This window comes from Thunnus thynnus, chromosome 13, assembly GCF_963924715.1.
Source record: "Thunnus thynnus chromosome 13, fThuThy2.1, whole genome shotgun sequence".
Taxonomy (NCBI): domain Eukaryota; kingdom Metazoa; phylum Chordata; class Actinopteri; order Scombriformes; family Scombridae; genus Thunnus; species Thunnus thynnus.
Genome location: NC_089529.1, coordinates 26901666 through 26971188, shown reverse-complemented (window position 1 = coordinate 26971188; position 69523 = coordinate 26901666). Strand labels below are relative to the sequence as shown.

The following is a 69523-nucleotide window of genomic DNA, read 5'->3' as shown; positions in this document are numbered from 1 at the left end:
CTCATGCTAAAATCATAAAGAGGTATCTCTCAACTCTGCAGCTCTACAAAACCTCTTGGTGTGTGTTCAGAGGTGAATTTTGCGTTACTCACACGAGTTTGACCGCTGGACCATTTGTGTTTATTCACCCCAAACAGCCAAAATAGCTACATTACTGTACATTAGCTGTAAGCTAGCTAGCAATGGATGCGCTGACTGTGTCTGAGGGAGTGCGTCTGTGTGTTTGTGTTCAGTTCAGCCTCTGACTGAACTCAGAACTCACCAGGGACTCCAGTTCTTTCTGTTATTTCCCTCCAGTCTCTCTCTTTTCCCCCTCTCCTCTCTGCACATTCATAAGGTACATTCCTAAAGCACCATGATACGTGCAAAATTTTCACTGAAGCTGAACTATTTTCAACATGCACAGACGCATATTTGTGTTTATTTGCATCGCCCGGCACAGATTTGCGTCTATTCATGTCTTTGCATTGACTTTCTATGTAATCCTGCTGTCTGAAAAGTTTGCTTCGTATTTGGTCTGAACACACCGTTAGCCTTGCAGCTTTTTGAGTCCTCGCAGCTCTCACTTACCTGCGGGCAGCTATTTTCTACAAAACAAGAAGGAAAAAAAATAATGATAAACCTGCTGTACACTACATATCCAGCAACAAACAGCAGACAGACAGAATTATCAACCAGATTTTTTTTCAGGAGTTGGTGGAAACCTTCAGTTGAATATTGGATTTTAATTTTATCAAGTGGACAGAAAATGTTGCTCTGTGTCCATAGGATGTGTAAGAGTAAGACAACTTTAAAATCAGTTTCGTGGCAGAGGCATCTGTTAGCTAGTTTGTTGATTATTACCTGCCTAGACACCGAGATTTGATTAATGCCACATTAATCATAAGGCATATATCTGGTTTTATACAGAAAGTCTTCATCTCTCCTCCATTGATTTACACAAAGGGGACAACCACTCAGTGGAAGAATTTGTCAAAGACGACAATCAAAGTGCTTAAAGACTGAAATGTGTGAGTGGCTTTAGATTTAAGTTTTATCACCAGTGAGCGATTAAAACACCTGAGGAGATTAATTTGCTCATATATAACTTCAGGTGTCGCTATATGTTGTCCACAGGTGTCAGCCATGCATCTCTGGAGAGAAGCACCAAAGGAAGGAGCAAAGAAACGAGGTAGAAATGAGAAAAAAAAGAACAAAAAATGGCAGAAACAGTGAGTGGAAGAATCGGGGAGAAGAGAGAGAATGGCGTAGAAGAATAAGAAAGCAGAGATGGAGGGTGATGTTGAAGAGCAAGAGAAATACAGAAAGTAAGACGCAATCAGTGAACAATTGCAGAGGAGAGCACCGTAAGGGTAAAAAGAGAAAAGGGAGGCGTAAGAGGAAGACGAGGATGAAGAAGACGCTTAATTGATTTAATAGTTTCAACCTCAAGGTTGAAACTATTGAGCAGAGACAACAGAGTCTGACCTCGCTGGTGTCTGTTGAGGGCAGGGTCTGTGTATGTTTACTCTCCTCACATCCTTGGGCCTATTCTATGTTGCATAAAATCATCCTCTGATTCTCACACCTCCCACTATAAACCCTCATCCATCTGCCCCCCCCCCCCCCCCCCCCTTCCTTCCCCTCTGCCTCTGTATTCTTTTCAATCTTCATCAACAATATCAAATTCACCCCTCAACTCTCATACCACATCTCCGAGTCTAATGCATTTGTCTGGTAAGCAGTTAGCAAATTAGTGAAACAAGAATATTAGATATTCAGCCTCGGGTTTCTGAAAATGATTCAGCTATCTGCTTTAATTTTTGTGGCATTTCATGAATTCCCTGCTGCTTTTTGCATATTTTGCTCCATCTGTCTTCAACCCATGCACCTGCCTTTTCTTTCTTCCCTTCCAAGAGACTTTTCTCATCTTTCATCATCCCGCTCCCTTCTCTTCTCCTCCCTCCGTCTATACCTCTCCCTCCATCTCTCCCGAGTGTGACCCTGAGGCCAGGCCATGAGTCCGGAGAGGATAGAAGAGAAAGGCGAGGGAGGAGAGAAGTGAAAGAAAAGAAAAAAATAACTCTCATGTCACTCACTCTTCTCCATCTTCCCCTTCTCCTCACGTCTCCTTTCTCTCCCTGTTTGTCTGTGTGAATGAAAAGCTTTGAAGGGGAGAAAATGAGTCGGTATCGATTGGCCCTCTGAAAGATGCAGCCTGAGCAGCCAGACCCCCGCCGCATTGTGAACGAACCTCCCACTTCTATCACACCGGCAAATCGATAACTCCCGGCTCGGAGCGGGGCGGGAGTGAATTCAGTGTGGAGGGCTTGAGGAGGAAGACAAGAAGGAGGAGGAAGAGGAGGAGGAGAAGAGGAGGAAGAAGGCTTCCACCAGCCCTGCTGAGGAAAGAAGAGTGATGAACAGAATGACAAAGAGAGTGATTGACAGGTGGACAATAAACCAGTATTTGATATGATTAAAAAGATACTGGAAAGTTTGGACAATATGGTGAAGAGTTGAAACACTAAAATAACTAAATTAAATGAATGAACATAAGAATTGGCATAAATAACAGTTCACCATCTGTGCTGAAATGCTAAAACAATGGAAAACAGATTTATTTTGGACAAACAAAGATCATGAGGCAAAAAGTTTTCAGTCCGTTCTACCAAAAGAGCATCCAGACATTTTTTAAATATTATTTGTCGTTCACAGAAACACGTCACAGAGTGCAGCAGCAAGTTAAGATTCCCAAAAATTGATAAGTTGACGATCAGACACCTGACATGGTTGATCAACCACACTACCGTACAGTGCTGGAACAGCAAATTTATCCACTATGAAGAACTTTTTACATTTTACACAGACTCACATCCACCGTGAGGTCTGGTATGGAAGAAAGATTTTCAAGTTGACAAACACTGATTTGACTGTCTTAGATCAAATAATCTGCAGTAGCTCTGGATATGAGCTAGACAGTGGATGATCACAGGTCACAATCTCCAAATTGGCAGATTATGACTTTGTTCGAGGGTTATGTAGCTCCTGCAAATATTCAGTATCAAGTAAAGCTGCTGTGAAAGATTGTGTTGTGGACCCTGTTTCCCAAAAGCATCTTTAAGTTAAGATGATTGCCCTCTCAAACTTAAAGGTACCCTGATGAGTTATTTTATATTCATTGTTTCTCCCCAAAATGCATTATATATATATATATATATATATATATATGTGTTGAATTTCTTTGCTTGATTTCTGAATATCTTGAAACCTGCATGGTTTACTGTTACTACCACCAAGTGTCGGTGAGAGGAGTAGTATGAATGATGGCAATAATGCGTATTGCATTATGTGTACGCTCGACATACACACAAAACAGCTACTAGTGGTCAAAACCTCCACAGGGTACCTTTAAGAAGTGTTTCATAAAGCATTCTAACTTCCTAGTTGCTCTTAAAAATGATCACGAATTAAAAAATGCCTTCTACCCACTTTTAGAAGTTTAACTATATGTTCATACAGAATGCAAAGAGAATTTTAGTTTGATTTTTGTCAATGGAAATAATACATTTGATGTAAATTTGCCAGGAGAGGCGTTGTTGAAAATGTTTTAACTTGTTAAAAAAATGTGGGTGTATCCCAGCGCTTTATGTATCTAGCTTACTTCATAAATATACAGAGAGACGAGAGGAAAAGGGAGAGAGACTGGAGGGAAATAACAGAGAGAACTGGAGTCTGTGGTGAGTTCTGAATTCAGTCAGAAGCTGAGCTGAACACAAACACACAGGCACACACAAATAGATGGTCGGTGCATCTGTTGCTAGCTAGCTTACAGCTAATGTACAGTAATGTACATCTCAGCAGTCAAATGTATGAATGAGGCAAAAATTTGCTTCACACTCTGTCTTGTAAAGCTGCAGGAAGAAACAAAAGCTACATGTTTTAATTGAAGTTTTAGCCTTTAGTATTTTTATGACCAAAGATGCTCTTTGTGAACAAAAGTGGATTTTGATTAATCATACCCAAGGCTAACCAAACCCCAAAACATAAACTGGCATGCAGGGTAAGATTGAGCAAAGGTTGCATTTTGGGGGAAGGAGATCTTGAATTAAATTTTTGCTTTATGTTTTGTATCCCTGATTTACAAGTTTTGGATATTGATATCTTCTGCAGTTTCTGTTCCTTCTCTGTATCATATAAACCTGAAGTGACAACTCTTAGATAACACTTTAAACCCTTGCACAGTTGTATGTCAAACCCTGCTTTCACCATGTGACTAGCATGTGTAACAAGTCACTTGAAGTCCTTTCCACTGTGTATTTATGATCTAGACTCACAGAACCAATGTATTTTATATAACAATATCTCAGTTTATGCAACTTTAAACACTCTTATCTATTGGTGCAGTGAGATTGTCTTCAAGAAAACTCTTTATTTCATCATTGTTTTGTTAAAAAAGCATCATTATCATTTTACCAGTACAACATCTTGCAATCAACTGTGAATTCAAGAGCGACCGAGCACTGAGGCAGAAAAGCAGAGTGAGTCTGACCCTGCAGGTTGGTGGATTATGACTTTATCCAGTGCTAATGAGAGCGGCTCAGCTCTGAATCCCTTCTCCAAATCAATAAAGAGAGCTAATAAGAGCCGGGCTGTTACCGGCTTACCCAGAGATCACAGCAGGCAGAGGGAGGCTGCGCTTTCAGGACAACAAGCCCAAGCTGGTGGACATTATGTGGGATAAGAGAGAAAGGAGCCCCTGGGAGGAGTGTATGTTTATCTTAATAAATGTACTTAAATGCCTTTTTGAAATGAGACTATTGGTTTTGCACAGATTTTGTCCCCATAAAACGTGTTGTAACTAATTATGAATTTGTCTAAAAAACAAAAGAAACAAATAAACGCTTAAACTCTACAGTGTTTGTGCTGCAAATGTTTTTTTTAAATCCAATTTCCACCTGGATTTCAACTCCAGTGTCTTTTTAATAATCAAAATAAACACATAAAGTTCTAGCTTTGTCATAGGATATAACCCAAAGTACTGTCTACAGTATGTATACTGTATGACATACTGACAACGATGATGATACGCATTCAGTATTTTTTCTGAGATGAATGTAGAAGATACAACATTTAGGGATATAAACCCTCATTTACACATGTTGTCTAAATACTACATTCACATAATGTATTATGTCCAAACTTTCCCCGTAGTCCTCTGATGCACTACTGCTTTTGTCCTGTTCACAAGAACAAGTATTACTTATTAGAAAATTAAACTCAACTTTTGCTCTTTCCAGTCTGCATATGTCTGAATGAAGAGTGGTCCATCCATGGTAACATTTTCAGTGAGAATCACTGTTTTCTAAATTAATTTATTTATTGCTTTTATTTGCAGGTTTAACATGGAATTTGCTGCACAACCAATGCAGGATGGATACATGAAGACATGGACAGAAATCCCACAGATACTTGGGCACGCCAACACACACACACACACACACACACACACAATGTGATATCTCAGCATCTCTCAGAGCCTGACAGTTTTTCATATTTAACATGTACAGATCATAAGTGACAGTAAGAGCAAGAGATAGAGGAGGAGGATGGGGGGGATTTTTCAACAAACATCTCCTCTCTCTTTGTTGTCCATTGCAGATAGATGTGTCAATCCCCCCACAGAAAACCCCAGGCTCTCAAGGGGGAGGTGGGAGTGAGGGTGTGTGTGTGTGTGTTGATGGTGCCTTGATCAAGCCTTAATCTTGGGAGGAACCCCCCCCTCCATCTAACACACACACACACACACACACACACACACACACACACACACACACACACTTTGGCCTGATCTATGCAAACACCATCTCTGCATGGTAAACAGCCTCCAACCCTCTCATGACAGGGAGACATGGGAAGACGCAAAGGGATGACAGACACAGAAAGAGAAGGAATATGAGAAGAGAGCAAATTAGTGAATGGGGGAAGTAAGAGGAAGAGTGTCATCTGTACCAGATCCAGTCTGAGTCTGTTAATGAAGTGGCTCAACCGAGCAGTTATTCAAATTGGCTTCTGTGACCTGAATAAGGGTTAAAACCATTCTAAAACACAGCGTACATAAACAAAATCTCACCAAATTCAGCTGTAACTTTTTGCCTGGTCTAGGTTGCTGTCCAGTTTGGCTGTAGATAAATGACATTTCATGCACATTACCAGGTCTATATTTTGGAGTTCTAGTGGAATATCTATCTATCTATCTATCTATCTATCTATGTATCTATATACCGGCTCTTTATGAAATGTTGGTTGCATTATGTTGTTTGTTTTGTTACTTAGAGTACTCATGTGTCAGTGTTGTTATTGTGTGATGTGTGTATGTTTTAATGTTTTAATGGACTGATGAATTTTCTACCTATGTGGACTCTTCTCTAACTCACCGCTGTCAGCAATGCCATAGAAACCTCACACACCAGGTGCCACATATAGTGTATGGCAGCTCTATCCATTACAGTCCTGTCATTTTTGAATAAAGATGTCATGTAACATTTACGTAACGGTAGGCCTAACGTAAGCCATTACGTTGACAGATCGGTGAATCTAGTAAAGTTACAGGTTCCATGTTTGAAAACGGCAGATGGAGGAAAAAAGTAAGACACAGGAAGAGGAGCAGCAGAGTGAAAGAGGAAGACAGAGGACAGAGAGAGGAAGATGGATGAAATGACAGGGAGAAAATGAAAGTAAAGAGAAGGAAAAGATGATGGTGATGGGAGGGAAACAGAAAGAGAGAGAGGAAGGAAGGGGTAAAGGCAGAAACAGAAAAGCAAGAAAATGAGAAAAATAGAGAAATGGGTAAAAGAGCAAAACACAGAAGAAGAGGTAAAGCCAGAGAGAGAGATGGATGTAGAGAAATCGGGGAGAGAGAGAGCCAGGGAGCCAGCCCGGCACGGGGTTAAAATTCTTTCAGATCAGGTACACATAATAGGCCTCGTTAATATTCATAGTTTCCTCAGGTACAGCGAAGGTTAAATTTTACTTACTTTTCAACTCTCATTACTAATACATGACGGCAATAAGAATATTCAAAGCGGACGGGTGACCAAAGGTTGATGAGAACCGTACCTTTCCTCTGACATTTAAACACATTACCATTTCAGGGCCCCTTCCTCTCAATCGCGCCCGCCAGAATAAATTGCCAGCTAATCACGACTCGCCCTGCGCGCCCGGCCTGAATGATGATATTCCAGACAAAGTCCACCCCTCCTCCATTAGGCCCCCTACTCTCATTATGTGGGAAAAGAGAGAGCCAGAGACGATGTGTGAGGGGACTTGATAGACTTATCTATCTATCTATCTATCTATCTATCTGTCAAGTTAGTTATTTAGCTATAATCAGTTAGCTAATCAGTTATCTAGCAGCTATTGAGATGCAAGACAAAAGTGTTATCAACAGACCATTTATAGGCTAAAATCCCAATTATCTGAATCAATATAAGATGAAAATATGGAAAATATTGAATAAAATAAAAAGTTTGTTATGTGAAAAAGTCAACCATGCTTATGCAGTATTTTGGTTCAAGTGTCCTTCCAGGTTAGCTTCCACTAGCTTCTGAGTCTCAGTGTATTTTCTGATATGAGGGTTTATTCCCACAAGTTTTTCTACAACTAAAACATCTCACAACACTGCCTCAGACAACTTATCGTATTGGCCTGAATATTAGACGACCCCACCTTTTCCAACACCTGTTTTTGCTATAATCAGTTAGCTAGCTAGTTATCTAGCAGTTATTCAGATGCAAGAGCAAAAGTGTTATCAACGGACCATTTATAGGCTAAAATCCCAATTATCTGAATCAATATAAGATGAAAATATGGAAAAAAATGAATAAAATAAAAAGTTTGTTATCTTAAAAAGTCAACCATGCTTACACAGTATTTTATTCCCACAAGTTTTTCTACAACTAAAACATTTCACAACACTGCCTCATACAACTAATGAATATCAGACGACTCCACCTTTTCCAACACCTGTTTTTGTAAAAAAGACTTTTTCAAGATACAACACGCTTTCACAATCATCCTGTTTAGAAAGTTTCCCTGAGATACTGAGGCTTTTCTCTTGTAAAAGTCAAATAATTAATTCCATTAAAGCAGAACGTTAATCAGCCACAAACTCATAATCTCTCCTTTCAGCCTTCTTGGAAACGGTCAAAATGATTTTCTCCAGCAGTTAGCATTTTTCAGACTGTCTGTTTGAGCTCTTCATCATCTGTGACAGCAGTAATTCTCCAGTTTAACAGATGATTTGAATTTATTTCCTCTGTTACACGAGCCTTCAGAAACTCCCGCAGGTTAAACTGAGCTAAAGAAACACTTTCAGGGCCGACTGACTCTAAAAGACACTATAAACTGACTTGACTCGCTAGCCTAGCAACATTAAGGCTCCAAACAACCCATAATGCAACACTCTGTAGGAGCCGATGTTACGGCGGTAGTCTTTCCTTTCAAAAAGAATATCTGATGTTGTGAACATGTAATAGTCAAGTCCTCAAATATAAGATGAACTCCCCTTTTTTAAATGTAATTTCCAGAACGAAATATATATATTTGGGCCAAAACAGTTACATTTATATACAACTTAAGTGTTTTCCCAATTACATTGCGGTTACAAATGTAAACGCTGCCTGGTTAAATGTTAATAATTACGTCATGTCTTGTTTTTCATGTCACTGCACTTCTTCTGCTGCCAGTGCATGAACACAACCTTAAAAAAGTGTAATGATGTTGTAGTCACTACACGTAAATATTGTACAGCAAGATCTGAGTGAAAGATTTGGGTGAAAAAAAAAGTTCAGCATCGACATTTTCACGACTTGCCAGATATGTTTCCTAATTATGTTGATAAAATATGTATAACATCCCGGCGACATTGCATTTCCTCCAAAATGTATTTGTTGATGTAAATTAGTTCAGTATATAAACGGTATTTCTAGGCACACAGTGTACAGTAACTGCTATTTAGAAGTCAGTAAAGCCAATTGTCTGATTTTATTTGTTTACAGCTGCCACTCCAGTGTCCCCAAAATTGATATGATTTATTCATGTCGAAATGCTGCACATACATGAAATATCTGTGAAAACCAGAGCCGCCAAAACCTCAAAAGATGATCAGAAGTATCAAAGTATTCAGAATAAATACGTCGGTGCGTGTTTGACGTCTGTATGAGAGACAGTTCCTTTCCCAGGTGGTGCTATGTGACATGCCGGTGCTTCAGGTGAACAAACGGGGACAAAACTCTCTCCATCAGGACTGATCAGCATCAGAGCCGCCCGGCATGACATGGCAGCGTCTGTCGCCCCGAGGCAGTCACCATGGCAACAGGAGGGATGACAGAGGAGAGGGGACGAGAGGAGAGTGCGGGTGACAGCGGCAAGCATTAGGAAAACCACACACCTGCACAAACTGCTGTGTACAAAGGCATCAATTTTTATAGTTATGGTTTTGAGGATCATTGTGCATTCTCCTTCCTTTAACTTGACCTTAATCCCACTGTAATTCTATTGATAATTATAATTTTGAAGACTTATTTTTAAATTCCTGAAAGTATCAACATTTCTTCACTTTTGTGGATTTTCTTGCATTATTTTAAACCCATTTGGTCCTCGAAAGTATAAAAAATACAAAACTTAACAGTTAGTGAAAATACCCAAATGCAAAAAGACTGAAACTAAATAAAACTGCATTCTTAGATCTATTGGAGCATTTCAGGGTCATGAGGTGAGCATGTACGAGAAAGTGTAAACATACAGGATCACACTTCAAACACACACACTTCAGTCAGTTCAACAAAGAGTCGAGCACCAGCGAAGACCAAACAGCAGACAGCCTTGGAGATGTGTGAGCTCCCCCACACTCTCCCAAAACTCTGAATCCCTCAAGTTTCATTCACATTTACTCTCTGGTCTTGTTGTTTTTTTTTTCACGCAGGGCCACGGCTCTCGCAGTTTGTTTGGACTTGAGTGACAGGCGATGTTATTTGAAGATGTGTGATGGCGCCTGTTTTTTTACGGCTTGTCATATGATTCTCCAGCGTCGACTTCAAGGCTTTCTTTGAAGTGATCAAAGTGAAACAGTGATGATGTCAAATCGTCCTTCTGGACGGAGTTTAAGGAGGCCATCATCCATCCATCAATCCATCCATTCCTCCACACACACCTCCAGTGATCCTTTTTTCACTCCACTTGTTAACTTAAGGAGGACAACAGGTTCTGGTAGGAAAACCTCCATTTTGCATCCGTGATATCCAACATTTTCTAATATGCTGTTCTGTCCTGAAGAAGCTGTTATCTTAACTCTCTGAAACATTCACTAAGTGTGTTTTCATGCACGCTAGTATTCCTGTGAGTCTGATCTGTGTTTTCATCATATTTGAGATACAATGGAAGGAACATATTGTAGATGTATACATGATTCTACCATTATCCAGGTTTCTTTTTCTCTGTGTCGCTGCAGGCTTGTCTGATTCCTCCACATCCAGCATTTCTGTACGGACTGAGTTCAAGTGAAGAACATCGCACCCAACCTAAAACAAAAAGAGGGACTGTGCATGCAACTAAAGTCAAAGTTCATTTTTGTGCTTTGTGACCTGCTCACTGCTACATTTATCACTTGATTTTTGTTTTTTCATCTGATCAGCAGTAACGATTAACTGATACACAACTTGAGTAGAGGACGTGCACATGGCACACAGTGATCAGAAACCTGGGTGAGGTGTTTACATACTACATTATCTCCAGCTGACATATTCAGGCATCTCTAAACCAGAAGAAGGGCTTGTCAAAGATTCTGAAACCATGATTTGAAGTTTAATAAACACAAACTCATAATCATTATTGTACTAGTGAGCATGTAAACGCTCTCACCGGTGGCACTTACTGATGATGCTAAAATGATGTGTCTATGACCTTTCCAGAAGATGAACTGTATAGTTAACTTGACAAATGATAGCTACCGATAGCTACAGCTAAATAGACAAATAAACACCTACAGGAAATGAAAATCATTAACTATATATGCAAAGAGGAAGACCTCACCCACCTTAAAGGATATTGGTGGCGATTTTCTATATTTCTCTTATTGTCAAGAGGTTTTAATATGCAGCACAACAAGCTAGCGAAGCATCGTAAGCGGGCATCCGCCTCATGGAGAACAAAATGTGATTGCTGTTTCTGAACTAACTAACGTGCTCAAACTCTGCGTGATGAAGGAAATGTCGATCAGTGCAGCGGTGTGGCTCATTGACGTGTGTTTGGACAACAATAGAGGTCTACGGCACAGAGGAATAAGATATATCAGGCTCTGGATACACACACAATGTTTGTAAGTAGATCATTTCTATATTGGTTTGGCTCTGCACATGAGATTTGTGAACAGCTATATCCTTTGTGAGCAACACACACCGACAACGTATGACGTGCATCAAAACATCTGCTGCCCGTTCATGAACCTGCCATTCTAGCACATTGATCGCTGGATCAACACATCCTGGAGACTGTATTTTGACTGTTTCTTCTGTTTGTATGTCAGTACAAACTCATGTCAAATAATGCATGACACGATGCAGCCTGTTGCACTATTATATTAGATTGACAGGTGAACAATGGGAGCAGAAATCTCACAGAAATTAGTGCATAGCAACATAGAGACAAAATGAAATGAAATAAAGTCTCTTGGATTACTACTTAATGAGGGTTCAGCCTCTCTTGCCCACAAAGTTTCCATCCATCCATCCCTGCCCACCTCCTCCTCCTGTTTTCTCCTCCTCTCGCCTGAATCCCCGCACGCCTGTTTGTCACTTAAACGAAAGCTCACAAACTGACAGACCGATATCTGAGTCTTTAAAACGAAACTACCAGCAAATTAATTTTTCATCCTTTCTTATCAGTGACTGATGGGCCGCCGGGTCCCTCCAAAAAAAAAAAAAAAAAACCCTCTGTGTCCCCGCGGGCAACTCCTGCAGCCTGGGAACCAAGGTTTTCATCCTAAACGGTGGTAAATGGCTCGCCGCACAAATAATGCATAAACAGCTGTTTTGCCCAAGTAAGTTATCCTCTTAAAAGATTCAGAACCCTCTCTCTCTCTCTCTCTCTCTCTCTGCCATCCCACAGTCTCCTACTCTCTCTCTCCCTATCTCTCTCACTCAGTTAATTCATCAATTTCTTATGATAGCAACAGTTCTGCTCAGCGCGGGTGTTTAAGTACCAATTAGGGGGGCGGGTTCCCCTCGGCCCGTTCTGCCACACCTCTCCTCCTCCTCTTACAACGCTTCTCTTCCTCTCTCGCCTCTCTTCCACTCTTCTTCTGTCCATTTTTTTTTTGTTTTGTAAATGTTTTTATAAATCCCCCCAGCTGCGGCCCCGTCCCCTCTCCATCCACACCACCAGTCTGTCCTTCATGTCTATCAAAATCTCTTCTCTCATCTCAGAAGTCCAAACTGGAAAGATTTTCTTGAGTCTTTATTAACTTTTTAGTACTTTAAATTATTTATCCCAGATAATCACTGATCAAAAGGCAGAATGCACACATCAGTCAAGAGAAACTTCTAGCGGCCGGCCATCTCCTCAGACCAGCACACATTAGGGACAGCTTTTTAAAATGTTTTTTTTTTTTTTTTCAGCATTTTGAACTGGATCTGCTGCTCGGACCAGGTCATCTCACACTGGGATTCAGGTGGTTTGGGCCAATGAAACTCTGCCTTTGAAAAATGGTAGAAAGCAGATGGTGGACTTCCTTTCTGCACGTCAAACCGCTAAGGTTTGTTCTTCAAAAGGAAAAGCGTGTGCATGTGTGTGTGTGTGCGTATTTAGATTATGGGGGGAAGATGAAGCGTTTTTTTTTTTTTTTTTCTCCTGATAGCAGTTCTGGCATTATAATTATGGAGGATAGGAGGGGCAGGCCACCATCTTGATTTCTGAAGTGCCGCCACTTGGCCTCAGAGTCGTCTTCAGGGTCCGACTCCTCCCGAGGAAGCGGAGACGGAGGGAGGGAGGGAGCTGATACTTTTGTGTCTTGTGTCTCTCGAGCCTCTCAGATGTCACTGCCAAACGTCACCCGGACTGCCTGCTCACTAAAACACTTCTGCCAACCGGAACACATACAGAGATATGACAAGAAGTGTGTGTGTGTGTGTGTGTGTGTAGCTTCCTCGCAGAGAGCCGAAGTAAAAGCAGAACTTTGTATTCTGTTCCAGCAGTAAAAAAAAAAAACCTCATTCAAGATCCTATTGATATTTTTAAAAATACAATTTATTGAAAACCTTGCCCTTCAACATAACCTTGCTCAACAGTGTGTTGTGCAATTCACAGCTTTTGTCTAGACGGGGATAATAAATTCAAAAAACAAAAAAAAAAAGAGTTGTAGTATCATTGTTTTTATAATATTATTGGTTTTGAACACTAGTAAATGAACACTACTTTCCACAAACCTAAGACCGTACCGCCAGTTTTATGGACAATATTACATTACAACTAAAAAGTTTGAAAAATGACGTTAGACGAGAGCAGGAACAGCTTAGAAATGGTTATGATGATGTATGTATGTTACAAGATCTATAGTTTTTTTTTTGCATTTTAACAAATTGATTAATTAATTGTTTGACTTTGTTAAAATCATGAAGGGTCCAAATTCTAATAGCAAGTGCTGAAGTATACTCGTTTTTATAATAATATATTTTATTTATATTATATAAATATAAGACAATCAAATACACTCTACATGACAAATTAAAAGTTTAAGAATAAGACCCTAGCAGTGTAGTGCAGTGGAGACGGAGACAGTCAAGCATGTGTTTTCAAGCAACTGTTTTCATTATCGATCAATCTCACAATAATTATCTCAATTACTGTCATCATTTTGTCTATAAAATGTCAGAAAATAGTGAAAAATGCCTTTTATAATTTCCCAGTGTCAAAGTTGACGTTTTCTTACGTGTTATTTTTTCCGACCAACACTTCAAAAGTCAAAGATAATCAGTTGTATGACAAAGAAAACCATTGAATCGTCACATTTGTTGCATATAAATGAATAAAATGATTATTCAGTTGTCTAAATAGTTGCAGATTAATTTTCTGTTGATTGATTAATTGATTAATCGACTTATCGTTGCAGCTCTAATATAGATGACAGAATACAAGCCTGACCAAAAAAAAATTTGTAGTTTGTGTCCAAATTTGAACTGAGGAGGAATGAGTGGATGTTTATTACTGATGCCAGACTTTATCACTGGACTCAGAGCTTCTGTGTCTTTTTGGGACTTTGCATGTTTATTTTTCCAGATTTTACGAAAAAATAATCCCAAACATTCTTCTTTTTCTTTCATAATTGTGTCAAATATTAATAATGCTATGATCTCAGTTCCTCGCCGACTGGAGGCATGTGTTTTTTGTTGTTTATTTGTTTTGTTTAGTTTTTCAAAGGCATTTTCCTCCTCTTCTTGCAGGAGGCTTTCTATTTTCTTTAGCCGACACTGAGTTAAGAGAGATCTTTTCTCCAATCAATTCATGCCTGTTTTTTTTTTCACAGGAGCCTGCGAGTCAGAGCCCAGGGAAAATGAATCCAAGAATATAAAACCCATCTTTGAATCTGTCCCCAGATTCTGGGAGCCTTTCAAGTACACCATCTAGATTCATTTACTTCCCCTTTTATGTTAGAAATTTGGTTTCATCATGGCAATTAGCGCTTTTGTGTCTCGACCAATTATTCCATTAAATTAACGACTCTTCCAAGATAATAAGGGCTGTAATTGATTTTATCCTTCTTCTCCAGCTCTAGTGTGTCGTTACACCTCATTTAAAGGGCTTTTCTACCACCCTGCCCTCATTAGCGGTTCATCTTCAGCGTCGAGGGTTTGAGTGCCCCGACAAGTGCTTCATCTCCTTACCCCCACTCACACACACTGAACATACACACACACACACACACGGCAAATCAACATCCAAGCTGTGTAAAGTAATTTGTCAAACATTGCCTTTAATGGGATACACGGAGGGATCTGTGACACAAATGGGCGTTTGTTCCTCCCTTTGTTGTTTCCTTTCCATGCCCACCACCACAGTGCTGCCACACCAGCTGTTTTTTTTTACTTTTCTCTTTTTATTTAAAAAAAAGTCCCAACTTGCAATAAAAAGGAGAACAGAGTGAAAATAAAGCGTTAAGGAGGGGAAGCCTGGTAGATGGGTGGTTGGGTGAAAAGGCGAGGAATTGGGTGGTGGTGGTGGTGTTGGCGGGTGGTGGAGGGGTTAAATGAATCATTCATTAGGTCCACAGAGAAAGGGAGCAAAGGGAGAAAGAGAGATAGCATGAAGGAGAGACAGAGCAGGAGGAGGAGGAGGTTGTTCAAAGGGGAACGCCGTTGATTTTTCTGGCCCATCCTAAGAAGCAGGAGGTCGGTCGCGGGGAGCCCAGGGGAACCCGGTCCATCTCCAGCAGAGAGACGGCGTTCGGTTTGGTATAGACCCCGGCCCCCCCTCCCGTGTGCCCCCAGGCTGATGGGGTCGGCCTCCAGATATCTCTAATGAAGCCCCTGGCCTCTTCACTGTGAGCTGCGCTGGAAATACTGCAAGAAATATCAAGCAATGAACAAGAATTTTTTATTTAGCTGAGCCTGTCACAGAATTACAATCTGAAAGTTTTTGTTAAGTTACAGCACCCAGGTGGGTGGTCTTGTGCCTTTCCACTGTTGCAATTGTTTCCATGTTTTCTGATATATGACCCCCTAAATGAAAGCAACCCCTCACCAGTTATGTGTGTCTGGTGGCTGTAAGCAGAATGATTCTCCCCTCTAAGACCACTGTTGTCATCAGGCTTGAACTTATCTTATCTTATCTTGATAATCATTTTGCAACTTGGTATCTAAGTTGCTGAGTTAATCAACATCTTAAGTTGAGCCAATAACTATGACATCAGATCACAGAGCAGCTTGGCTTTAAAAGTTCCTCACACAAACTCTGAACTGGGGAAGACTGGTTTCTGGTACTATGCACCTCATTACTGGGGTGAACTGCAACACAGCTTAGAGTTAGAGACACTTGTTCCTCTGAGGGACTTTAAAGTTTTCCGAGCTGCCATTCTTCATAATGTTTGTGATCATTTTAAGTAGCGTGTCTTAGTGTGTATGATGATTGGTTTGTGATTGTGATGAGAATGAACTGTCTTATTGTGATCCTGTGTATAAGTAACCTGTTCTCAGGTCTCTCTTGCAAAAGACATTGATCTCAATGAGATTTCCTGAATTAATGAAGTTTAATTATAATGATGATAATAATAATAATGATAATAACAACCTCTCAAATTTATCTTGCAAAACCTTGTACATCCAGGTTGGGAACCACTGGTCTAAAAACACACAAAAAAGATATGATTCCAACAGCCAAATGTGGCCTTTTGAAATCTGTTTGCACAAAATTTGTGGGTAAATCATTGGGATTTACAATATGTACAACATACTGTACATAACACTCATTTGCCTGCTTATTAGCCTTCAACAGCCCTGCAATAAATCAAACCTTCATGAAGGTTATAATGTTCAGTTTTTGTTGAAACTGAGAGGTGTTGATTCAACTTTATAGTAATTTTGGAGGCTGTAGTGGTGGAGGTGTTTCTAAACTTAAGTCTACCCTTATTGATAGAAATATTACAAAAATGACGCTAAAATATAACATACACTATACGCAATTACTGCAAAGCAAGTTTAAGTTTAAGTGCCCTTACATTCTCAATTGCTCTGAATTTGGTTAAATGCTGATGAGTTTGAGGAAAAGATGTAAACAACTTACTGACTCTTCCGATTTTAATGTAATTTTTTGCAGCGTTTGGACCTTCGTCCTCACCCTCATCTCTTCATCCCTCCCTTGTTCGTCTCTTCCAGCAGCTCCTGTTCTCCTTCCCACTGAGTCCCTCTGAGGAGCTGAACACACACTGAGAAAGGCCAATGCTTTCTCTCACACACACTCACACACACACACCCCTGTTCATCCATAGTCTTTGATTTCTGCATTCCTAAGCAACCAGCCATCCAGGAGCCTTGAATCACCAAAACACCAGCCGGTTTATGCTAATTGTATTTCCTCATTACTATCAGTGCTGTCATTAATCCCACTAAGCTTCCTATTAATCACAACCGCACAAGATCATGAGCGACGGGAGGAGTCTGGTGATTAAAGATTGTTTATAGGTGCAGTTTGTATCTCGCTCCACAGTAAAACAAATAATCACTAACACATTAACAGTGACTGTCTGTGAGGTTATGTATTCAGGCTGAAATTTGCCATTTACATAAAAGTTAAGATGTTTTCTAAATTCAGTTAGCACCAACCAGTCTTTTCATAGTAAACCTGCTAAAATTTGGTTATTATATAAAGTTAAATTACAGCGTGCACCAGGTTTATTGTAAAATATGAAATATAGATGTAAAATGATGATAATACAGGTGTATTTTAGTAAGTATGGATGATTTAAAAGATATAATCATCAACTACAGTCACTCGTGAGTCACCTTCTGTTGATCATTGGACTAATGACAAGTATTTAAACATTGTAACGTTAAGTTAAAAGAAGTGTGTCCCGTGTTATGTTACACCAGTTAAGCAGTAATACTCCAAGTTGGGTTATTAGAATTTTGTGAAGTCTAAAGTCATCATAGAGGTCTAAAGTGCAGCACACATCAGCGCAGTGTGAATGTGATAAAATTGCTGCTTTTCTAAAGTAGGACAGTTGTGTGTCCTGGTGCTTTGAGGCTCATCAACCCTGCAATGACTAAGTTACGTTGTTCTAAAGAATCAGCTTGTTTGTGAAGTAAATATGATTCAATTCTGTTTTGCTTCAAGAGTTCTGCATATATAAATCAATGTCACACATTTTTCTTGTTTCTCATTCTGGAAATCATAGAAACACAAACACATCAACTCGTACCAATTCTAAGTGTGAAGCCTTTTCCGCACTGCAGCTTTGTGCTGCAGGCTGTTGTCTATTAATGGATCCTGGCATTGATAAAGTCCATCGACTGACTTAATATGCTATTGCATCAACTTTGCTGTAGTTAACAAGGGAGGGAGACGCACTTCTGCAGGCAAAAGTCTTCAAAATCTTCCCTCTCTCATCGCTTTTTTTCCTTCTTTCTCTGATTTTTACCCTTATTGTAATTCCACAAATGTAGTGATATCCCCAGGACAGAAAATCTAAGAAACCTCTGATAGTGATTTTTCAAGCAATTTCCTTGTAGGTTTTTCAGCTCTCTTTCTCTCTTCTTTTCCTTCAAATCACTTCAGGGAGGCAGTCAGGCACTGTGGCGACTAATTAGATTAGCAGCTAAATTAAAAGTTGATTATTCCCTGGATATCCCCTGGAAAGATATTTACACAGTGGCATTTAACTTTTAAAACCAGCAGCTTTTCGTGAACTCTCAGCCGCGTTAGTGCAATAGCTTGAGGCCGGGTCTATAGGGACTGAGAGTTTACGTGCATGCGTATTACTCTGTGTGTGTGTGTGTGTGTGTGTGTGTGTGTGTTATTGTGCACACATGTGTGCATCTGTGCTTGCACGCTCACACACAGGCTAATTAAGCTAATCTAAACACTTTGAGAGTCCTTCTGATGAGGCTAATTACGGCTGCGGCTCGTCATTAGTGCTGCCTAGGCCTCGTTAAAGGAGGACAGTTTGAGTCAGATGAAACAACATAACAGCGGCCAATGAAACACCATGTTGAGCTCTGCCTGTCTGACTGTTGTTGGTCTGTCTGACTGCATGTTTTACAGTTGTTTTTGTAAGATTTCCTTTAAAGGGGATATAACACGCACAGTTCCAGGTTTATATTTTTATTCTGGGTCTCTACTGGAATATCTGAACATGAATTACAGTTCAAAAAGCTCCTTATTTATGGCTCTTTATGCAGGTCCTCATTTCAGCGTCTGTCTGGCTCGGGAGGTTACGTAATCAAACACTAGTAGTCGGCTTTCACTTCTTTTTCTTGTTCTTTACTCAAAATGTCAACTTCTGAAATACATCTTCATATTTTTGAGCCGAAATCCAATCCGAAATATACGAGTGGACGACACAAACAACACATGGAACAACCTTAGCAACAAAGGCTGTGGAAGGACCGTATTGGTGGGCATGTGTGATGGGTAAGGAGGGGTAACACAGCCGGCTGCAGCCCTGGCTTTTGACTTGAAGGCGGCATTTTTACATGCGTTCACCTCAAGAACTCTGACCATGTTTAACATAGGCATCTGACATTATAACAACGCATAAATGACAAAATCACAAAATGTATGTTAAGTTCAGTTTTAGAGAGAAATATTAAACCTTGGAGCTTATGTATCATATCGTAGCGTTGGCCAATGGTTATGATGACATTGTGCTCTGGTCAATTGATCTGTTAACACTGTGACATTGTTAAAAAGAAGTCAGAAAAGACACCGAACAGTTTAGCCAATTTATCATAACCACTTTATTTGGAGGTAAAAACAACAGTGTCTGTAATAATCTCTCATTCCACAGGAAAACTGAGTGTGTGCATGATTATGAAAAGTATTAAATAAAAACTGCACTGTGAAGCTTGTAAACTGTGATGGACAGTTAGGGCTGTAATTTATACTATTTGCCTTTGTTATCTCTTCAAAATAAGTTTGACTGACCTGATGTTTGTTTAAAACTTGCTCAACTGTCTGACTGCTGATGTTTCTTGCCCCACTGGACTTGTTTTAGCGATGTTATTGTGGTCTCAGATCTTAGCAGTTCATGTGATGAGTCCAATGTGATTAAATTGCCAATGGAAATGATGGCTAAAACAATGAAAAAAAGGACAAAGAGCTGCACTATACCATAATTATCCTTTAATTATCCTTAACAAGGTGTTTTGTGGTCAGTTTACCAGTTAAAGGGTCAGTTTCCCCCAAAATACAAAAACATAACATATGGTACATACAGTATTTTGTGATTTATGTAACTGGGACAAACAGTGAGTACACAGTCCTGATTATAATCACAGAATCTGTCTCAATTGTCCCTTGCCTACCTCCTAAATTAGCGAGCTTTCAGCCTTTTTGGCAGAATAAAAATATACATCTCAATCGCCAGAACAAAACGTTGGCATTGAACGTCTCTGCAAACCACAGAAATGTTGACTATATACGTTTCAACATGTGTAATAAGTATCATATCAATATTTCTACAAACGTAGCATATTAACATTTCTATCTGTTGAATAATGTTATTTTATAGTGTGACGACGCTGTGGTTAAGGTCTGGTTAGGTTTAGGCACAAAGTCCACTTGGTTAGGGTAAAGGAAAGATCATGGTTTGGGTTAAAATAAAATAAAAAATAAAATAAAAACGGCTGCAAATGTCCTGATGTTTCACTAAAAACACCCACCAGCTTTTGTCGGTTGAAACGGGAAGCGGGCATTGGTTTCGAGGTGGTCTCGAACTGTGCTCTCTGCTGATTTCCAACTTGCTGTCAAGAAACTTCCCAACCATCCACCGACCCCTCCTCCTCCTAATAGGAAAGTCAGCTCATATAGATCGCATGTGAACCACGTCACTTTAAAAATGTTAATATGCTACATTTTGTTGAAATGTCAATATGCTATGTATTGCACGTGTTGAAACGTAGATATTCAACGTTTCTGAGGTTTGCAGAAACGTACAATGCCACCGTTTTATTCTGGCGACCAGGTTTAAATATATAATACAATCAGCTCTAAAGTTGTGCAGTGTATCTCCTGCCAAACTTTATCATCATTGATCTGATCTGATACCACCTCACTCCATCGCATTTTGCTCTGTGTTTAAATGCGATGTGTGCATGTACAGTAGAGTGCACTGAGTGGACATCGGGCTGGCCAGAGGCAGAAAAACAAGGGGCCCCTCCATTCATAATTCACTAGGTGAAAGAGTACTGTAAGAGTGTTGGTGGGGGCGAGAGAGAGAGAGAAAAAGAGGCAGACAGGTCCATTAATGGAGTAATCTCGTCCAGAGCAGTGGGGGAGTAAAAAACATCTTACCTCCAGTTTTGATGGGGTTTTGTTCATGTTTTTCACTACGGCTGAAAGTTAACATGGTCGTTCAGGGGTTTGGAGTGAGTGTGATGACCTCTTAGCCCCCCAAAACCTGTTAAAAACACACTGTGAAACTTCCAAAATGCATAACTGTCTGTGAAAGAATTAGCTTTCTTTTCTTGGTTCCTGAGAAACTGTGATCGCTTACAATAGCGATCACAGTTTTAAGGGTGACTTCACCCAACATATTTTCTTACTTACCTTTAGTGGTTGCCATGCAGATACTTTTGGTTCTGGTTTTGAGATACCTGGCTTGGAGGATTCTGCCCTCACAACAATACAATGGAGATAAATGCATTTTTGTGGTTCATTTAAAAAACTTCACAAGCAGTTCCCCATTACACTAAACAATCCACAGACCTCTGCATCGACAGTTTTCACTTGAACTACTTCCTACTGATGAAATACTCTCTATGAAAACTGTTCTGTCTGACCTATAGTGGTATCTGCACAGCTTTAACCTGCTGATGACAGTAAATTTTTTGTCCTATCACCATATTATGTGTTGAACCTTCAAAAACCTTATTGTCATAAGCAGGTTAAAGTCATAAAGTACCACTGGAGGTGTACATAGGCACTGTATTATGTTCATATGAATATAAAATGAAAATTATAAGTAAAAAAAGGTAGTGTGCATATACAACCCCAGTTGGGTACAGGTGCATGATTAAAAAGTAGCAACAATAGAAAAGGAGAGGCAATGTTTCAGGAAATGTTGGACAGCTGAAAATTATAAGTGCAAGTGCATGCTGTCCAAAGTTGGACACAAAATTGGATGTTTTAAAAATGCGCTGAAATGGATGTCCTGTCAGCCGGCCCAGTGGGACAAAGAGAGAGCGAGGGATCTACCATTATCTGTAGTGTCCAGTGAAGTGTGTCAGTGAGTGTTTTGTTGCTTTTTCACTACACATGTGGCTGTTCTGTCCACTCATACGACATGTCTTAGGGGACATACGCTGGCTGCATGCTTTTCAACATGTATTTGTGTGTTTTTTTTTTCAGCTATAACCTCAGAGAACGTGTCCCTGTGTCAGCTACCCGAAGTATCTTTGCATCACCTGACAGTCCAAAATTCAATTGGTGATGACAGTTAAAACAACAACTTGGGTTGAAGAACAAACACTGGAAGAAAATCTGAAGATACTGACGTGATGATAGGTGCAATCATATTTTATATTTACCATAAAATACAGACTAAACTAGAAAGCATGTATTGCATATCTCAGTCAAGGCTTCACAGTCCTCCAAATGTGTTATTATTTCAATAATAGAAAATGTTTACAGTTTTTTTTTTTTAAATGAAATAAAATAAACATGGTGAGGGACAATCAGGTGATACATAGTTCAGACTTTTTCAAGCTGAATTTCACTCCTTTTTCAAGTGCAGTGTTTAATTACAATGTTAATAGATCCTTTAAAGCTGCACTAATCAGTATCTATATAGAAAACAGGGGTTGGAAGGGGGTCACTCAACTTTTTGCACGTTTGCCATAATAAGTAGTAATTTGTCAATGTTGTTTTTTTAGCTTATTTTGCTGCCCCCAAGTGGCCAAAAAAACATCAGTTAATGCTGTTTTTTTAATAAATTTCTGGATCCGCACCACAAACTAATCACTTCCGTAGCATGTAGCTTAGTTTTCCACCAGATTTCACTGATATTTACTGACAAAGTTTTGAGAAATCTTGCTACGATGCAACAATAAACGTATCCTCTTCGGAGGTCAAAATGGACCAAAAAAAACACAAAGTATAGCGGGACCAAAATTTCAGAGTTCGGTGTAAAATAAATAAAAATCGACGATGCTCTGAAGTTCGAGAAAAACCCACTTTTCTAACATTAGACTGCAAACCAGCAACCATAAGAAGGCGCTAGTCTGTTATTGTGTGTCATTAACTCTCCATTTTATTAAATTTCTGCCAATCTCCATCAGTATAAAAATCTGTCAACGTTTTATATGTGATGTGATATTTTCACACACACACACACACACGCATGATACACAAAAATACACACGGTGACATACCGAAAGACAAACACACACACACACACCCAGGTCCAAACACATGAGTGCATGTAGCTCTCAGTCTCACAGACACACAGGGAGTCCCAGCCTCCTCATTGATTCTCGCTCACTGACTGTCCCACCGGCCTTGTCCTTTAAAACACGGCCGTTAGGAAATTCACTGGTGTGTGTGACTCTGTGTGAGTTCCTGAGATACTTCCTCACATTATCTGCATGGCTGGACTCGGAGCACTAACAGAGAGCCATGATTTCTGTTACCGTGGCAGCTCTGTAGGGAGAGACAGAGAGAGAGAGAGAGCAGGAGCGAGAGAGAGTGTGTGTGTGTGTGTGTGTGTTTGTGTGGACTGAAGCGTAGATCAGACCGGCTTGGTGCTTTGCTCAGAGGTTAGGGTCAAGAGTGTGAGGCCAGAGTTTGTGTGTGTGTGTCATCAACCTGTCATCCTCTCTCCTCTACTTTTCTCAGTGGAATCTCAAAGGTCCGATAGTATGTGAAAGGTGAGGGTCATGTGACTGATGGAGGCAGCTGAGGCGTTGATAGGCTACGTTTTGGTAGTCTCGCTAGCTTGGATACTTGTATTGTAAAGTATGTACTGTAAGTTGGAACAATAATCGGCAACACAACTGTCCTTGAAAGTTGAAAATGTTCATGTATATTAAGAAATCTCTCTGTTCTTTTAGTTCTTGTCTAGTTTTGACAAGGCAGTATCTTCATTTTTCTGATTTCAACATCAATGCAAACTGTTTTATGAGAAAAGCAGTGATTATTAGAAAAACTAAAGGAAGCCAAACAAAAACAGGTAAGTGCCTCCTTCCAAAATAAGACATTACTTTACACCCTTCATGAATATTCATGCTTTCCATTTAATATCTTTACATAAAGGACCACAAAGGAAATACAACTTGAGCTTTAGATTATATGACGTTCAAATACTACTGAACTTTTTTTTCCCCGTTGGCAAATGTAATTACTCTCTGGATTAGCTTCACAAGCAGCATTTTTTTGAATGAATGAATTAAGTACTACCTTTGTATATCACTCTGAACATCCCGTGAGTCCTGTGTTTGGTTAGGTTTATGCAACAAAAACACTTTGGTTAGTGAAAGATTGTGGTTTTGCTTAAATGTAAATAAACATGTTGTGCTCCAAGTCATTGTGGATTTTTTTCTGTATTAAACCAAGACTGTGATCTTTCACCAACCTTTACCAAGAGCTGCCAGTGTCTCAACATAACCATAAAAACTTTAATACTGTTAGTCATTACTAGCAGATATTGTACTGCAAGATCAGATATAGAACTACGTTTTCACTGAACATCATTCACTCATGTTCAGTATCAACATTTTTGCAACTTGTCAAACATGTTAATTAACATTTTCTCTTTATGTTGAGAGAAAATAAATCAGCCAGCATTACGTTTCTTTCAAAACACATTTGCTGTTGCAATCTAGCTGTATATGAAAGCAGTATCTAGGAGACGGAGTTGGTGTGACTGAATATCCTCCATTTAATGTGCCAAATAAACAAAAGAAGAAAAGCCAACATACAACTTTATCTCTATGTCATAGTTCAATTATCTATAATTCCAACTTTGCGTCTCAGCTTTGCTGGATAATGAAAAGGGCGGATGGCAAAAACTCAATGCATCAACAACAATGTCATTTTCAATAATGATTTAATATTGTAATGTAACTTTTTCAGTTCACTCAGCCAACGGTGGTCTGTTGACAGTAAACACACTTGCAGATGTTAGCTTGGCTACCTCCACTTGCCACACAACCCTTGAAGCGTTCCCTCAAGAGTTTCCACCGTTTCTCTGCCTCTTTCCTTCTTGCTCTCACCTCACCACGGCTCCGTCTTCTTCTTCCCCTCCGCCTCTATCCTCTCCTCCCTCTCTCTCAGCTTTCACCTGCCTCGCTCCTTGCTCCTCTCCTCCACCTCTAACCCCAGGAGGATGTTTCATGCTGGCCATGCTGGTTCTTACGTGTCATTGGCTTCGCCATGTTACAGTTCTGTCTGCCGCCTCCTGCATCATTTAACAGAAACCTTCCACAGCTGCGACGGCAGACAGGTAGAGGAAGGGAAGGAGGCGGAGATAGATGAGGTGAAGTGGGGCTGAGGGAGGCTGTGGGGATGAAGACAGAATGAAGAAAAACACAGTAGAGTAGACAAAAAGAAAGACAAAAGTGACATTTCATTCTTTACACAACTACCACCGTCAGCTTTCATTTGAACATGAATGACTTTAAGGACAGACTGTCCAAAAAGTGTGCAATTATGGTAATTATTGCATATCCCTCTCTATGATGAAAGGCTTTTCGCCACACCTTTGAACATAAACACTTTTTCCTTCAGACATGGTTCATTTCAAGCAGCATTAAGCATTAAGTGAGAAATCAGGACAAAGCTTCCTTTCAGCTTTGAAATCGAAAGCGCAACATTTTCAAGTCATGCAGACTCATCTTCACCTTCAGTAAATTTGTCCATTCACGTCCTACCACTGAATTGTATACAAATCAATAAATTTTGCATTCAGACTAAACAAATCTTTATTCACAATACCCAGCTTTTAAAAAATGCTCTTGGTTTTGTTGGAGAAATCACATTTCAGACACTTTCTCTCTCCACTCATACGACTGCTTTCTGTTTCATTCTCTTTGCTGCTGATCACGTAAATGTTTTAGGAAAATGACAGTGCCTCTGTTATTAATTCATCCAGCTTTTAAGCTGTTGGGGTGTTTCCTTCACTTCTTAGCTGCCCAGCAGGCACTCGGTGTTGGTGTTTTCTTTTTGCGATGAAGTCCAGGAGGAATATATCTTTGTTTTTATATTTTATATCTCCTTCACACCTCCACAGCCCAGAGGAGAATAAAACATCCAGACAGCTGGTGTTTAAGCATTTATCCAGCCTCCTTCAACTTCACTCTACAGTCTACAGTATGAACATATAATTTCACAAGAGAAGCAAATGGGTTACAGGACGGACGAAGGGAGTTAAACAGATGAGGATGGGGTGAAAGAGAGGCAGGAGGTTTGTGTATGTACGATATTTGCAAGAACATATGATCTCATGTCAGATCTTTAAAAAAAATAGGTACACACTGACCAGACTGACCAAATTAAAATAATTACAAAATATACATATGTGGATGTAAAGAGGTCAGCAAGAGGGAAGACATCAGAAATGGCAGTTTTTAGGTAAACAAGCATTACTCACAGCCAGAGCTGCTGCCTTCAAGGCTGAAGTAATCTCATTGGTTGCATAAAACTGAGCAAGCAGAGCCAAAGAACCACCAGTGAAAGTGGTGGCCGAGATGTTTCCTGTCAAGAAATTTTAGATATTCGTAAAAATCAAACCAAAAAAACATGGTTGTTAACAATCTACTGCTTTCAAAACCAATCAGAAGTCATCCCTCCATCCCGCTGTTAAAGCCTGCGCCTGTGACAAGGAGCAGAGAAGAAACAGACAGAAATAACACAGTTAAAAAAGGGAAACACTAAAAAAAAGAAGTGAGACAGAAAAAGAAAGACAGAAATATGAGTCGCAAGCGGCGACACAGGAAAGAGATAAAACTAAGGAGATGGAGAAAGGAGAGATGGAGAGTTATGCCACACCTGGCAAAGGGTCAGCAAAGCACTCTGCACCCATAACCAGGTTAATGGGTAGATGGGTGGGGGAGATGGAGGGCGATGAGATGGGGTTGATGGGAGTGAAGGCGAAAAGAGAGGGAGGGAAAGGTTGTTTTTAAGTGAATCTTAAGAGTAAAGTAAAGCAGACAGAGGAGGGGGGGGGGAGAAGGAGGAGGAGGGAAAGAGGGGCAAATAGGAGGAAGAGGGAGGAGAGGAAGGTTCTATTTTTTTCTGCCTTGCTCTCTTCACCATGGATCTGTCCCCTCTCCTCCTCCTCCTCCACCTCTTCCTCCTCCCCCTCGCCTGTTTTAATCTGACTAAATAGGATAACCTGCTCTTCATAAAAAATGGATGCCACTTCATTCGGCGGGACCCACCGGCAGGGCCCCTGGAGGCTTCAACCAGCCGAGCACGGGGGCCCGCGACTGCTGGGGCTGGCCAAAATCACTGGCCGTAATTAATTACCCCCACTCACCCTTACCCCACCGCCACCCCATCCCTCGGCATCCGCACACCACTAGCAAACACCAATCACCCAGACTCAGGAATCAAATTTGGTTAAAAAGCATGAGAAGCATGAGGTGAGAGAGAGAGGAGGGTGAGACAGCAAACAGAGAGAGGGGATGAGTGAGCCTAGAAGAAAGAGAGAAATATATATATATATATAGAGAGAGAGAGAGTGGAATGGGGAGGAAGGGGGAGCGCTGCTTGCTAGGCAATGCGAGCAGCTTTTTACCCAATCACGTGGGAGAGTTTGTCAAGCAGGAGATTGCAGTCTGAAATATTAATGCGGCCCTCCTGCTCCTCCTCCTCCCTCCTCCTCCTCCTCCTCCCAAGACCGAGCGAGCCAGCTCCTGGAAGGGACACTCACCCGTCAATATTTCATGAGCCGGGCCCCGGCCCAGACACAGGCAGGCGCTACTGGGCCGCCCGCCCCTTTAACGCTACATGCATCAGCCATCCCTGCCTTTAATGTAGCCAGCGGTGGTGGTGGTGGTGGTGGGGGGCTGATGGTAAAGTGCGGGTGGGAGAGGTGGGAGGTGAGAGTTTATCTCGGAGGTCTTGGGCCAGAGTAACCTCCTAAAAATGAAGAGGAGGAAAAGGAGGTGAGGGAAAGACACGATGAAGATGGAGGAGGAGAAAACTCTCTCAAAGCATTTCGTATGGGGGTTGAGGAGGGGGACAAAAATGTGGAGTGAGGATGAGGGTGAGAGAGGAGGTGAATGAGGCAAATCTTGTTGATATTGTCTTGGGGTAAAAAGTCCTCAAAGCACCTCAAAGCTGGACAGCTGCTGAGGAAAAAGGGACTTGAATAAGGGATCAGGGAGCTGAAGTACAAGTCCAGGGCTGTTCTGAGAGGTTCAGTCTACCTGCTGCCTGGGAATGTACTTCAACATGCTGTGAAACCACATAACTGCAGTTTTGTCTCTGATTCAAAGGTTATTTCTGTGCTTTGTGGCAGTTCTGCGACCCGGGAGCCGTCAGTAGATGGTGCGATGACAGAACCAGGGTTCAGTTCCTTCAAATATCAAAGCGTCCATGAGCGAGACACTGAATCCATCTCAGCTCACTGTGACGTTCTGTAGCTCAGTCTGACTTCGGATGTTGTGTTTTTTTTGTGTGTGTGTCACATTGTATTAGCATATCACATACATTTAAAATGAGCACAGTTAGATCATTTAACTGATTGAAAACCTGTTCGAACAATTTCCATGATTAAAGAAAAAAAAAAAAGGAAATAAATCTGTTATTTCATGCATTAAAAATGTGGCACTCAAGAATTTACACTCAGCCGTTGCTTTACAGTAACTTGCACAGACACGGTGGAGGTGACGTTTGTTGTGTGTCTCACTGTTGTTGAGGACATTTTTGTTGTCAAACGTTTTCATTAAGAAATTGACAAAAGTACCATTTCTGTGTTCAGATCTGCCCAAACGAATAGTAACGAGTGAGAAAATGAACCAGCGTCTGATTTAGCCGAAATGAACAACGCTGGTTTGAAAACACCTTTATAGTCCTTCTCTGTCGAGCCGTTGAAAGCATGCGTGTTACAGTCTTCTGATCACGCAAAGAGTCATTCTGGGGTGTTAAACATGTTGTTTTATAGCCGTTCTCTTTTGTAATGATTGTGTGTGGGGAAAAGTGTTTTTGTCAGTGTGCTTCACATGATCTTGCGTAACAAATGTGGCCACTACGCCAAGAATTTACCGACTAAATTCAACCTGATGAAGGCAAAGTAGCTGAAAACATTTTGGAAACAAATGTGTTAGAGAAGAGATCTTAATGAATAGGCAACAATTAATTTAAAAAGACTGAACATGTGTTTTTGTTTTTTTTCCCCCCACAATGTTCTTAAGTATGATATAACTTATGACGGCCTAAATGCTGTTTTAGATGCCTCTCTGTCCTGCTGAGAGCTGTCTCTATGTCTGTGTAACTTGGGTTGAATTTGAATATTTTGAAAACTGGTGGAAAATATCAGCCGCCCTTCAAAGACGTTCTATCAGTTGACCTCCAGCTCTGTGTGAGTGAGCTAATGCACAGTATATGCGTGTTGAGTCTCCTTTGGAAGACGTGTGAGAACGTGTGTGTGTGTGTGTGGATGGGGTGAGGGACACTGAGGCCCCTGAAAGCCCTTCGGAGTCCTGGTCTCCTGACCTGTGACCTCCCCCGGAGCTCTCAGTGTGTCCTGACGCCTCAATAATTGATGTGAGGGAAAGGGACGTCCCGCCTTGGGAACGACTCTCTCACCTGCACACACATACAGATACACTCAACTCCCCCGTCCTCCACCCTCACACACTCATACACTCCTCACGACACGTTCACACACACGCAGGCTTATTGATTTTGTTAACTGAGCCGATGCTGTGGACACGCGGGCTGAGTGGCAGGGTTTAGGAGGAGAAGAAGTAAACACATCCTCTCACATCTCTGACTGTCTGTCACTCAGCGTCGCCTTTATTTCTCTTTCAGGAATGGCTGGCTGAGCGTCCAGGACTGTACGCGCTCTCTTTCGGATTCGGCCTGCTTTGTATTCACACTATCAAAGATATTCTAACCTCAGAGCTGCCCAGTACAACCACAACATGCTGCTGGTGGACACTGAGCAGCTCCACTGCTGCAGCTCAGGGTTTATCACCTTGTTCAGGGAAATATTCACACTATGTACTGAATGTGTATGGAGCATCATTAAAAGCCAGGCAAACGTGAAATGCCTTTTAACCTATCAGTTATGTAAACAGGATGTCATCTTATCTACATCATACGAACTAGGCAACATGTTCCATTTATCGTAAGGTGTTTATAGTTTTAACACAAATTTCCTTTTTGTATCGAACTCGGATTGATCTTAAGTTATGAATAATTCTTAACTTGTTTTCCTCCAATTTTTCCTCTTGTCTCTGTACATTCATGAAGTTCAGTAATTCAGCTTTGGAATAAACACAACTTTTCCAGTCAAGTTAAACAGTTTTAACTCACACCGTGAGTCATTAGTCAAGTCATTTTTTTTTAGCACATTTGAAAACAACAGATGTTGACCAAAGTGCTTTACAGTGGCTGAGAATTACAATTGAATAAAACACAGACATGATTATGAGGATCTGGGGAAATTTAATAAAAAAAAGTGTAGATTAAAAAAAATAAATTTTAATTAAATTGTAAAAACATGACAGCAGTGCAGGGACAAGCAAATAAATACCAGAAAAAAATAAATAAAAACAGAGTGTGACCAGTCTTCATGATGACAATTTATAATGTAATTGTGATTGGTTAATTATAGGGAGAAAATATAATATTTTACCTTTTCTAAAATGATAGTGTTCAGATTTTGATCATGTAAAGTCACGTTTTGAAATAAAAGCTAATGGAATAGATATTAGAAGAGCAGATCTAAGCAAATTTGAGTAAAATTTGATATGAACCAATAGGAAAAATGGCCAAATCAATATGACATTACCGCAGTAATATATACGATACATAATTAAGATACACGAATCTTCATATTTGCAATGTGCAGAAAGTTTAAGTCTGTCAACCATCATTTTACAGAACACCGACATATTTACACAAATCAAGTTGAAGCCAAAGTTGTGCATGGTGACAGAATTTAAAAAATGTGTAAAACTGGTCAGTGAGGTCACACACAAACACATACACACTAATACACACAAGCACACACTGCAGACCTACTTACTGAACCTTAACACCCATCTGCTCAAACACACACACACACACACACATGCACAGTCTAATAGACAGATGAACAGAGTCCCACACATCTTCCTGCCTCCTCGCTGTTCTCTCTTTGCCCCAGGTGTCCTCTGCTCTGGTCTTTGCTGTCTTTTGTCCGCTAAGTACCATTTTACAATATTGATGAGGCCTGGAGGTCCAACCAGCAGCAGGACACACAGTCTGGGGGGCTTCTTACACAGGAAGTGTGTTAGAGTGGTTTGTGTATTTAAAGACTGTATGTGTTGGGGGTTATAATGTGTGTACTCATGTGTGATGCCGACTTTCACAGTTTTTTATGGAGCAGTTTATGAGCCTCAGGACACTGACAAATTTTTGTGTTTTGGTTCTGTCCTCCAGCAGATTCAATTTTAAAATTAAAAAAATGAGCGAAAGTTTAAAGTGCAAACTTTTAGCTTTCATTTGAAGGTGTTAACATCCGCATTACATCCCTTTTCATACTTAGTCTCCCAATTTTAGGAGATCAAAATGTACTGGACAAAGTAAAATAAAGGCCAAAAACTAAAAGACAGCAGGTTGACCATTAACTCCATCAGAGTGCAATTTCCATAGATGTAGTTCCACAAAAAGTATCTAAAACCTATTTTTCCTTGTAAAGTCCCTTTGCTTAAGAAACAGAACCTGACGCTACACACTGTAACACTTTACAACCTGCAGTAAAATGTTGGCCACATGTTTCGCTTTAAGCTTTTTCCCAGCATACGTGTTTTTTTTTTTGTTTGTTTGTTTGGCATGATCTGAGATTAATATCAGTATGACCATCATCAGCCAACACTCAGCTGTTGCTTTACAGTAACTTGCACAGACGTGGTGGAGCTGATGTTTGTTGTGTGTCTCACAAATTGACAAAAGACCATTTACATCTAGTTTAACCTCCATCCTCTTTTTAGCATGAAGCCCAGTACATACACACACACACACGCACACACACACACACACACACACACACACACACACACACACAACTAAAACCTCAACAAAAAGTTCCTCCACCAGCTACAGCATTTTTTTTCTCCTTTACTTCCCTCCACTGGTGTCTAGATTTATCCAGGTTTTACAGATATTGTAATTGTCTCTGAGATTTCTGCATCCACCCCAATACAACAAAGGTGGATGGAATTTAGTTTCTGGTGCTCACAGTACTGAAAAACTTACATTTAAAAAAATATCAGGAACAACGTTACTCTGGATACAGAAAACACTCCCAATAGGTACTATTTCTTTGGAAGAACGAAGAATGAACTGAAGGAGCTTTTGTAATTCTATTGTACAACTTTTACATAAAGTGCCATTTAAAGCTTATTGTCAAAAAGCACAAAGCACAGATAAAAACAACAAAAAGTTTTATGGCCTTCACTCGGCAGCCACAATGCCTCCTTATGAAAACCGTCTGACTCATTAGTGTTGATCTTTCCTTAGGAGGAGAATTGACAAGGGGAAGTGGAGCCTGTGATGTACCTCATTGGGTGTTAAGAACACAACCTGAGGGCCTTCAACACAGCAATTACCACCTCTCATCTCCTCTCCTTGCTATCTGTTTGGTGTGGTATCGGTTTAAATTTATCCAGGATCAAAAGATCAGAAGGATTAAACAGCAACACAATCTCTCAGCACAAGCTGCCATACAATAAAGCAGCGCAGTGAAGAATTTTATAGCCTCAGGTCAGACACACAATTCATGAACGCCTGTAGAGGAAACATGCAGGATTAAAGGCTTCTCTTATAATATAGCATCTGCTGTGTAGAATCTCTTTTGTAGTATTGTTTTTATTAAGGGAGAACCGGGACGAAAGTAACACTTCATTTTAAAAGATAACGTTACACACATCATTCTGATCAACAACTCAAATGTGTGCTTTATCAATACCAGGTGCTATTTTGTACAAATGTGGAATAATGTCGAAATACATTTAACTTTGAATGGAAGTTGTGTATTGTTACTTTCCACCCCGTAAGTCGGGGTGGAAAGTAAAACACAGGTGAGTTAAAAGTAACGCAATATTATAAACTTGAATTGTTTATATTATAATTGTTTTTATTAAAAATGTCTGACAATGTCCTTGTCAATATGTAATTGCAAACATGTTATGTCCTTTATCTTAATAAAAAATGGTTAAATGTCATTTTTAGAACATAGGGCCTCACAATCAATGATGCACATTTGAATTTTTTGTTTTTTCAGACCCATGTAACACATTGCATTTCCTTAAATTCCTACTTTCAATCTATTGAGTGATTTACAGTTAAATATAATTTATTTTAAGATGAGGTCAACCAATCACAGAAACACTTGATACTGTAAAGAGACAAAAGAAACATCTGCTACAATCATCCCGACGATGACTCCTGGCAGTTAAACCTGATGTGCTTCTATACTGAACAACTCTGACATTGCAAACTTCAAAATGTGTTAAAGTACTAAATAATCTGTCAAATGATCATGAGTATGACACATGAAACAATAAACACAACTTGTCATTCAAAAAAATTTATCGCTTGAGTGAATGTACTTACCGTGATTGAAGACAGCTTTAATAAAACTCTGCAAAAGTATGACATATCCACATGGTTTTTCATGATTCGTGTGTTGTACATGCTGGAGCAGTTCAGGCAAATCAGACTTGTATGGGCTCGGAGAAAATCGCTGTGTTACTTTCGTCCCGGTTCCCCCCTACTGTCTGTTGAAATAGGATTAAAAATATATTTACAGATTGGATTTATCTCATAGTCTGTATCAGTCAATGTCTTCCCTTACAGAACAAAAGTCATTATTGTATGTTTTGACTTTAAAATCAGTGTCCTGGAGTTGCTTGTTGGAGTTTAGTAATAAATATGTAATAACTTATTTTGTGTAGTTCTATAAAACTAGACATTACTGTCACTTTCTTTGTGGGACTGTGTAATTTATTTAATATATTTATTTTATTTCAAGATAGTTCATATATTGTTATTTATAAAAATCTGTAATTTTACTTTTACGCATTTTTTTCCTTTTATCTGAAATTATTTTCATGTCATTGTATCTATTTTTGCCATTTGATCATACATGTATAATAACTCATCGTGTGCATCTGTCTTGATTGTTAATTACATTTGTTGTCATAGCTTAATTGCACTTTAAAGCTGCACTCATCAATATTTTTATATGCAATGGACCAAATGACAAAGTGTAATGTGAGAGAGGTCACTCGTAGTGATGAACACACACTTCCCTTCAGCTCTACACAGCGTTTTAGCATCTTTAAGCTCATCGTTTTGGTTTTACAGCTCGCAGCTTTACTGTTTTGGTTCAGTCTCACCGCTCTCATCACAAATGAACTCACTAAACACTACCTTTTAAGGACAAACTCTATTAATACAGCTTTCACTATTTGTTTAGTTTTGTCATAAATGTAATATATGACCATTCCAAAAAGCTTTGCATTTTTAAGCTAGTGGCCTTTAATCAACTAAGTTAACTAAACTAAAACTAAACCTATAAAAAAAAATCACTGTTGCATCCTCAACACTACATCTACTGCCTCGATTTAGCTCTTAATTTCTTCTCCTTTTTCCTCCCTTTTGCACAAATGTGATCTCTGACCCTTGACCTGCTCTTAGAAATTGAAGCTCATTGAACTATTGCACTCGCTGTTGCTAAATGACCATAAAATATTGACAATCTCTAAAATGTAACATTATGTTTTGAGAATGAGGAATTCCTTCGATAAGTGGTATTCCCCTTGAAACTGTAGTTGAAAGCAAAGTTTTGGCTCAGGTGTTATAACATCCCATCCCATTTGATTGTACTTCCAATATTCTGGAAAGCAGTGCAATGGTGAGTGACTGATAACACTTTTCTGTTTGTTTGTGTGTGTGTGTGTGTGTGTGTGTGTGTGTGTGTGTGTGTGTAGGGGAATGGGGACATATATTTTATGACAGATGAAGTGTGAAATTGAAATGTTTTCCATTTGGGTTTGTGTGTGTCACTGACCTTGTCTTGATGTGTGATCACTCCTCACAGCCTTGTCAAGTTTCAAATATGTATTTAAATTCCTGAATATTCTAATGACACACCAGCTTCCACATGTGCAGTCAGATGACAAAACAGAACTAGGTCAAAACCTACCATATGGCTGGACCGACCGTGTATGGTCAATATGTGAAATTGTGGTCAGTTTGTTACAGGGATAGCCAGTGGTAGTGTCTATAATGTGAATTCCTGTATATTATGTGTTCATCTGTAATTTTCTGTAATGGTCCCAGTAATGTTTGTTGTTAAAGTGTACTGAAGTATTATATATGACATGGTTAAGCAATGTTTGAGTCAAAAAAAACAAAAAAAATAGAGTAATAAATGCAGTTGCAAGAACAATACTTTCCATTCATATCCTGGGGAGTTTCATTTAAAAGAGAACATATTTTATTTTAAATTATAACTATTCTAATAATCTGTTAACTCTCTCTGCTCTTTCATCTGTGTCTGTATGCGGATGTCTGTAAACATATGGTCTTATCCATATGTTTATGTAGGATTAGCATGCTAGGCTAACAGTTTGTCAGTTGTGTGACTTCATATGCACGCCGTGGCACAACCACCATAAAGACACTTGTCACCTGCCCTGCACAGTGCTGTGAAAACCAGAAACACTATGGCTACACCTTATTTTTATACAGTCTATGGGCTACACACAGTATGGCACAGTTACGCTAATGATGCCAGCTATGCTAACTGGCTGTTAGCTGCTGTGCAGGCTGGTAAAATGGATCCATCGCGTCTCTTTGTACCCACAGGTTGGTGCTCCTGTCAGCGTCGGAGCCACTGTGTGAAATGCATTGGTCGGTAAATGTGTGTTTTTAAAACGTATTTCAAGGCTGCACTCACTCTCAGTCACGCTCAGGGGCTCCGCTGTAAACACCAATCTGAGGACGTAATAGAAACTGTTCACACCGAGTCATTTTGAAAAAGCAATGGCCCATGGGGAAACTCCAACACTGGGCCAGCCGACCAATGGTGAAACTTGGTCACTCAGTGAGTCAGTGAGTCAGTGACATTCAGGGTTATAGGGCTGATCCGTCGCCGGTCCAGCCAAAAATCTGTCAGTCTGCTCTTTCTGTGTTTTGTGCCAAACCTTCAAGAAATTACTTTTGTTGACATCTGTTTGCCATCTCAAGTATCTGAGATTTTTACTGGTGGTATTTAAACTTCCAGAAGACTTTTATGTCAATATACAAGTTAGGAAACAATACTCATTTGATTGGTTGTGGGTCTGTCATAGGGAAGAGCACAGCACTGCTAAACCACAGGCCATAACATTTTATTTCTACTTTCTGCATATTTTCCTTTCATCTTACTGTAAATCCACCAGTTAGTTTGTTTTTACTGTTTTGATTCACTGTAATGGCATCTCATAGCATCAATTTAGGCCACAGCAGGCAGCTGTTTCCAGAGCAAAAGCTATTAAAACCCACTGTACACTACCTGCCCATCACCAAACGGCCAACAGACACAGTTAACAACTAGATGGTGAACACAGTGGAGCATTTAGCAGCTAAAGAGCCAGATATTTCCAAAAGAGAGTGAATATTGGACTTGCATTTGGAGTTGTGTTTCTGTTTCTTCAACTCCAAATGAATCATTTTTCTGTTACTGCTGGATGTTAAACAATGGTTTGCTAATAATTTCAACATGTCAACTTAAAAGGTTATAATATGTCATACTGTGTTACAATGTTGTGTTTCCGCTGCCCCCAAATGGCTAAAAAACTTGTGTAGGTTTAAATACTTGTTGTGGCTCTATTCAGTTGGGCAGTGTTGTAGACTCATCAAATGATTAGTGTTAAGTTATTGTGTTCATTTATTTGTTCTTGTCCCCTCAACAGTGTTTTTAATCACAACACTGTCCTGAGGCATATCAATATGGTTTCATCCACATCAACTCGTCAAGATACATCACTGTCCTATTTGCAAATGTCAACATATGCCAACTCTTCACAAAACAGCAATTTAACACATCAGTCCCCTGGATCAGCACATCCTAGCTACTATACTTTGACTACTTCTTCTGTTGTGATGTGTTTGGCACATGCTACAGGCTTCAATTAATGCATGGGATGTTATGTAACACTCCACAATGCAATGTATGTTGCTCATTAGCTGCTAGCTGCACACATGTGTGACACAGTGTGAACCCAAAAGTGAACATTTTCAAGGACAATCTATATGAGCAGCTTAGGTTTTAATACCATTTTATTTTGACTGAGAACTGAGATACATGGATGTACAGAATTCTAAAGAATGGTTTCTATTTTGTTTTGTGCACTCATGTTATGATTCATTTTACCCTTGACACATGTCAGGGTCTTTGTAACAACATTAGCTGGTTGTAATCACCAGAGATCGATAGAGAAACATTAACACTGTATATATTAATAAGATGCCTCTCCCACACTTTTTCTCCCTGCTACAAAAACCACAGGACAGACAGTTTGACTCTTCGTACTTGGCTGTTCATAAACTATTCAGAATATGACTGCAGCATATGAAGTCACTTCATAGCCTCTGACACCATTACCCTTCTTTTAGCAACATGTCGCTTTTCAACACACATGATGTCATTTACCCCTGATGTCATCGCCATGAAGGAAGATGCGATCATGGCGAAAGTGAACTTTCTCAAATGGACAGCTGGAATGAATATTTTAAAAGTTTGGTTTTGTTTTTCTTGCTTTTTCTTCTGGATCATTATTGTTTGTTTTATTTCAGATGTATTTAATAATAAAGAATTGGGCAGGTTTCTTGATGCTTCACATTTTATTTGGTTTATCAACTTGCTCTACTGCTATTTAACAAACATACTAGTGTTCTACTAATGTAGCTGAAAATACTAGTCACATAGTTCAGGAAATACGATGAGTCATAGTGAGAAAAAAATACCACGAGTCATCCTATGTGTAAGCTTCAGTCAGTGTAACGTCATGCTGGCTTTCCATCTTTAAAATCTTTTCTTGATCAAATATGAGTTCGGAGGCCATAAACAAACCTATGCAATGTTTAAAATGGTTTGGAGTTACAGTGACTTCATACAATTCTGTGTGCTTAAGTTTTTGCATTTCGAATCGGTTGCTGTAATGTTGTTTTTTCACTGGAGATTCACACATACATCTTGTGTGAAAGTCTTGAGGGACTGGAAAAACCATCATAGGACGAATGCTAAAGAATGAATCTTAACTGACAAGAATCAGGGAGGAAAATCCTGGTCCAATGGAAACACTGTCTGTTTAGCAATAAAATATTCTAGTAGCAAATATTTGCACAATGTGCAGTTAGGCAGCATGGGAAACATTTCCTGACATCTCTGCTGTAGTATTCGATTCCAGTGGTGGCTGTGCAGGATTGTTTCCTAATCACGTGATCCAAACAATTCCAATAACTCCAAAGTGTTTGCAAAGTCTAAAAGTAAAAATGTATTGGAAAAAAAATAACAGATGTAATAATTTCCAAAATTCATAACGTGTTTGTGTCTAATGAAATATTCTGCTTCAATCTATATTTGTTGGCGTTTAGCTTTTCAAAAGCATTTTCACTGTAGTCAACGTACTGTTTGCTCTCCCACTTGCCACACACAAAAGGAGGCAAGCACCTGTATTAAAGGGGCGGTCTAGCAGCACCTATGGCTCCACCTATCCACAGTGCTATCCCATTCAATCAAAAATGTAACACAATAAATGATACTTAAACAATTCAACTCATATAATGTCTGCAGGCAAACAAAATAACTAAATTAAATTATATTTACACATTTACATAAACACAATAACAAAAAATCTATTTTGGCTCTAACATCTGCCTTCTGTGGTCATTCTTGCACCAAAGGACATATATGATTGGACAGAATATAGAATATGTCACCATGAAACAACCTACATGCCTGCCTGAACCACAGCGAGGCTCCATTGTTAGTGATATACTGATTGAAGCATATGCTTTTCAATAAAAGCATCATCAAGTTCATACCAGTCATTCTAAAGGCCCTGTGCGCACACACACACGCACACACACACACACACACACACACTCCAGCTGATAAAACCTCTGGTAAGGTTGAAATTGGAGGGAGATATGGTGGGAATTATGTGACATCACCAAACTGTACTAATAATAATGATTATAGTGTAGGCTGCCCGTGAGTTTGTACATGACCACACAAAGAAGATGTAATCAAGCAAAATGTCAAAATGCATGTGTGGGTGGACTATGAGTGTGAAGGGGCTGTAAGTCTTTGGGGATGTGTCCAGGTTACATCTCTGATTTAATGCATAGGCCTAATAATGCACTATTAAGGGTGTATGGCTATGTTAACCCTGCCTGTAGGTGTTGTCACAAGGTGAAAAAAAAAAATTAGACTTTAATGTTTATATATCTTCAAGTCTGTCTTCAGAGGGTCAAGTGAAAAGTATGAGTAAAAGTACAAATCCTGCAGGAAAAATCTCGGTCTTTAGCAGCTAAATGCTCCTCTTTCATCACCTAGTCTCTAACTTTACCTGTCTGCCAATACAGCAGGTTTATCTCTACAAATAGACGCCTGCTGTTGCTGAAAAGGTGGTTAATGAGAGCTGGAAAACTGAAACAATGAGCCAAAAACTGCTCTGAGTGGAACTGCAGAGCTGGCTAATGATTCTCAGTGGATTTGTCACTTGGAGTGACCCCTTTCACATGACACGTAGGCTATGATCAGACTGCAGGCAAAAGTAGCCCAAATCTGATTTTTTTGCTCATATGTGACTCAGATCTGTTTTTTTTTCATAACAGTATGACCAGCACAAATCAAATCACATGGAATCTTATCTTTTCAATTCCGATTTGGGCCACTTTCATATGTGGTTCTAAGTCAGATACAGATCTGATTTTTTCAAAGGTGACCTCAGTCTGATCGACATTCATCACAATACTGCGCTGGGAGAAGTCACTCGGTGAATACAAACATGGAAGACAGTTGACAGCAGATGGAGGTAGTCGGAGGGGTGACACTGTACAAGCAAAACTTGAGGGGTTGTATCATAACTGCATCCACACACATCTCCGTACAGATGTAGCAGCCATTGCTCCACAAAAAGCCATAATTACAAATTTGGCTCTCTCTCTCTCCTCATCCTCGTTTTGGTTATCATCTGCTCACAAATTTGCTGACTTCCACTGCACATCTACTTATAAATGAAACCGTAAACGCTGACTTCAGTGGCCTCCATGTCTATTTTTCTACAACAGCGTGCTGCGTGTGACCAGTTCACACTTGAATCTGATACCGGCCACATTTCAAATATAATGTGAACAGCCAAACAAAAATAAAATTGAATCTGAGCAACAAATCTGAATTGAGCACTAAGGCTGGCAGTGTGAATGTAGCCTTTGTTATCTGATCCACTGCATTTATAAAAATATTGATTAGTGCGGCTTTAAAAAAACCATTAATGTTTAAATATTAAGTGGGTCTCGGAAACCTTGCAGTGTGAGGTTTATGAATAATTGTGTACAGTTGCTCATATTTAGTCATAGGCCTATATCCAACTATGCCCAGAACACAATGCTCTTCTGTGAGCCCCGTCATCCAACGTTGTGTGTGTGTGTGTGTGTGTGTGTGAGAATGGTGGGGCGGGTTGGAATCAATAAATCAGCTGCACACAAAAATCTTAATCATTTTGGAATAAATTCAGTGATTAAAAGTAAATAGCAGATTAAATGTTGAGTAATGTAGTGGTTATAGTAAAAAAAAGAAGAACAAATGAAAAAGAACAATACAGCTTATGTGCTCCTGAGTCCCAACTGAAAAAAAAAGTGGTTCAGGCACAAAAGATATTCCAATTGAAATACATTAGTTTGAAAGTCGTGCCCCTGTATATGAATCTATAGATTAAATATCATGACTATTTCATGAGCTGCTGTGAGACTGGATTGGTGGATTATGTCCATGTTTTGTCTGTGGTTTTACCTCTGTTACTTCCTCAAAAAATAAAGTTATTGCAAGTGATGAATATTCAAACTGCCCTACTATGAACCAGACAGCTGGGTGTAGACACACCAGATCAATTATGACTTTCCACATGGGTATTTGCTGGATTTTTACTCTCCAAAACAAACGTTGTAAATTTAACATGGCTGCTATCGCTTTAGGTCTGCCCCCAACAGGTCTAATCGTATGCTTGGGGGAATTTCTCAGAAGGATGGGAAACATATCAAATATTTACTGTCGGGTGCTAGCTAGCAGTGACATACACTGCATAAATTTAACATGGCCGCCGCAGAAACAAAAGGCAGGACTGTGAGAAGTGCGCTTCCTGGAGCGTAGGCTCAGAGAGACAGAGGTCCGGGTTGGGATATGAAACAACAGATATAAAAGAGAGGAGAGGGCCGCGGTGCTGCTGTTTGATCTCTGCTGTTTTACTTTCAGCAGGAAGTCAGGCAGAGGGCTGCGAGGCTGCACCGGTGAGTTGCATGTGTGTGTGTGTGTGTGTGTGTGTGTGTGAGTGTGTGCATCCACTTGCATGTGACCACATTTGTCTGTGCATGTGTGTTAATGCAGCTTCTTGCACGCATGCATTTTTTTCCCCCCTTGTGTTTGTGTGCATGTGCTGCCCTTGCGTGCGTGTGTGTGTGTGTGTGTGTGTGTGTGTGTGTGTGTTTTTGCCTTAAATTACGGGTGCTGTTTGTTGAGTGGTCCAGTGGAGCGCACAGTGACAGATGATGTAAATTATTAATTGCTTTTCTGTAGCTGAGTGTGGTGGGCCTTGTCCTCCTTCTCTCTCTTCCTTTTTCCCTTGCTTATTCTCTTTGTCTTTCTCTCTCACTCTTTTTCCTTTCTTTCTTTGGATCAGGTCTTTCTCTCAACCATCAACCTTATTTCTCCGTCCATGCCGCTCACCTCTTTTCCCTTTTATATGTTATTTTCCGCTCCCTTGTCTGCTCTCTCTATATGTGTAGCCATCAACATGGGAACAGGAATTGTTCAGGAAAAAAAGAAGAAAAGACTAACACAGAGAGCAAAAATTGGTGTTTAAACGGGGCAGACAGATTCGAGAAGGTTTTGTATGACCAAATGCGGTCAAATTCCCTTAGCCCATGAAATGCTTTGAGTGAGGTGAAAGCATTTTTCACACACATATCCTCAATTTGTAAAAGTAAAGCAACAAATTTTCAGCAGTAATCGTGAGATGGATGCAGGACACCTGCATTAACAGGGATTTACGTAATCTCCTCTGTGCATTCATTGTCATTATTCCTGTTCATGTGCTGTCTGCTGCGTGTCTCTGACATGGCTGTTTGACCTACCAGGACCTAGTACAGCTCATTTCCGTGCTGTGACACAGCTACTGTGCAAGCACTAAACAGACTCTGTTTAAACACAAAACCCCAAACAGTAAGAGAGGAGAAAAGAGAAGAATTAACAACCACAAAAGCAGCTATTAACACCTAAAAATGTGAGTGAAGGTTGTAAACTTTTATAGATGGAAATGTGTGGCTCTTATCCGCAGCTATTTCAGCATGATTTCACCCAGTCGTCTCTTATTTTTGGCCTCTGCCTTTTTTTTTTTCTACATGTAGAGACCACATGCTGGCTCACAATGCCATGGAAAGCACAACAAAACTTCAATGTGTTGCAACTTTTTTCACAATGTTTATTGATGGACAAAACAATCTACTGACTAAAGGACCTAATTTTCTTTTTGTACCAGTCAGAGGATAATGAGATAGAGTGATGTGATTCATCTGAGGGGTTTTTCCTCCTAAAATGGAAGATGGATGAACGACTATAGTCTGTAGTACTCTACCTCTCACATATACACACACAAAACTCAATCTGAAACGCATCGCTTTACCTTTCACATCCAGAAAAAAAACAAACACTTTTCATTCCCTGCCTCGGCTTCCCGCTCAGGGTGCATCACGCATCTCGCACTTCGAAAGGCAGCGGCTGCCCTCTGAGTGCCACAACGTGTTCATTTCCCTACCTGCAAATGGCCCTCACAGACACACACACACACACCTACACACACACACATATACTTTTGATGCCACCCTGTCTGGAATACTGTTCGTGTGTATGTGTGTGTGTGTGTGTGGTTGCACTGTCGTGTGTGGGGGTGACAACATACCTGCTGACGGTATGGGCCCGGTAAGACGGAAGAAAAAAAAAATTACCTCACTGCAAAAATGTTAGGTCTCATCAATATTTCACTCACCCGTGTCTCGCCATGGCCATCTCCCAGCATGCACTGGGTGTTTCACAATATTATGGACTGAAAACTAAGAGTCCTATTCATCAGCTCTTCTAATCATAAATCTGTCCATCTGTGTTTATGTCTGACTTTCCGTTCATATGTGTGTCCTTCCATCAGTCAATTGTTGGTCTTCCATCTCAGACAAAGATGAAAATATTAACAGGACTTCGATACCCTGACTTGTGCCTCTCAGGCACCTCCTACTCCTTGGATGACATGCTAGAGCTTAATCACGTTGCAGACTTCATTGCTGCGGCGTGAACATGGAAGAGAAAGGTCGACTTCCAGCTGGAAAGTTTAAATATTTTACTATGAAATTAATATACTGTACATCCCTTTAGTGTGTCAAAATTGTCATTACACAAAAGAAAACATTTTGTGTTTTCATTTTATAATTTGAAAACACAATCCTTAAGTATCACTCTATGGTGCTATCATATATTTTTATAATGTATTTTTTATCATTTTTCCACCTCCCAAATCAAAAATTTATCTCTCTATCCATCCTTTCTGTCTGACTTTAGCCCGGGGGGGTTGAGGTTTGCCCCAGTCTGGAAGGCCAGAGTAGTGGGCACCCCTGCTCTGCAACCTCCCCCACCCTCCTCTGCTGCTGGGTGGCAGGAGGAAAGCACCCCAATCTGGGTGCTGATTTCCTGTTTATTTTTTTATGAGGCCACTCAGCTGGGTGGCCTCGCCCCTCTCCTCCGCCTCACCTCTTCTCCTCTCTCTCTCCTCTTTACTCATTTTCTTAAGTGTGTCATTGGTGAAAGCACAGAATTTGCATACACACTGTTTTATAACTGACTTCATGGCAATTAGATAACCTGGCAGTATTTTTTTTCAAAAATTCAAAGAAATAAAGAATTTGAATCAGTTGTAACACTCCAAAGCTACATCCTGAATCCAGCGTGTTGTTATTTTTATGCCACAACACTTTCATTAAGGTGAGGGAAAGATTGTTGTTGTTATTAGATATTAGGAATATATTAGGATAGGAAAAATAAACTTGTCAGTTGTAAAACTGAGTTAAATTGTGCTGTGTCTGCTGTACTCCAAAATCCAAAAACTTTTACTGTCTTGAAAAACTTTCCAAAACCTTCTTAAGAATTATGATCTGCTGGCTGTTCAGTTTTGCTGTTTCCACCCGGAGTCTCTTAATCCATCCAGTACTTATGAAACAGAAAACAAAAACAAAATGGAAAACAATGATTTGATGGAGAACACAAAATTCCAAGGTTGCTCCATGAGGATGGATGATTGATTTTTCACCCTGAAAGAGAGAGAACGGCAGTACTGTAGTTTGTGTAGACTATGATTGTATCCACATTTTGTGTGTGTGTTTGTTCTTGTGTGTTTTTGTGCATAAAGATAAACTGTGGCCATTCACATTTTTTCCAACATATGTGTATGCTGAAAATAATTTTAAAAATCCATGTATTTGTGTATGACTGCATGCATGAGTTTGACTCTTAGTATTAGCATGTGTATGTTTTGGTGTGCCTGAGCAAATTTTTTTGTGTGCCTGTGTTTCCCTTTTGATCCACTCTGTTTCTCCATTTCCTCAAATTGAAGTGGCTGAACTGAGAAGAGATGGAAAAGCAACGATTGGGTCAAGACCAACAAGTAATCATAGAGCATGAAAATATGATATGAAATTATTATTTTATTCAAGTAAAATCAGTTTGATCATCAATCATTTTAATTTATGTATTTAGGGATGTTGCCTTTCACACACTGGAAACTGTTGCTATATTGTGCTAATGGGGCAGGTATTGTAATCAAGTAATAATAAACTTATTGAAATATTGCAACAATAGTTTGACTCAAGTGAAAGTCCATAAGCTGGGGAGAGCAGCAGGTGAGCCAACTGTCAATCACTGCAGTCACTCAACGCCCACATGGCATACATCAAAGCTGCTATAAGTCTTTAAAACGTATTAACTGAGCAATAATTTCCAAAATGACCACCAGCACACTTATTAGGTCTGAATTTAGAGATTGTAAAGTAATAGACCATATATATATGTATATATGTATACAAAGGCCGGCCTTTGTACATGGTTCTCAATGATAATCACATTAGCATTACCAATTAACACTAACTGCCACTAACTGGTGATGTACATCTAACTTCAGACAACATTTTGACTACTCAAGTCAACAATGTATGCAAGTCAGCTGTGGAAAACATCAGACAGGACCAGAAAGAAGGAAGGATAGAAACTTCAGAAGAGCCAGGACAGCTCCACATGAAGTCACAAATGCAGTTCAATTTCATACACCTTAGATGGATTTAGTCTGCATGTCCTGCAATGCTGTCATGTTCCCTTGGGAGACATCAAAAGCTCATGGTGATCACAAATCCTTCAGTGCCTGTTGCAACTACTCAAGAATCCAGCTCAAACCATTCAAAGACCCTCCTCCTACACCAAGGTCTCTTTTTGACAGAAACTCTCAGTAATCCAGGCAGATCTTGGAGAACATCAGGCAATATAATGGATTGGTGTCTCTGGCTTCTAAAGGTGTCTCTGGCAAGATAGTGGAGTTCAAAGGACATGGATGGAGGCCCTTCAAGATGAGTGGCCAAATGTACCACCTGACACCTTCACCTTCGTCTTTCCTGACAGCAGAAACAAGTCAAATGTTTCGCAGACCTTTATCTTTGATCAAGACAATAAGCTTAAGAACAGACTTCATAAGTCAAAGGATGACGGCGTTGTTAATGTAGACACTTTAACCGTGATTCAGGACGAGTTAAAGACAGTTAATACTTTGGTAAATTACTTTAAGAGTGGAGCAGATATTCTTCACAGCAAATCCCAGTAAGGACCTCAGGATGGTGTTTAAGGCAGAAGACTCAAAGGGGGCAAAAATATCACTTTAACCCTGATGTCACTGAAGTTGTTATTGTGGTGCCAGATGAACTTGGAGCCAAGGGACATTGTGCTGTAAAGAACTACTGCTGATTCGCCTAATCAGAGAGAGACTATGAAAATCCATGAACCCCATCCTATGTATGACCCAGCTGCCTATCCCTTGATGTTCCCACATGGGGATGCTGGCTTCAGCATTGGCAGTCCCATCAAGGAAGTTCATGGAAACCACGCTCTACTGAAGGCAGGGAGACTTACTCCTGAGGAACCTCACTTAGTTGCTGCAGAACCTCTTCCCAGGACAGCAGCCCTGTAAAAGACCAGATATTGTCAATAAAATCTTCAAAAGGAGTCTGGGTGAACTCCTCAGTATCATGAAGCTGGGTGTCTTTGAGAAGATGAAGGCTAGAGTACACAGTAATGAAGGACAGATGAGAGGATTGAAGCATGCTCACATCCCACTGCTCCTGCATGAGACTTTGTCTGTTGATGACATTGATCAGATCATTAGGGCAGAAATGCCTGACCTAGCTAAAGAACCACAGTTATATAAGCTGGTGTCTCAGTTCATGCTGCACGGACCCTGTGGGACAGCCAACCCTAACTGTCCCTGTATGGTCAATTGCATCTATTCCAATTCCCTAAAACATTCTGTCAAGAGACTCGAGGATGATTGACGCTCATGATGCTCACTGGAGAACAAGGGAATACAAGGTCGAGGACAGGTTTCCTGCAGTGATCAATCTTGCTATCCACACAGAAGGCCAGCAGAATATTGTCTTAAGAGAAGGCCATGCACAGGAGGCCCTGGCTGCAGCCAAAGACACTACATTGCTGGGCTTCTTCAAACTAAACAGGAGTTACCCTGAGGCATGTCAATACCCTTACTCGGAGATAACAGAGATTCCCAATATGATAGCAAGGATGTGCGATGTGTCAGTAGTCCAGGGATAGAGATTCTATTTGAACTTTCTCCTGGTTCATGTCAGGGGCCCACAGAACTATGAGGACCTCAAGATGTATGAAAGTGTCCATAAAGTATAAGACTTTCAAAGAGATAGCTCTGGTCATAGGCTTGCTTGAAGACAATGGAGAGTGGATTGCTGCTATGCATGATGTCTCAAGCTACGAATCCTCAAAGAAAGTCAGAGACACCTTTGCTATCATCCTCTACTACTGCCAACCCTCAGAACCTAAGGATCCCTTTGAGAGATTCTTGGACCAGCTCAGTGATGACTTTGTCCACGAAGAGGCCAATGCGCAGAGATACCCTAGAGATGATGTAAACATGGACCTTATCAAAGATCAGGTGCTCTTGCCATTGAGGATGAACTGTCACAAATGGGAGGTAGTCTGTCCAACTACAATGACATGCCACTACCAATAGAACTCACAGAGGAGGAAAAGCTGACAAAACTCAACAAGATTCAACAAAGAGGAACAAAGAAAAATGTATAGTTAATTAGTCCTAAACCGAATAACGCACAGATGGAACTCTGTCCATCAAGCAGTGCATATACCAAAGGAGGATAAGATTATGAGACAGTTCATTCTGAACTCACCTAGCGGTTATGAAAAGACCTTTGCTTTTGAGTAAATCATAGCAAAGATCAGGGCAGAGAACTGCATTGTACTGTGTGTTAACAGCACAGGCTTGGCTGCTAAAAACCTTGAGGGCGGAAGGATTGCTCATTCAAGGTTTAAAATCCCGATCCCAGTCTTTAAAAACACAGTTTTCGCCATCAAAGCTGAGTGCTGCCACTTCTACCAATTGTGTCAGCTCAGCTTTTACTCCTTTTGCTTCCACATTCCAACAGAATTGTCAATTGTCAAAAGTCAGTTGTCTGACGATGAGAACAACAACAGACAAGAAAGATGACATTAAAACAGCCCTGGTGCAGAAAATAAAATGATAGCACAAATGAAAGTTTAACCCTAACCACACACATACACACACAAACGTGTACTATCATACTCATGCACACCTACATGAGCGCACACACAAACACCAATACACTCAAGCAGACTGAGAAGAGAGCAGAGTGTCTATTGATTTCTGGATGAACATCGATCACATGCACAATTAATTGTTCTTTGAGGCGTAGCGGCTCCGATCATCGTCCAACTTCTGGTGGAGATCAATACAGAGGAGAGACATGAGGGTGGGGGGAAAAAAATAAATAGTAAATCATGTTTTTCATTCAGGGAAGAACATGTCTCTATACTGAAAATAACCAGTGGTTAAAGAAGCATTCTGACCCTTTAGTAGCAAAAGTTGCCATACCATAATGTAAAAATATTAAATTACAAGTTCTTGAAATTGACTTTAGCTTTAACAGAGAACATTAGAGTCAATCATCTAACAGGGATGTGTATTACTTGGAGGTTTATAGTTCTCATCACTTACACATGTATTTTCAGTTATTCTTGTTCATTAGGCTTCTGGGAAGAGCCATGCAGTATTTGGAAAGGTGAATTTCAGTGTACAAAACAGCAGCTAATGCTGAACTGAACTGACATCTTGCATGGCAAGTTAAGAAACTATCACATGTGCCAACAGCATAGTAACCAATAGCCAGTAGTAAACACTTTTATCTCATCATGGCTTGCAATGGCTGAATCCTAATGGAATAGGTAATATACCTGCCAATACTTAAAAGATGTCACAAGGTTATATTAAAGTTTGTTCAAAATGCTGCATGTTGTATAACAGACATTGGGCCTCATGCAAGAACATTTTTGTATACTACAGTAAAACCCTCTTACTTTTTTCTGTGAGGTTTGTTCATACAAGTGTTCCAAGCTGTAGGATCCAACAAACTCTCTTAACTGCCCAAACTTGTCATAAAGCGTTCGTTTCAGCCTGATGAATGTCACCTGTTTGTGAGGAGGTGTGTGTTTGTGAGATTTGATCATTAGTATAATCAGTGCCCTAAATTTGCCATATGAGGCGACCTGTTCCGCCCCGTTTTTGGGCAAGTTTCATTTACAAAAATGTTCCCAAAGAGTAAAAACAATAATTTTACACCACAGAGCTTCAAGTCCTGTTTTTAGAAGTCAGCAGACCACAGCATAACAAATTAAGGAGTGTCAGTAGTAGAGGACCTGAAACAATTAGAAAATATTAACACAGCTGGCAGTGACGTACCATCAGAGCAGTAGTATGACAGAAATAAAGAGGGGAATACTTTGACATGGAGTTAGATGCTAAAAAATGTCTTTCTAAAGCATAGGGCTCCATAACTAATTTGAGAAGCGGTCAAGGGATGTGACAGTCACAGAGATATTAGAGGAGAGAATATTATAGCCTACAGTAGGTAATGTTACAATGCCAGCTACAACAGAAGATGATACTGGAAAGAGACCCGCAAAAAGACCCTGAGGCAGCTATTTGCAACAACTACTGAAATGTTGCTGCACCGAAATATGCCAATATAAATAAAATTGGCAAGTACATTGGCAAACCATGATTATGATAATCATGGTTGATTTTGATTTGTTTTAGTTGATTTTGGTATCATACTGTATTTAAACTCCAAATTCACTCACATTATGATTCTACGTCAAACAAGTGTTTCCCCCTTTGTAAAAAAAAATGCTATCTGTTCATGATATGTACGACAGGTCCTTTCGTACCTAAGAGAAAATTCAAAGTTAGAAATTTGATGAATGGCACAAATTTTCTTAAATCACTTTTATAGTACGAACAAATCTGTTTGTTCTTTCATGAAGCCCAATGTTTAACATGTTTATTCTTTTGGCCCTCCTTGTGTTTACATGTTTCTACAACTCATCCCAAACAACAAGTGTTACCACAGCTATGTCAGCTGCAGTTTTTGATCATCAGCTGATGTGATATCTTTCGACTCATGCTCTTCCTGGTCAAATGAAGCAAAGCTAAGCCTGATGAAAGTGTATGGTTGAAGTCCACAGGTGAGTGAGGAAAATGTCAATCAAGACAGTCTGTGCATTCCAAGTATTGATTGTGTATAAAGAAAGACGTCATGACGGCTCCCCAAAAGTGAAGCCAAAACATCTTGATCGCCCCCTGGTGGCTGGCTGCAGTATAGGTCATAAATCAAGCCTCCTCCATGTTAGCGGATGGGACATGAGCCAAACTAAGAAATCAAAGTAGACGTCAAATAAATTTTACCCAAAGATGGTTTCTGTCATTTTAGGCAGTTCTTATCACATTGATGTTTGTTCAAGTGCTCATTTTTCTGATAAGTTTGTTTTTGATTAGTTATTTGACAATATAGAAAGGGTGTGTGACATCATGATTGACAGCTGTGACAGCTGCTCTCAAATGGCGGGACAGCAGAGGGGGCGTGTCCCACCACCACCCCACTCTACTGCACAGACTCTGGCTCCCAACGACGTCACACAATCAAGATGGCAGCTCCTGGAAAGAGAATATTTTGCCTTCACTTTTGTATAGCGGTAGGAAGTAGAGACGCGTCGTCCATCTTTATATACAGCCAATGATTCCAAGGTTGTGTCTGAAATAATTCACTGCTTCCTGTATAACAGACATTAGATAGTTTACCCAATTGTGAGCAGTAAAGTGAGATTTCAAACACTTGCTTACACTAATCATCATCATTTTGCATCATCACTGACAGCTGTGAAGATACACGGTATTATCTCTTTGTTATGAAACTGTGTGTATATGACAATTTTCTCACAGTGTGTGTTCTGTTTCAATGCTCATTCTTTTGTAGGACTGTGTTTGTGTGTATGAGAAAGCTGGACAGCTCGGTGTGTGTGGACTGTATTTTCATGCAGGATGTTCTCTAGAGAAAACATGTTTTGTGTCTTTTTATTCTGAAATGTGTGTACGTGTGTATTAGTGTGCATTAGCAGGACTCATCTGTATATGTGTGTGTCATTTCCTCCGCGTTAGTGTGTATTGCTACACTGTTTTGTATTGATTAGATAGCACAGTGTTATCTCTCCCTATTCCAGCTAAATGGGAAATTAAAGCTAACTGTCACACAATTCTGCACTGAAACTCCATCAATAATTCAGCCTTCCCCCCCTGGTCAACTCTAGTTCACACACACACACACACACACACACACACACACACACACACACACACACACTTCATTACAAAAATACACACAAGTCGAAGAAAACAGGCTGATAATAATGCACATAGACAAGTAAAAACAGGAAGAGACACACACACTCACTAAGGAAATAAGGAATACCGACACAAACACACTCAGCTCTCAATGATAAGTAATGATCAGCTATTGGTCATCATGTTAGTGCTTTGAGCAACTGGCCTGACACCTTTCAAGTTTTCAGGTTCAAGTCCTCCTCACATGAGGTGGACCGCCTTCACTGAAGTAAGAAATTTAGTTTTTCTGAATGTACTTTCATTCGTTGGGGGTGTAATTTAATATTATCATCCATCAACTTTAAGCAAAATCATATTGTTCATATTGTTTTACCATTTTACAAAAAACTAAATCTAAATTTGGGATAAAGTTCTTGCACACCATAAAGTCTTACTGACAGGTACTGTAGGATCAAAAAACTGCTGATTTTGACCTTCATCAGGCAAAAATTTATTACATGAAGGTTTAAAGACTGAGATATTGGTAGTAAAGTGAGTCCAAGTGACCTTCAGTGTGGAGTCTTTTGATTAAAAAGGTAATTAAAAAATCTGAAAATTTGTGGTTAAGCTTTTTGTTTTATACACGGCAAGTTCTTTTTTTTTTGAGTATGTGATAGTGGCACACAGTTCATTGAATTGACCATTTTCCATATTGTGATATGTAAACTTTTTTTAGGGTATCACTTGTAAATATTAACTAAACCAATGCAAGAGTCATACCACGTCACTCATCCTCCTGAGGGACTGGCCAAAAAGTTATCTAGCATATCATGTTTACTTCTGGTGTGGCAGAAGACATAATTGTGGAAATTACTGATTTATTTTCACACTTTTAATATTAAAAAAGTAAAAATATCAAATCTTAATTGTAGCTAAATCAAAATATATCAAATCAGCGTTCAATTGCAGTGTATCATATTGTTACAAATGTATCTGTATGGTTTAAGTATCCGATCGCATAGGCCTACTATGTCTCTAAATATGCATTAAATCATCTGAGACCTCACTGAGTTACTCAAATGATCACAAAAGACCAGATTTCAAGAGGATGCAGGCTTCATCTGCTTACTTTGCTGTAATTAGCTGTAAAAGAGTATCTGCTGGTCAAGCTTCAGGTTGCAGTTGGACTGAGCTCCATGTTGATGGCATAAATGACTCTGATCAGAAGCAGGAATGTAGCCGCTTTCTGCCTGTTGAGCAAGTTAGAACAAATCCATGCAAGGCAAAATCAAAAGACAACCGTAATACAACGTTAAACTTGAAAAGAGGAGCCTTCAAGGCAAAAGAGGTCGGTGCAGCGTACTGATTGTGAAGACAGACAGATCAAGTGTAATTCAAAAAAGACCAAATGTCAGAACTGAAATCTATCCAGGATACCAACCTGTAAATACAGCAGCTGAGGGCAAAGCAAGAGATCCTATGCTGATGCTTATTTTCAGTTCTTAGTTTGAATGGCAGCGTGTACTTAATAACCCAGAGAAAAAAACTCAAGCGACTGAAACACAAACAACGAGAAGAGAGACAGAAAGAAATGTGAGCACCCCCCCCCCCCCCCCCCAGCCCCCGATCCCCCAACTCCCCCTCTTCCCAAACTGAGCAAAAACCAAACCAAATCTCCAATGACTTTCTGTGAAATTCAAATTCTCCCCCCAGCCAATGCTCACCAGGGAGGGAAGGAGAGGATGATGATGGAGCGAAAGATGGCTGAATGATCGGACGATAGAGGGATTAAAAGAAAACATGGCTGGGATGATGTGGATGATGATGACGATGATGTGAACGCAATGCTGAGCCCTCCGTCAGCGGGGATGGAGGCGGCATGAGATGTGATCAATGCTCGCAAAGCATCTATGAAAGAAAAGAGAAAACATGTAGTGTCGGACAAATAGATGGGGACTTGAAGAGGAGGGAGGAAGTACGATGAGCAGGAGGGAGATGTGAGTGAGGACGACAGGAAGTGAGAGGATTTGGGGGAGAAAGAGTGAGACGAGAGCTAATAATCATCTCTTCAACTTATCTCCCTTTCACAACAAAATCACCCCCCCCCCCAGTTCATTACGTCCCCCGTCTCCCCCTACCACCACCCCCTACCACCCCTCTTTCCCCTCTCTCCATCTCCATCTCTCTCCCTCCACCAGGCTTCCAGCTTCAGAGGCGAAGCTCCATCTGATCAATAATGGATGCTGCTGTCTCCTATACTGCTGGAGAAGGGCCGGTACATTAGGTAATGCAGGGGCTACATTTAACTGGATGGGCTTGTTAATGCGTCCCGCTGGGGAAACACCCGCCCAACGCCATCCCACCCCCCTCTTATCCCCCCCTTTCTGCAACACACACATGCACGCACTACTCATTCACCCACCCACCCCGCCTGCTTCCTCATCCGCCACCACGCAATGCAACTTTTTCTATGAAGGGAGGAACTGCAGGAAGAGCTGAGGCGGCGTTTGTGGATCATGGATCAGAGCATGCTCCAAGTTGGTGTAGCAACGCCCCTGGATGGCACATGGAGGGTTGTACCATATTTGTGTGTTAGTAGGGGCATTAGGTGGCTCTTTGGTCTTCTCGTAAGGTCAGCCCAAAAAATATTTTGCAAGGTATTGCCCCAGTCATCCCAAATAACAACTTATGCACATTACACACCATTACCTTTGCACTACCCATACTCCCACTTCTTTTGCACAATGACTTGCATATTACATTTATTTTGCACATATTGTAAAAACTTTTGGTTACATACAGTATAGTGAATACATACTATTTGTATGTATATATGTAACTCTACATTCCTTGTACATGTAATATATTTTCCTTTTTAATTTCTTCTTCAGTGCTACAGAATATTACAGCATATATTGTTCTATTTTTGATTGATTGTTTTATTCTATTCTAGTTTAAAATATTTAACATTTGTGTTGACTATGTGTGTAATGTAGAGGGGGCTACAACTGAATTTCATTGCACAATCCTGCATTGTATAATGACATTTAAAATGAACCTTGAACCTTGAAATAAACTATATTACTGTGGTTCTTTAGTTTTCTGTGGTAAAACCTTGGTGATCCCTTGAGTCTTTGAAATCATTGTCATAGAACATTTATGTTACGAAATTTAAAAGTAAGTTCATCATAATTGCAAACCGTGATGGGTCATCCTGGGTTGAATGCCAATTAGCGGTATTTATCACCTATTAAAGAGGTCTTGCTATCAACATTTTGTGTGAATTTGTGAAGCTAATTGATTATAACAAAACTAACAGCTTGTCTACATGGGAGATGTTTCAGATGCATTTTTCAGTCATCTGTCTGACGGAACAGATAAGCTTCTATTTTAATCAATACAACTGTCTACACTGGCTGCGTATCTATGCTACTGTTGGGAGAAGGAGAAGGAAAGGGGGGAGGCATGACAGGAGGCAGTGGGAGAGGAGGAAGGGTAGGATTGTGGAGGTGAGAGTCGGAACTTTGAATGTCGGCACTATGACTGGCAAAGGGAGAGAGCTGGCTGATATGATGGAGAGAAGGAAGGTAGATATACTGTGTGTGCAAGAGACCAGGTGGAGGGGAAGTAGCATCCAGGAGCATTGGAGATGGGTTCAAACTGGTCTACCATGGTGTGGATGGGAGGTGAAATGGGGTAGGGGTAATCCTGAAGGAAGAGTATGTCAAGGGTGTGTTGGAGGTGAAGAGAATGTCGGACAGAGTGATGAGTATAAAGCAGGAAATTTAAGTTGTGGTTGTTGAATGTTGTCAGCGCATATGCCCTGCAAGTTGAGTGTGAGATAGAAGAGAAAGAAGAGTTCTGGAGTGAGTTGGATGAAGTGGTGAAGAGTGTACCCAAGAAGGAGAGAGTGGTGATTGGAGCAGACTTTAATGGGCATGTTGGTGAAGGGAACAGAGGGAATGGGCAGGTATGGTGTCAAGGGGAGGAATGAGGAAAGACAGATAGTGGTGGATTTTGTGAAAAGGATGGAAATGGCTGTGGTGAATATGTATTTCAAGAAGAGGGAGGACCACTGGGTGACGTATAAGAGTGGAGGAAAGTGCACACAGGTGGACTATGTCTTATGCAGGAGGTGCAATCTGAAAGAGACTGGAGACTGTAAGGTGGTGGCAGGGGAGAACACAGCTAGACAGCATCAGATGGTGGTCTGTAAGATGACTTTGGAGACCAAGAAGAGGAAGAGAATGAAGGCAGAGCGAAGGATCAATTGGTGGAAGTAGAAGAATGAAGACTGTTGTGTGGAGTTCAGGGAGGAGTTAAGACAGTGGTTGGTAGTGATGAATTGCTGGATGGCTGGGTAACTACTGCAGAAGTGGTGAGGGAGACAGCTAGGGAGGTACTTGGTGTGTCATCTGGACAAGAAGGAAGACAAGGAGACTTGTCTAATTTTCAAGAATAAGGTTAATATGCAGAGTTGTAGTAACTACAGAGGTATAACATTGATTGGCCACAGCATGAAGTTATGGGAAAGAGTAGTGGAAGCTAGATTGGGAGGAGAGGTGATGATAAGTGAACAGCAGTATGGTTTCATACCAGGAAGGAGCACTACAGATAAAATGTTTGCTTTGAGAAGGTTGATGGAGAAGTATAGAGAAGTTCAGAAGGAGTTGCATTGTGTCTTTGTGGATCCAGAGAAAGCATATGAATGCCAAGAGAGGAGGTGTGGTATTGTATGAGGAAGTCAGGAGTGGCAGAGAAGTATATAAGAGTGGTGCAGAATATGTATGAGGGCAGTATGACAGCGATGAGGTGTGCGGTTGGAGTGACGGACGGGTTCAAGGTGGAGGTTGGATTACATCAAGGATCGGCTTCGAGACCTTTCTTGTTTGCGATGGTGATGGACAGGTTGATGAGCAAAATCAGGCAGGAGTCTCCATGGACTATGATCTTGGTGGATGACAGTGTGATCTGGTAGTGAGAGTAGGGAGCAGGTTGAGAACAGTGTGTGTGAATGGGAGGGAGGACAGTGGAATGGTGAGGATGCAAGGAGTAGAGGTAGCGAAGGTGGATGAGTTTAAATACTTGGGGTCAACTGTTCAAAGTAACGGGGAGTGCATAAGAGAGGTGAAGAAGGGAGTGCAGGCAGGGTGAAGTGGGTGGAGAAGAGTTTCAGGACTGATCTATGACAGAAGGGTACCAGCAAGAGTGAAAGAGAAGGTTTACAAGAGAGTAGTGAGACAAGCTATTTTGTATGGTTTGGAGGCGGTGGCATAGATGAAAAGGCAGGAGGAATTGGACAAATTTTGACCAAATTATGTTGCTAGATAAAAAAATCAGGGGATGTCTGCACCAAATTTCATAGCAATCTTTTCAGTAGATGTTGAGACATTTCACACACACAAAAAAAAACAACCCAAAAGTCTCAACCTCATGTTGATGGTAGAATAAAAGCCAAAGGATCACCAACATCATTAGGATTCATCCTGTGGGGACCATGAAGGTCCAGAGTCTATAAATTGCAGAAACATCACTGCACTTAAATGTGTTTTCTTGTTTTGACTGCTTTATCCGGTATCTTCATCGCTCGTCATGTTGCACCAAGAGCTCCATGGGATTTATATTAATGCATAAAAGAGATATTCCCTGAAAACATATGTTGAGGTGATGCAATATGCATGCGGTTGTTAGGATGCATCATGTCTGTGAGTGCTGTGCTGCAAATATTATGTTAGGATATGTGAATCAATTATGATGGATCCATAGTTTTGCATTTAAGATGCAGATTGAAGCAGGAAAGCACCACTACCAATTTTTATATGATAAACCCTCCCATCCAAAGCACCAGTCTGTTCAGGAATAGATTTTTAGTAGGAGTGGTCTGAGTGGGAAACAGTCCGTCCAGCCTCCAGATACTGCCATACTCCATTTGCATTTTCTTGAATTCTAAGATCAAACTCGGAAGAAATAAATATTGAGGAAAAAAACACTTCTGTGTAAAGCAAGAGATAACACCACACTGATGTTCACCAACCAGCTGGTCTGATGTTTTATATTTAAAAACAGGAGACAGTTTTTACTTCCTATGGTGTTGACATCTGGCAACACAATTTTACTTGAGCGCCTATAGGGCAAATTTAAGCTGATAAAATGGGTGTATTTTTACATTAAAATCTCCCCATGTGCAGATGTCTGAGGTCTCAGGGCTGCTCCACATCTTCTTGTCACTTTTCTCTATTTAAGAGGCCCTTGCTGGCCCCTCTCAGCCCTGCATAGCCCCAGATGAAAACCATGATTGGTCCTCTGTGGGAATTTTAAAGGGCCCTCAATTAGGCATCCATGGAAGTGCCTGTTCATCCCCACTCTGCATGCGGATCCTCGGCTGGGGTCCTGATCCCGAGGTCTGCTCAGTTCTCTTTAACGTGGCTGCTGGACTCACCTTGCCGGGCGACGCGCTTCATATGCAAAAGAGAAGCAGAGGAGGAGAGAGGCAATGAGCAAGAAAAAAGAAAGAAATGAGGACGATGTGGACTGTACGGATACAGTGTGAGAGGATCTGCATGTGTGAGAGGGAGAGACTGAGAAATCCCAGCGAGCATTTAAAGGATGGTGTTGTGCTGAAAGAGACCTGTGAAGTCAATTTTGGGCCAAAATGTCTGCAAGCAAAACAACAATTATAAATGAGAATCCACAACCATTCTAAAGGAATTGTGTTTACTTTAGGTTTCTCACTTATGTTTCCTTTTGCTTAGGCTTTTTATAGTCTTTAGTTGACATGATAACAAACCAAAGCTACACAAAACCTCCAGTATTTTGCTCCAAATAGCATTTGGTCCAAATTTTACAGTACAATACAGGTAGCAGCTATACACAGTTGTGGCATCTCAAATATAATTTTGGTGCTTCATTCACAGATTTGTTTTTTATGTTGGTGCAGGGTGTCACCAGCACTCATTCAGTGACGAAATGTATCACTGGGAAACAACTGATTTCTGAAATCCTGTCTTTAAAATATCAATCCTGTCTCCCATCTCCTAAAACTTGCAGCATGTACATACATAACCAGTTTACATTAGAAATTATGTTTTGTATCGGAAAATCACCTGGATTACATTTTTCAACAACATAATAAGGAATTATTTATAATGGATTGCAAACTGTTCACTACCAGCATTCACTGTATTCACTGTATTTTATTATTTTTTCGTTCAGTATTTGTTCCTGCCAGTTACAGCATGATTTATAGTTTTATGGTTGTCTTTAGGCAAACCAAAGCATGCGGTTAAGGTTAGGCGAAGTATACGTCATCTTGGTTAAATACTGAAAAAGTCAATGCTGACTTGAAACACAACACAGGACGATATTTAACTAAAACCACCATCTTTCCGTTATCTTAACTAAGTGTTTTTGTTGCCTAAATCTAACAACATGAGCCTCTCTGATGTCAAAGTCCTGTGCTTTGAGCACCTAGACAACCGCAGTTCAAGTCACACAAGTCTGGGTTGTAAAAACACCGCCAGTGAGCGTAATCCAAAATGGAAATTAGTAAAATTGCTAATTCTTATTGTTATTGTTATTGATTGTTCAATGATGATCATTAAATGAGTATATTGAAAATGGGTTTAATCCCTTCAACACAGCTAATGCAAACACAATGCAGAAGTCTGAAAGATTTATTCCATGTTTGAATGGAAATAGCTAATTTGAGAATCAGCTCAAGATGAAAATTTATTTTAGGGGGGAAAAACAAGGTCTGACATACAAGCAAGAGGGGGAGGCAGAGGGTGAGGAGAAGACTGAGGAGGAAAGGAGGATTTAATGTGCCCCCCCCCCCCCCCCCCCTTCAGTTGGCGGTTAATGACTCCTGATGGGTGAGGGACGCAGGAGGAGAGGTGAGGGGTGAGTAGGGAGTGGCAGGTGTGACTGTCACAACCAATATCAGACACACAAGTTGTGCTCCACATTTCATGCACGCACACACACAAAAACACACACACACACACACACACTTAAACTTCCTGCTTTCCTCCTATTTTATCCTAGCCACCCATCCTCCTCCTCCTTTCCTCCTTCACCTTTAGTCAGACTCCTCTCCTCTCCCTCCACCTCCCTTTCTTTATGTAGCTTTTTCCCTCTCTCACACTTCCTCTGCTCTTCGCCCTGACTTCATCTTTCATCTCTCACCTCTTCCTCTCCATTTCCTACTCTTCTTTTTGCCACCACCGCCCTGTACCTCCCTCTCTCCTCCTTCCCCCTCATCTGCAGCCTCCCTCTATCCTCCATCCAACCTGCTCATCCTTGCCTCCCCTCCTTTCATCCTCTCCTCCTCCCTCTATCCTTTTCCATCCATACCTCCCTCCCTCCGTTGCTCTTTCCACACTTGTCATCCCGATTATGCAGATGAGTGTTTGTGGCGGGGCCCTAAAAAGCAGATTAGGGCCAGGGAGCCTCTTGATTGTGACATGGCTATTCCACAGAGGCCAGCAGGAGGGCGGCATTAGCACGTGCATGTGTGTGTGTGTCTGAGTGTGTGTGTGTGTGCATGTTTGTGATTGTGATTCAGTGTAGTCGCCTATATCCATCCCTTGTGCTTTCTCTCATTCCGAACATACATTCATGTGTCTGTGAGGGAAATGTGTGTGTGTATAATCATATGTGTGTGCATGTGAGAGTAAGCATGTGAAAGGGCAGGAGACAGACAGAGAGATGGCTAGCCACTTAGTGAAGGCCCAAGTGTGTGTGTGTGCGTGTGTGTGTGTGTGTGTGTGTGTGCATGCATGTTAAGAGTCCTGGGACAGGTCTTAATGGGGAGACGTGGCAGTTGGACACTGTACAGGATGAGAGTGGCACTATTGCCTGTTATGGGATGCAAATACACACATGCACACACACACACACTGTCTATTCCATATGGCACAGTTCATTGCCTACAACATTAAATGGAACACACTTAAGCTACACTTAACATCCAGCAGAAAGTCCTCAATATTAAACAACAAAATTTGTCGTTTGACCATTTGCACTGAAGAAAGACACATAGGAGTGTTTTCTAATCTGGTGACCTTATCAGCAGTAATCGGCAGGACAACATCATTTGTCTGTGCTTTCCAAAATTGTTACAAATCACTGTTCAAAACGGTGAAGGTCTGGTTAGGTTTAGGCACAAAAACCACTTATTTAGGTTAAAATGATCACTTTGTTGGGTTAGAGAAACCTTAGTTACTAGTTCCTTAAAGTGACAGTTTAGATTTTAGATTGGTTCTATGAGGTACTTATCCATAGTCAGTGTATTACCTACAGTAGATGGGGGGTCAACACACCCCCAGTTTGGAGAAACAGGCAGAGGACTGACACAGAAGCTAAGCAATGTACTGCTGTGGACGGGGGCAGCAGCAAAATGTATTTTAGTCAACTAAAAGAAACAATATCAGTTTAAGTGTATGCTATATTTAGAATATTTTCACCTACATTTTACCTTGCTGTCTGACAGCCCTTTCCTTTGGCACTGCATTTTCTCAACCATAGAACTTCTATATTACTATGCATGCCGTGCACAGTATTAGGCCACAGATCAGCTGTCTGATCTTGCAACAGCACATTCTGACCCAAACAACACATAAACTGATATTGATTCTTTTAGGATGGGCCTTTATTTATGTGGTTAAAATATGTTTTTCTGCTGCCCACATCCACAGCAGTACATTTCTTAGCTTCTGTGCCAGTAGTCCTGCCTGCTTCTCCAAACCGGGGGGCGTGCTGACCCCCATCTACTGTAGGTAATGCACTGACTATGGATAAGTACATCACACAACCCCACTTCAAAAAATCTGAACTATCCCTTTAAAGTAAGCTTACCTTCATCATCAGGGCTACACTGATAACCACAGGGTTAAGGTTAGGGGATGATTGTAGAGCTTGATGGCATCTGTCACTCAAACGTAATTGCAAACGTAAACTATATTTAACTATATGTCATTTTTGAGTGACTGACATTACAACCTATTGTGTTGTTGTTCTTGGGAGGACAGTCTCATAAAACTGTCCATGTTTGAAACAAATAACATGTCAGACAAATGATGGTTATTGATTTTTATACAAACTAACTACAAATTTACCATGATTTGAGGGTTATCTACATCAGATCAATGTCCATTTGACAGACACTACTGTTTCCTGTGAATGTTTCTGTTTTCTTACAGTTTCTATTCATCTCTTTGTCATTCTGCTCACATTTCTATATTTATGTGTCTGTCCATTGGTCTATATATCTGACTTCCTGGGCATAAGTTTGTTTTCCATCCACTTTCTCTCCTCTCTCTCTCTCTCTCTCTCTCTGTCTCTCTGCCAGCTGCAGCGCTGCCCTACTTTCAGATGTCTGCTGTCTTTGCATTTGACAGCATGCTTAAAGAAAATGAATATTTCACCAGCAAAGAAACGAAGGCTTCCATCTGATGTGTTTATCTCTGCTCGTCAGACGGGTAACAGCGAACAAACTGCACAAATACCGACACACCTCCATTCAGAATTTTCAAGTGCTCTTTATTTCATTTCACCGAATCACTGCAACAGAGAAAAAAAGACTCGATTTGTCAGCGGTAAGATTAGAGGGTAAGTCACTGACAATGATATCGCTGAACAAAGCTTTAATTTTTCAGAACGACTCGGTTCATTAATTTTGCAAGTGCCCGTCTCATTTTGCAGACAATGTTTAAATATTGTAACTGTTTTAATTCAGAAGCCCTGACCGTTTCTTCGCCAGCAGCGATCTTGTGCTTGAAGAAAGACAAGTGGAGGAGAGAGGCGGTTTAGTCTTTCTTTCCTCTGTGAATAAAACTGTCATCCATCATGTCTTGTCCTCCTGTTGGCTGATTCTGCGGACAAGACAGAGACAAGTGACATAACGCATGCCAACTGTGACTGCTTCTAAAGCTGTAACATGCGACTGTTTTCATATTTAATGAATAAAGAAGAAAAGACTACATTATACACTATATATACATAATTAACTTATTAATTAAGTAAGATGATCTGGCTACAAAAATATCACAGCTTACATAATGACAAATTGCATGGAAACGCCCAAAGAATAGAAATTGTAATGGAAACTTAAGACAAAACAAAAGTCCACAAGAATGAGGGTCGCATGAACCAAAGGTTAATTTCGTTAGCAAAAACTATGACTAGATGTGTTCGTCAACGACCTTTTATTCCATGACTAAGCAGGGTTTTCCCTGGGTGTTTTTTGAGACAAAGGTGTCAAAGGTCGGAGAACGTGTGTGGTGTGGTGTATGCAGTTTGTGCACGCACCTTTAGAGTGTCCAAAGTGTCCGAAAGTGTCCATAGGGATTTAATTTTTATACCAAGATGGAACAAAAAGATGAAAAATAATAAAGGTTGTGACAGATGAAGGTATTCATTTTTTAGGCCTGGGACGATATGCTTATCTCCCAATTCAATACTATCATGACACACGGGTGCCAATTTGATTCAGAATCAATTCTCGAATCCTCTTCAAAACTGATTTTCAGTTGAATGAATAGAAATGAGGACTCTATTTTCAGTGTTTTTCTCCAGTAGACTGTGTGTCAAACCATTGACTGGTGTTCGTAGCCCACAGAGGTACAATATGAAACAGAATTGACAGATAAGTTAAATCATCTGCAGTCTTTTTCTTTTAAAAAGTTAACTGCATTCATTCATTCATTCATTTGAAAGCATCTTACTGCCTGCCTGTATGAGAATAACAAACTGAGGGGGAGGCGGGGTGCTCCGCTGTGTTGTTATTAGCGTCATGTCTCCAGCAGTGGAGAGCAGCCTCTCTGCTGCACCATTAGCTCTGGTGAAAGACATCACTGTCCAACATGCTGAGCGGGCGCAGAGTTTCTGAGGTGAAACAGACGGGAGCATGGAGTTACTTTCTTCACCTCAGAGTTGGTTTAAGTTGTTTAATGCTGCAGTGTGTGTTGGTCAGCTGGTCTCGTTTGTTACTGCTGGAGTTCACTGCTCTGCTCCGCTAACGTTTGTCTCTGAGTGACGGCGTAGAAAGTTCACAATATACTTCATGTTCATCTCACAAAGGTAATTATTTAGTAATTAAATCAAAAAATGCTTGCAGCCGAGATGAACTACAAGATAACTCTACCGTGTGTGCTGTAGATTGTCTGGGTGCTGCACTGCCCTCACAGTTCCACCTTTTTCGTTCCGTCCACATCACATGTTGATGAAAAAAGGTGAGAGTAAAATGTAGTTTAAAAAATAAAAACTTTATTTTTGTTGACTAAAAAGAGGAGACAAAATATTATAGATAGTTTTTTTTTTTTCTAAATTACAATTCAAATCTCCTGTTCATTGGAAAGCATGTGCAGCAGTACCATTTCTTGTGCTGTGGGTGCCGTATCAGGACCACACCTGTACAATGAGCACAGCGAGAAGCACATCAACTAATTAACAGAAAGCAAGTTAACATCAGTTTGTCACGTACTTTGGGCAACCAAAAAATTGGTTTCAAAACGTTTCTTTTGTCTGTACAGCACTCTTTGTTTTATAATAGTTTTAAAGAGAGTACTGGGCTCCAGTTGTTGAATCGTGTTGGTTCAAAATAAATATGCAAATCTGGTTTGTTCCATCAGACCAGACATGAAACATGAAACATGAGACTTGGAGACATGAGACTTTAGCACAAATATTGTTTTTTATGTGTACTTTTTGACACTTTCTGCAGATTCACTGTAATGACCACTGATCTATAAACCAAGGAGGACACACACACACACACACACACACACACACACACACTACTTTTTCAGCATATACAACATGCATTTCACAAAAATAGATATTCATTGTACACCCAAACACATAAATGTTAACTCATTCACTTACAGCTACACACACTAACATGTACACACACAGCTACAAATACACACACACACACACACACTGATCTTCAAAGACCTGGTTTTGGTTTCCTACAATGAGAAATAAAGTATTCCACACACAATACAATGCGGTATTTCTTCCCCTCAGACCTCACACTACACACCTGAGCAGCTTCCCTAAATCTGCTCAATATGTGTGTGTCTCAATGTGTGTGCGTTGCTTTGAAACTTGGTGTTCTCCCACCACCCCACACTGCAGGTTTTCTCTCAGATAAAAGATTCAGCCTGACCGCTCACTCAGAAAGCTCAAAGAAACAAGTAACTGTGGTTTATTTTTGCCCAAATTAGCAGCAGTCAGAAGTCATCACAGGTCGAACAGTTTTATCGGACTTGAAGAGGACCCGTGAACCTGTTAAAACAAAAACTGAACCTGAATCTGAACCAAGTGGCAACTACCGCAACGTGAGGCTGAAGCCACTGCGGAAGCGCTTCAATGCCATTGATGGCCGCTAGATGCTGGCTCCTGTTCAAAAAACGTCAACTTCTCTCTGGAAGCACTAAGTCAATAGTTTTTTTCAACAAGTCATTAAGGTCTTGATCACTAAATTTGGGCCCTCTGATAAGTGTGTTGGTGGTCATTTTGGAAATTCTTGTTCAGTTAGTAAGATCTGAAGACTTATAGTAGCTTTGATGTCTGTTGTGTAGGTGTTGACTGACAGCTGACTATTGTCGCAGTGTTTTAAGTTTAATGTTACTTGATCACGATACCTGACCTGTTAGCACAATTTAGCTAAAGTAGCTAACATTAGCCCAAGTGTGTTTCACTCAGTTTTACCAGTAAGCTAGCATTAGCTTTGGTTTGAGGTGACAGGGAGTGTTCCCAGAGCAGGAAAGGCAACGTGCCTCACTCCTTATTTAGAAGGTCCTGGCTCCAAACAGAGAAGATGCTGCCGACTATAAGCTGCAACTCTGGGCTTCAAACTGCCAGTTTGGAAATGGATCCAAAGGAAATGCACTGGTTTCTTCAGGTCTAATTAACGGTGGGCTGTGTGTGGGAACTCTAATCTTGAAAAGGCCACATCAGCTTTCACCCTGGTCTTCTACTGCAACCAGACAAATTATTAATTAATTAATTAATTAATTAACTTCAAGTATTCCTGCTATAAGTCATCATATTTATCTCACTCATTATTTTTATTATTTTTAGATGACCTAATCCAACTTTTGTATTCATACCATGTAATGCACTGATCATCTGTTGAAGCTACTCTTTAGTGGGGTTTTCTCATGTAATATCAGTATAATATTACAGAATTGGGAAAATTGGAATTTATTTTCCAGTTGACAAGTGGTAAAATTCATCAAACTTGAACACTAAGTGGTATATTTATAATACAAAACACATCTCAATTCCAAACATGAATATAGCAGAAACATTTTGCTGTGGCGTTAAAGTGAAATGTGGCAGTAAACTGCTGTCAAATTAGTGGCCGTAGTCTCCATATAGACTTGGTGGCAGAACAAATATTTTGCACTTTGTGTTGCTACATCAAAAACGCAGGTTTTAAAAGAACCAAGACGTAAAGAGTCTCAACTGGATGTTCTGACATCTTTGTTGTAATTCAGTCATTTGAATTGTCACTGGCCGTTATAAAAGGTTCAGCGTATACAAACCTGTAGATTTCAGATGTAAGAGAGAGAGAGAGAGAGAGGTCAGAGTCAGTATGTTATGGTTCTTCAGGTAGAGTAGGACAGGGAAGAGTAGGGCTGATATGAAATTGTATGGTAATGAGTGGTAACAACAAGAAAGCAGAGAGGGTGGCACCACAGACCACAGCCTCAGACCGTCACACTGAACCTAATTAAACTCTATTAACCCTCAGCCATCTCTCTCACCTCCGTCTTCGCCCTGCCTCTTCGGTCCATTAGCAGGCAGCCTTTGCTGAAATGAACCTGCAGTGGTGTAGCGATGTGCCGTGAATAGCGATGCGCAGCCACGTCGAGTTACCGTCTACTTTCTTATCCCGTTTTAATTAACCGGTGTCCAATGTCGAGGTGAGGAGAGGAGGAGGAGGAGGAGGAGGAAGAGAATCTTAAATTCTGAGTGAAAAAGAAAAAAAAAAAGGTAGATGAGGAGGATGGAAGAGGTGTGAAAAGAAGAGGAGAAGAGGTGAGAGAGGAAGCCAGGAGTAGAGAGAAAGAGAGTGAGAGGGGCGAGTCGGGTCGTCCTCCCTGCTAATTTGCTGACATGGGGGCATCGGGGAGGGCTGGCCTCCTAATAAGATTGTTTCTTGAAGGAGCAGAGCGAGCTGTGAAGGGAACAAAAGTAACTGTGCCCCGTGAATCCTGTAGCCAATTAGTCCGTATCAATAATTAAAAAGCATTGTCTGAGCAGGGGCAGGGGCAGCAGATTGAGTTTCCCTCCACCAGGCTAGATTGTTATGACAAGCAGTGCCTACATAATGATATTAGCTATTAATAATTCACCGCCGGGCCCGCGTCGCTGCAGGTGACAGGAGGCCTGCGCCACGTTCAGGCAGCCATCAGGCAACCCGGCTCGCCAATTATAAGAGGTCAGGAATCAGAAATGGAAATTGAAAATTGTTCTGGGCGGCTGTGTGTGTGTGTGTGTGTGTGTGTGTGTGTGTGTTGAATGTGAAGAGGTGATAATATGAAGGAGGAATCGCAGGTAACACTCAGAAATACTCAATATGGGTGTAAGACGTTGATAAAGTGCTGAAATGTTTACAGCTTGAGTTTATTATCACAGTTTTAGCAATCATTTCATCAGTTATGGTAATATTGTACTCAAGTGATGAGAGTGCTGACAGCCGTATTATCTAAACCACTTTATTTGGAGGTAAAACAGAGAGTTAGTGCGTCTAAAATGTCCCTCATAGCACAAGAAAACCGTGAGTGTGCACTACTACGGTAAGCACGGTGGGTCAATGTTTAACAGGAAGTCAGTTTGTAAACTTGGATGGATGCTTCAAACAGACATTTTGGGTAATAATTGTACGATTTACATTTGTTTCCTTTCAGAATTTGTTTGGCTAATTTAAGGATTTGTTCACGACCCGTCTGATCATCTAACTCGCCCAAACGATTAAGTCATTGTCGCATGATGGCCAAAACTATAACAATAAGACGCCGTTATTTCCCTGTCAGTAAAAGTAGCAGTACCACTCTGCACTCTCATTCCTACACTTAATTTTTGTTCTTACTGTGTTGATATTTCTGCTGTTTCAGTCATACTTTTCTTAATTTGTTTAGCTGTATCATATTCTGTTCTGTTTCTTTTGTGCATTGGATAGAAAGGAGCAACATTTAACTGTGTACTAACTCTATGTGTATGTATGTCAGTGTTGGGCAAGTTACACATTACTCAGCAGCAAAAATAATGTGTTATATTATTCATTACTTTATCTTTGTTACTCAGTCGTAAGTTGCCTTTAAACAACTCAACATCCTCCACACCCACACATTTTTTGTATTTAACACATGTAGAAATGAAAAATGAGACGTTTGTGGTTAAAGAAGCAGGCGGGATACAGTTTGGAAGAATTAACTGACCATCGAACAGCTAATATTAATGTGTATATTTGGGGGATATACATGTGCTGTACATGCTTTGAGACAAGTTCTAGGATTACATACTCCTCAACTCTTGTCACCCATTGTTTGACCTCAATCTACAAAGACACAAGTTGTAGCCATCAGATAAATGTAGCAGATTAAAACTTACAATATTTAAAAGTATCTATCCCAAAACAGAAATCTTGAAGTTAAATAGCAATAGTAATATCTGAGTAAATGTACTTACTACTACACCTCTAGTGTGTGTGTGTGTGTGTGTGAATGTGGGTTAAGATGACTGACAGGGAGGTTGAAGCCTCACTGGCTTATCAAAACTGCAACATCTGTGCTGCCGAGGAGGGCACAACAAAGACGAAAGATGCTGAATGGTACAGTATGTGTGTGTGTGTGTGTGTGTGTTTAGGGGGAAGTGCATTTGGTGCATAAGAGAAGAAGACAGATGCGTTGACCATGTGTGCCAAACCACTACACACACACACACACACACACACCACATGCCTGTCTTCGTCTCCTGTCCCAGCAGGCCTTGCTGCAGGCCGACAGAGTGGACACAGCCTGCAGCTGGGTTTGTCTTCTGGGCCCTGTGGGCGAGCTGCGCATCCAGGCCCCCTGTCACAGCAACAGATGCTGGGATGACAGGGTCCCCAAGGTTCCTCTGCTGAAGCTCCACATCAGGCCCCAGCGGAGAGTGTTTTTCTTACTGTCTGTCATCTTCTTTTTATTTTACTTTTTACTGTAAGACAAGCATAAATGTGAAGGTAAATACATTAATAAATAAATAAATGAAAAGAGGATGTTTTGTCTCCCTTCTTGAAGCAAATCTACCAACACAAAGATTCATATACAGTGACAGAAACACACGAGGAGATGAGAGAATGAAAATATGAGGACAACAGGTGCAAGGAGGAAGAGGGCAGAGCTGCTGAGTCATAAGTGGAAATCATAAAAGAGGCGTCAGTCAGTGTTTCATTCTGTCTATATCGAGCCAGAGAAGGACATCGGAGCTCAGAGGAAATCACTCTAATGTGAGACGAGGATCCATCGTTCTGTTTCCTCGCTGATTAATCCGACAAGTCTCAGATGTTCGACAAAAGAAAAACTCACTGCTGTCACCTGGAAATTTTTTTCTAACTCAGTTTTTTTTAAAGATATTTTGTTTCTACAATGACTGTAGTTAGTTAAGACATTTTTTCCATTGTGCTTTAAGTGCAGTAAGAACGCAATCAGCTTAAAACAGCTGTCTTTCCTTTGGAAGAACTTATACAATGTCACACTGCTGCTAACCAGTAGCTGTCAAATTGCACACAGAGTCTCCAGCAGCTTCTTACTAACTAAGACTATGAATTACCCAAAATATTTCATGTCATCTGTTTGCTTTTTGTTTTTTTTTTAAACTAATTTTTCTCTTTTTTTCTTTTTTTATATACCCATGCAGGGTCACATTCAAACTTTTCCACACATCCATATGAGTTCTGCAAAAACCAGAGTTGGGATTATTATTTATATAAAGTACCAGATTACTTCTATTCTTACTCACACTGACCGGTGTGGTGACTGCTCCCAGGCACTGATAGGTAAATCTATTATTAGGATCCTGTTGAGCTCAGAGGAACTAAACAGATGGTGTTCAAATGGTGGTGGAAGCAGATGCAGATTTCTGATGAAGTTTTTTATTCAGAATATGTAATTAAAAATATTTCTAAATAATTTCTTTAACTGGTAAATGCAATATCTCAGAATATAAAACATTTATTGATATTGTTGAAAATGTGTAAGTGGGAAATGTATATAACTTTATGTGTTTCCAGTCAGCTTTTCTTCTTCTTACAATCATTGAGGAGGTTGTAGCTGAGTATGAAT

General features: G+C 40.3%; 1 long non-coding RNA gene across 1 annotated transcript; it reads right to left on the bottom strand.

Annotated features, from left to right (window-relative positions):
* Positions 1–14979: 14979 nt before the first annotated feature.
* LOC137195057 (uncharacterized) lies at positions 14980–17601 on the bottom strand. Its single transcript, XR_010931068.1, has 2 exons — positions 16864–17601; positions 14980–15590 (listed from the first exon to the last, which is right to left on the bottom strand). It is a non-coding gene; the product is annotated as an uncharacterized lncRNA (long non-coding RNA).
* Between the last annotated feature and the right edge of the window lie 51922 nt (positions 17602–69523).